Raw genomic sequence first — 72,089 nt, 5'->3', positions numbered from 1 at the left:
AGACCAAATTGGAGGTGGAAAGATGGAGTGAAAAAGATTTTGTGTGATCGGGGCCAGAACATGCAGGAGGGTGAAAGGAGGGCAAGGAATAGAGTGAATTGGAGCGATGTGGTATACCGGGGCTGACGTGCTGTCAGTGGATTGAATCAAGGCATGTGAAGCGTCTGGGGTAAACCATGGAAAGCTGTGTAGGTATGTATATTTGCGTGTGTGGACGTATGCATATACATGTGTATGGGGGGGGGGGTTGGGCCATTTCTTTCGTCTGTTTCCTTGCGCTACCTCGCAAACGCGGGAGACAGCGACAAAGTTTAATTAAAAAAATAAATATATATATATATATATATACAAATGAGAGTTGGAGTGAGAGAGTATCATTAAATTTTAGGGAGAATAAAAAGATGTTCTAGAAGGAGGTAAATAAAGTGCGTAAGACAAGGGAGCAAATGGGAACTTCAGTGAAGGGCGCTAATGGGGAGGTGATAACAAGTAGTGGTGATTTGAGAAGGAGATGGAGTGAGTATTTTGAAGGTTTGTTGAATGTCTTTGATGATAGAGTGGCTGATATAGGGTGTCTTGGTCTAGGTGGTGTGCAAAGTGAGAGGGTTGGGGAAAATGATTTGGTAAACAGGGAAGAGGTAGTAAAAGCTTTGCAGAAGATGAAAGCCGGCAAGGCAGCAGGTTTGGATGGTATTGCAGTGGAATTTATTAAAAAAGGAGGTGACTGTATTGTTGACTGGTTGGTAAGGTTATTTAATGTATGTATGACTTATGGTGAGGTGCCTGAGGATTGGCGGAATTCGTGCATAGCGCCATTGCACAAAGGCAAAGGGGATAAGAGTGAGTGCTCAAATTACAGAGGTATAAGTTTTTTGGGTATTCCTGGTAAATTATATGGGAGGGTATTGATTGAGAGGGTGAAGGCATGTACAAAGCATCAGATTGGGGAAGAGCAGTGTGGTTTCAGAAGTGGTAGAGGATGTGTGGATCAGGTGTTTGCTTTGAAGAATGTATGTGATAAATACTTAGAAAAGCAAATGGATTTGTATGTAGCATTTATGGATCTGGAGAAGGCATATGATAGAGTTGATAGAGATGCTCTGTGGAAGGTATTAAGAATATATGGTGTGGGAGGCAAGTTGTTAGAAGCAGTGAAAAGTTTTTATCGAGGATGTAAGGCATGTGTACGTGTAGGAAGAGAGGAAAGTGATTGGTTCTCATTGAATGTAGGTTTGCGGCAGGGGTGTGTGAAGTCTCCATGGTTGTTTGATTTGTTTATGGATGGGGTTGTTAGGGAGGTGAATGCAAGAGTTTTGGAAAGAGGGGCAAAAATAAAGTCTGTTGTGGATGAGACAGCTTGGCAAGTGAGTCAGTTGTTGTTCGCTGATGATACAGCGATGGTGGCTGATTCATGCGAGAAACTGCAGAAGCTGGTGACTGAGTTTGGTAAAGTGTGTGAAAGAAGAAAGTTAAGAATAAAGGTGAATAAGAGCAAGGTTATTAGGTACAGTAGGGTTGAGGGTCAAGTCAACTGGGAGGTAAGTTTGAATGGAGAAAAACTGGAGGAAGTAAAGTGTTTTAGATATCTGGGAGTGGATCGGGCAGCGGATGGAACCATGGAAGCGGAAGTGAATCATAGAGTGGGGGAGGGGGCGAAAATCCTGGGAGCCTTGAAGAATGTGTGGAAGTCGAGAACATTATCTCGGAAAGCAAAAATGGGTATGTTTGAAGGAATAGTGGTTACAACAATGTTCTTTGGTTGCGAGGCGTGGGCTATGGATAGAGTTGTGCGCAGGAGAGTGGATGTGCTGGAAATGAGATGTTTGAGGACAATGTGTGGTGTGAGGTGGTTTGATCGAGTAAGTAATGTAAGGGTAAGAGAGATGTGTGGAAATAAAAAGAGTGTGGTTGAGAGAGCAGAAGAGGTTGTTTTGAAATGTTTTGGGCACATGGACAGAATGAGTGAGGAAAGATTGACCAAGAGGATATATGTGTCCGAGGTGGAGGGAACGAGAAGTGGGAGACCAAATTGGAGGTGGAAAGATGTAGTGAAAAAGATTTTGAGTGATCGGGGCCTGAACATGCAGGAGGGTGAAAGGCGGGCAAGGAATAGAGTGAATTGGAGCGATGTGGTATACCGGGGTTGACGTGCTGTCAGTGGATTGAATCAGGGCATGTGAAGCGTCTGGGGTAAACCTTGGAAAGCTGTGTGGGGCCTGGATGTGGAAAGGGAGCTGTGGTTTCGGGCATTATTGCATGACAGCTAGAGTCTGAGTGTGAACGAATGAGGCCTTTGTTGTCTTTTCCTAGAGCTACCCCGCACACATGAGGGGGGAGGGGGATGGTATTCCATGTGTGGCGAGGTGGCGATGGATATGAATAAAGGCAGACAGTGTGAATTGTGTGCATGGGTATATATGTATGTGTCTGTGTGTGTATATACATGTGTACATTGAGATGTATAGGTATGTATATTTGCGTGTGTGGACGTGTGTGTATATACATGTGTATGGGGGTGGGTTGGGCCATTTCTTCCGTCTGTTTCCTTGCGCTACCTCGCAAATGCGGGAGACAGCGACAAAGGAAAATAATAATAATAAATATATATATATATATATATATATATATATATATATATATATATATATATATATATATATATATATATATATATATATATATTCTCACAAGAATCACGCCACCAGCGCTGTATCATCAGCAAACAACAACTGACTTCCCAAGCTCTCTCATCCACAACAGACTGCAAATTGCCCCTCTTTCCAAAACTCTTGCATTCAACTCCCTAACAACCCCATCCATAAACAAATTGAACAACCATGGAGACATCACACACCCCTGCCTCAAACCTAGATTCACTGAGAACCAATTACTTTTCTCTCTTCCTACACGTACACATGTCTTACATCCTCGATGAAATCTTTTCATTGCTTCTAACAACTTGCCTCCCACACCATATACTCTTAATACCTTCCACAGAGCATCTCTGTCAACTCTATCATATGCCTTCTCCAGATCCATAAATGCTACATACAAATCCATTTGCTTTTCTAAGTATTTTTCACATACATTCTTCAAAAAAAAACACCTGATCCACACATCCTGTACCACTTCTGAAACCACACTGCTCTTCCCCGGACTGATGCTCTGTACATGCCCTCATCCTCTCAATCAATACCCTCCGATATAATTTACCAGTAACATCCAAGAAACTTATACCTCTTTAATTTGAGCACTCACTCTTATCCCCTTTGCCTTTGTACAATGGCACTATGCAAGCTGAGTGACTGAGTTTGGTAAAGTGTTTGAAAGAAGAAAGTTAAGAGTAAATGTGAATAAGAGCAAGGTTATTAGGTACAGTAGGGTTGAGGGCCAAGTCAATTGGGAGGTAAGTTTGAATGGAGAAAAACTGGAGGAAGTAAAGTGTTTTCTATATCTTGGAGTGGATCTGGCAGCAGATGGAACCATGGAAGCAGAAGTGAATCATAGGGTGGGGGAGGGGGCGAAAATTCTGGCAGACTTGAAGAATGTTTGGAAGTCGAGAACATTATCTCGGATATCAAAAATGGGTATGTTTGAAGGAATAGTGGTTACAACAATGTTGTATGGTTGCGAGGCGTGGGCTATGGATAGAGTTGTGCACAAGAGGGTGGATGTGCTGGAAATGAGATGTTTGAGGACAATATGTGGTGTGAGGTGGTTTGATCGAGTATGTAATGTAAGTCTAAGAGAGATGTGTGGAAGTAAAAAAGAGTGTGGTTGAGAGAGCAGAAGGGGGTGTTTTGAAATGGTTTCGGTCACATGGAGAGAATGAGTGAGGAAAGATTGACCAAGAGGATATATGTGTCAGAGGTGGAGGGAATGAGGAGAAGTGGGAGACCAAATTGGAGGTGGAAAGATGGAGTTAAAAAGATTTTGAGTGATCGGGGCCTGAACATGCAGGAGGGTGAAAGGCGTGCAAGGAATAGAGTGAATTGGAACGATGTGGTATACCAGGGTCGACGTGCGGTCAATGGATTGAACCAGGGCATGTGATGCGTCTGGGGTAAACCATGAAAAGCTCTGTGGGGCCTTGATGTGGAAAGGGAGCTGTGGTTTTGGTGCATTATTACATGACAGCTAGATACTGGGTGTGAACAAATGGGGCCTTTGTTGTCTTTTCCTAACGCTACCTCGCGCACATGAGGGAGAAGGGGATTGTTAGTCCATGTGTGGCGAGGTGGTGATGGGAATAAATAAAGGCAGACAGTATGAATTATGTACATGTGTAAATATGTATGTCTGTGTGTGTATATATATATATGTGTACATTGAGATGTATAGGTATGTACATTTGTGTGTGTGGACGTGTATGTATATATATGTGTATGTGTGTGGGTTGGGCCATTCTTTAGTCTGTTTCCTTGCGATACCTCGCTAACGCGGGAGACAGCGACAAAGCAAAATAAATAAATAAATGAATAATATTTTTTATTTATTTATTTGTTTATTTTGCTTTGTCGCTGTCTCCCGCGTTTGCGAGGTAGCGCAAGGAAACAGACGAAAGAAATGGCCAAACCCACCCCCGTACACATGTATATACACACATGTCCACACACGCAAATATACATACCTATACATCTCAGTGTACACATATATATACACACACAGACACATACATATATACCCATGCACACAATTTACACTGTCTGCCATTATTCATTCCCGACGCCACCTCGCCACACATGGAATACCAATCTCCCTCCCCCCTCATGTGTGCGGGGTAACGCTAGGAAAAGACAACAAAGGTCTCATTCGTTCACTTTCAGACTCTAGCTGTCATGCAATAATGCCCGAAACCACAGCTCCCTTTCCACATCCAAGCCCCACACAGCTTTCCATGGTTTACGCCAGACGCTTCACATGCCCTGATACAATCCACTGACAGCACGTCAACCCCGGTATACCACATCGATCCAATTCGCTCTATTCCTTGCCTGCCTTTCACCCTCCTGGATGTTCAGGCCCCGATCACTCAAAATCTTTTTCACTCCATCTTTACACCTCCAATTTGGTCTCCCACTTCTCCTCGTTCCCTCCACCTCCGACACATATATCCTCTTGGTCAATCTTTCCTCACTCATTCTCTCCATGTGCCCAAATCATTTCAAAACACCCTCTTCTGCTCTCTCAACCACGCTCTTTATATTTCCACACATCTCTCTTACCCTTACATTACTTACTCGATCAAACCACCTCACACCACACATTGTCCTCAAACATCTCATTTCCAGCACATCCACCCTCCTGCACACAACTCTATCCATAGCCCATGCCTCGCAACCATACAACATTGTTGGAACCACTATTCCTTCAAACATACTCAATTTTGCTTTCTGAGATAATGTTCTCGACTTCCACACATTCTTCAAGGCTCCCAGGATTTTCGCCCCCTCCCCCACCCTATGATTCACTTCCGCTTCCATGGTTCCATCCGCTGCCAGATCCACTCCCAGATATCTAAAACACTTTACTTCCTCCAGTTGTTCTCCATTCAAACTTACCTCTCAAATGACTTGACCCTCAACCCTACTGTACCTATATATATATAACTCACACTACCATCGACGTAGTAGAATATGTTGAAAGTCATACTCTGCAACTTTTGAAGTGGTATCGAAACATTACTGTATTTTCTAAATGCAACACTAGCAGTTCAGAGCAAAGTCTCTTGATATCCAAAACTAGTAGGATACAAAGGTACAATAGCTCTTTATCCTCTGAATTTAGCATCACCAGTTTATTTGCTTATGGAACTGGACAAGTCACAGGAACACGGTGGTTCACTTAATTGCAGGTCATATAAATATATGGAGTCAAATTAGAAGTAGGGAATAACATATAGAGATCACCAGTCCATTGAAATATCTCACCTGGTCACATAGTGTGTGACATTGGTAACATTTATTTTAGAGGCACTACAGAAATTACTTCTGAAAGTGGACTGAAAACGCATCAATAGACTCCTAACCCCAGTAGAATAATCAAGACAAAAATTTGACAGAATGACATTACTGTGAATCTATGGTTGTACAAAGAAAAAGTTTACTTTAGGGCCCCAGAGGAATTGTTACACTCAAGAGAAATAATTTAGTAAACTTTATTTGGAACATTATATCGTGAACTACTATATTATATATTTGATGGATGAGAAAGCTAAAATGCTCAGAGGAGATGTGTATTAAATAAGTTAAAAAATGAAACTGTCTAGGAATTGATTGAATTTTAGTTCAGCTCCACTTGCTATTAGCTCTTGTTATTGCAGTGTCTAGAGAATACAAAATAAATGTGAAGCATGATTGCATATATGCACTGTGTATGAAGAAAAGTGTGCAGCTAATATAAAAGTAAGTAAGCTTAAAAGTTAACCAAACTTATAAAAACCTCATCTAACCTCTTCTGGTTGTAAAAAAAATTCAGAAGAACCAATGAAAATCTCATATAATTGCTAAAATGGATAATTCATGAGCATAACTCCACCTCACTGTTAGCATGAATATTGACTTGCTGTGTCCTGCAGTGCTAATGTATTGTTTAAAGAAGAGAATAACAATTATGGAGCATAATTTGAAACATTATGTTTTATTGAGCAATATTAAGGTGATAATGATTATCAAAGAAGAAGGGCTAATTTATGAGAAAGGCTGTATTTCACTTATATGATATCAACAAACTTTAAGGAACCCTCACCTAGTTAAAGAAATGGTAGCAGAAGTATTTTTCTTCATATTTTTTTTATATTTTCTGCATAGTGAGGTAGTGCCCATATCCATTCTTTTACTGTACACCAACATTATATTTGTCTCTTGCTGAAGATTGCACTGTGTCTGCTGTATCCTCATATCTGACACAATGTTGGCAGTGCATTTTCATGAATTTGACTGGTATATTTCAGTTAGAGTATTGAGATCTTTCTTAACTGCCTAGGGTGTTAGGTATTGTTTTCAAAAGGTCTCTTGATATTTTGTGTATTGTTTGCTTTTTACTTTAATCAACCCCAGTTTCCATGATGCAGTGTTATCACCTAATTTGCTATCAGTTGGTATTAAAGATTAGGTAGATAAGATTTCTGCAGGTATTTCCCTTTAATCACCATGAACTGTATAGAGCACCTAAAATGCAAGCAGCCCTATCCCAACGTTGATAGTGATGTAGGGCCAACTGTTAGATTACCAAGAAATGTGCTAACATTAAATCAGTCTTCTGCTGGGGATTGCATGGCTGCTCAGTGTGTTTGTTTGCTGAAATATGATGACAGTGCTTTGACATAGGTGTGGGTGTAGTATGAATAAGATAAACCTCAACTGCAAGGAAGGTTAGGTGAGGTTTTCTCTAGTTCTATTGATTATAAGCATTTTACTTACTTATACATTAATCCCAACATGTTCCCAGATATACATAGTCCTAACTATTGTTGCTGTATTCAGTATTTTTGATGAGATAAATGTTTTCAAATCTCTAAACAGTGCACTAGTGCTGACGAACAAAATCACAAACTATCCAAAGCTAATAGGAATTTGGATCTAAACTACACTGTTTTCCTCTAGGATTCAGTAGAACCAATGAAAACCTTACCTAACTTCACCTAGCAGCCAGATTTATGGAAAACTTCAATAACATCATCAATATATACCAACATGATTCTCCTCTTCTGCATAAAACTACATGGTCAGACACATTCAACAGCAGTCTTTGCATGGAAATTAATACAGAAAAGATTAGGGGGTTATGTGATGTTTACATAGCTGAAACAGGTCTATAAAACAATAGAACCTGTAAATACCTCATCTAAATTCCCCCAGCAGCCCAGATTAATCTTAAGATTTCAGCGTTGTTTTCCAAATGTAACCTTTAATTCTTGTCCACTTTAAGGCCAGATTTGTAAGTAAAGCACATTATGTGCACTGGTAGCATGTCTGTTGATGGAATAAGATATTGTTTCTCCATGATTTAAAATGATGCCAAGAGACTGTGTTTCAGCAGGGACTACAACTTACTTTTTTTAGATATCCCAAAAAATAAGGTAAATAACTGCTCGGAGGGGTACCCTTTAATAACCCATGTCTTGGGGGTTAGGATTTTTCTAAAGGGCCTGGCTTGAGAGCTACTTCTCCAATCCTTTTGAGGAGACTAGTTATCTATTCCCTGCAGCCAAAATGGAAGCTCAGGCCAATTAAAATCCAGAACATTTTCTGAGAGTTTTGCTCCTCAAGATCTTAATTAAACTCTTGTCCTCTAACCTCTAACTCTGGGAGAAGAGTTAATGAATTTCATGCAATGCTCAGACACTACATCTTGTATGTTTTATAATCTCTTCTTAAGTTTTGAGTAACCAAAGCTCCAGTTTTGGCTAAGAATGAAATGAATAACTTTAGAAAATACTCTCTTCCTTTGGCTGACTTGCTTTTATGAAAATTTTTTTTGCATATTGCTGAGGTAACCTTTTGTTTCCATACCCTGGTCTTCAAACCTCTCACTGTGAGATACATATATCTCTTTGTGGATTCAGAATAACTTTTATTAACTCAACTTGGGCATGATGCTGGATGATATGATGAGATAATGGCCTTTACCTTGATCCTCCTCAGAAACTATTCGTTAGAAGAAATTTAGTGGAAGGGACTTTGGCACCCTTCACCTTAGTCAAATGGTACCTTAATTCAGATGATATGGGTTTATCCTGTGTGACTGGAGATTCCTTTAGGAGAATCAGTTTCCAGAGTTCCTCTGGTTTGCCACTGAAGGCTTTTATTTTTGCTTTGGGATTAGCCTTCTCAGAAAGTTTTTCTCTAACCCTTTTTCTTCCAGTGGAAGTGCTCTCATGCTCACAAGACAGACTGCAGAAGAAAGAAGTTTTGAAAAAGTGAAAAACATTTTCTCTCTAAAGCAGCATCCCACAAAAAGTTTTCATGATTCTCTTGCCCTGCTTGGCCTTTACTCCTTTTTGAAAAACCTATTCCCTTTATCTTTGTGACTACCTTGGGTTGGCATCCATGATCTGCATGTCTGCAGTGAACGTACAGGGGTGTAGGGTCAGTGGCATCAGCTGATTGGCTATGTGCAGGCCCATTTAATGATTGAGCAGCTACAAAAAACTTTAGGTCTTTTGTGAAGGATGAAACAAGGCTGGTGCATCCTCACCAAATTATGAGGATAAGAAGGGTTCTTATTGATGTATACCCATGGAATATATCTCATGCTTGTGGTACAATGCTTTGGATGGAAGAGATTATCCAGTTTTGAAAACCAGAACTTACTTTTTTGACATTTTTTTTAGTTCATTGTATTAACTAACTTACAGAGATTTTTTAGAATATTTGAGAATATCCAGCACATAGTATATAGTAATGACAACAGAATAATTTCAGTCTAATTGCTTAAAGATTTGACTTATGTGTATACACTGCATTTGATGTTGATGATCTCTTATGCATTTCATGGAAGTCATATCTGCACTTTTTGCAAACCCAATACTAAGGATCTCCTCTAATATCCTGAAGATTTAATGCTAATGTTAACTCTTCTATAATTTGCAGCTCTCTTTCTTCAACAGAAAATAATGCCTCCAAACTTTCCTGAATGATTAGCTGCCACAGGAATGAAATGCATAGAATGAAGTAGTATGAAGACCATTACAACAAAAAGCACAACTGGGGTCAGCCACAAGAAAAAACAGCTTCACTTGAATAACATATGTAATGCCTTAGCAGTAACAGTAGGAATTAGAGACAGCAGTAGCAACAACATTGCAGTGACACTTGCTTGTAAAAATGAAACATATTCAATAAGAATAAAGGCAAAGGAATCTGAAGAATAGATCTCACCTTTAATGAGGGACTTTATTTAATGTTTAGTTTGGTAAAACTTTCCATATTTTTCATTATAGTTATCTTTAACTATTCATTTTTTTTTTACAATGACAGTTGTTAATGTTTAGTAAAATCAGATTTTCTTAATCCTATGGTACTGAGAAGTATTTTACAATAGTATATTTTCTCAGAAGTCATCTCACTACATGGTAAATTTAAATTATCAAAATTGATGACCATATAATATTCACAGACGACTACTAGTGCCAAGTAAACTATCTGTCGCAGGTTCTGACATAAACTCGGAACTGTCATGTCAGCCTTGGAGAGTCTAGAATGTAATTACTTATCCCCATCTCATAGAGACAATTTAGGATTGTGTGTGTAAAGATATGTCATTTCCAATGTTGGGATCAACCTTTCAAACATGAGACAGTTTTCATCAGCAAAGGTTTAGGGTAATAATGAGAATAATAATCATGGTTTATTTACTAAGAAGGTTACATACACTATACTATAGTATATTACAAAACATAATGTCTTGGTTTAGTACTAGACATGCTTTGTGAAAAAGCAGCCAATCACCTGGGAAGCATTTGCAAACACTGCAAAATTTTTACTTGTATTAGTTGGACATTGGGATGAGGTAAAGGAATATAGCTTTGTGGGTGAAGGGGGGAATAGGGCTAAAACCTGATATCATATGACGTTAGTTGGGAAACATGAGACCAGAAAATACTACAATCTCCATTATGCAAAGAGTGTGAAAGATTCATCTTGACCTTGGGTTTCCTGGAGTAGGGCAAGTCGAGACTGGAACTCCACTTGCCAAATTTGTGCACATTCCAAACGCCACACCAGTTGGGGTCATTCACTTCACCCCTGGTACTCACTGAATGTCTGAGGTTGTTATGGGCTGTATCCTGTGCTGCCCCCTGTGCTGCAGCTTAGTTGTTGTAAAAGATTACGTTATAGAGGGAAAGCAAGTAAAAACCTTTACTGTATAACAGAGAATCTTTAAGGAACTCTATTATGAAAAGACATATGCTCACTTGTATGGATGAAAAATCTCTCATGTCCATAGTACCTGAAAAGCTTTACTAAGAATTGTAACCTTGAAGGTAGTATTGAATTTCATACTAGACTAAATATTCACAGTGCCAAAATGCCTTCTCCTGGAGGGGTTATCTATCGTGGCACATGATTATATGATCAGTTAAAAGGTGGTGCAAATACTGACATGGTGATAAGAAATGTAATCAAAGATTGCACTTTGTACGTATCTTAAACAGTCTACATATATAGACGACACTATTAATTTTTTCATTGGTCAAAATCAATTTCATGTTTTTCAATTACCCCCTGGTATAGCAAGCTAAAAAGTAAAGATAGAAATATACTTGAGAAAATTGTTAAGAAAGCTAGGAAATTGGGTGCAAACACTAAAACATTAGATATTTTGTACCAGGAATGTGCAATGAAGCAGTTGGAGAAGATCATGTAATCCATCATCCTCTACACCAATGATATGTATCTTTAAGGTCAGGATGAAGACTGTCTCTGCCTATACAGTCCGCTGATAGATTCAGGAAATCATTTGTACCAAAAAGCCTTTTATTGTTTAACCATCTAAAGATGCTGTAACTCCTCTGTGATACAACTTCCTAGTGCAATAAATGATTCTTTATGTGATATGTTATATGGTACTTTCTATTCTACATCTTATTATACTCAACCACCGTCTCCCGCGTTTGCGAGGTAGTGCTAGGAAACAGACAAGGAATGGCCCAACCTACCCACCTACATGCCCACACACGCACATATACATACATATACATTTCAGTGTATACATACACATGTATACACAGACAAATACATATATAAAAATGTACATACTTGCTGCCTTCATCCATTCCTGTCACAACCCTACCACACACAAAATAGCATGTGATACCATATTTTTATTTATAATTCTTACACCTTTTAATCTTGGATCGAGCTTATAGCCATAAAGAATTTCATTTTGTATCATGTATGCAATTTGACAATAAAGACAGCTTACCTTATCTTCTTCACACTGGAGGGAAACCATATGAGTATTCACACTGCCAAATGACTTCAGGAGTAGCAGCAATTTAACGAGGCATATGATTATTCATACAGAAGAGAAGTCATATGAATGTTCACACTGTCAAAAGACCTTTAGATCCAGGAGTGTATTCATGAAGCACATGACAATTTATACAGGAGAGAAACCATATGAATGTTCACAATGCCAAAAGACCTTCACTCGAAGGAATGATTCAATGCAACATGTGGTTATTCATACAGGAGAGAAACCATGTGAATGTGCCCATTGCCAAAGGTCTTTTTCTAGGAGGAGTGACTCAGTGGAGCATATATTTGTCCATACTGGACAGAAGCTACAAGAAAGTACACAGTGCCAAAAGACCTCCTGGAATAATAGTCTGGTGCAACATACAACTATTCACAAAGGAGAGAAGCCTAAATGAATGTTAACTGTACCAAAAGTCTTTCTCCTGGAGGATTAGCTTAGTCCAGCACATGAATCATAACAAAGGAAAGAAGCCTTTCTAGAGTGAATGTATTCACTATGAACCTGGTCAAAAACATTGCACATTCTGTTATGACATTGGTCCATGTGACAAGATGATATTCTGCCAGCAAACATCTAAGGAACATTCAATGTCAAATTCAACAGCAGAGAAATATGATAATCCTGAAGGAATGAAACAGAAAATAGGTAATAGTGAGAATTTGTCATGTGTAGTACATATTATTGTTCAAAACAAGTTACAATTGTCCTGGAGTCATATCTAAAGGCTGAGAGAGGTGACATGGATATTGTTAAGGAAGAGTTCTGAGTTTATGAAATTAGCTTCGTGCTTAAGGTAAAAGACTTCATTCACTTGTAAGTTTGAATATGGTGATTGCAACAAGACTCCTCTACTATAATTCTTCAAACATTGAATCAGTGACATGCAACAGACCATCAATCACCATGACTATCGGACCCCTGAGATGATATATTATCTGTACTTTAATTGGGGGAACACTCAGTTTCATCATTGTCTTGTTTAAAGTGTTAGTACAACTGGTATGATAATTTATGGGAGTATTTCATATGCTGACCTGGTTTTGAAGAAAGCAATTCCTAGTTCTGGAGTGATAATTTGATGCATATTAATTGACTTCTTTTTATTTTCAATTACATGATAAATATACGTGTGCAACTATAGGTGAAAGAGCCAGGTTTCTTATGACTGAGTTAAACAAACATTTAAAACTTGTCATTGATTCAAAGAAAGGCTATATTTCTTAAGAAAAAATGTAAGCTCATCCACACACTGTTTACATTTTATCTTTTTTGTTAGCTGAGATGGCATGGGCAGAAGAGGCTTTAATCAAGGCCATTCTGTTAACATATATACACACATACCCTAGTCTAAGTCTGGTACCCATTTTATTGACCAACGCCAGGAGCGATAAACACCTGCTAGGCCATGGAATGACTACTGTAACTAGGAATCAAACCTTTGTGCTCAACACTGGGCATTCCATGGATGCTTCACTTTCAGAAGAGTTAACTGATGCTCTACGAAGGTCCATGATTAGTTTTGCTCTAGAATTATGGTGACTTTTCAGGTTTATATTTTGGCATGCCATTGCCATAAGTTTATATTTTTGTGTTGGATCTTTTGATTATAATTAAGTGTCCCAACTATCAAAATAGAAATGTGTCTTTCATACAAACCTCAAGGTAAATAAAAGTGAAATCTTCCTCCATAATTGAATTGAAATATTTCAGTCTTCCTCATAAAATAATAGTGCTCAATCTCATAAAAATGATAGGAAAATGTGGTGGGTCTTTTGGCCCATTTATGGAATCTTCCATAATACCTGATTGATATTACTCACATTTATGTCTGACATATGTTTGTTATTTTCTAGGATTTTGATGTTAACCATATTACTTAGGAAGTTGTTTTGCTGATATACAGCTCTGTCTAGGCCGGTACATTGTATTTTTTTCAAGTTAGTTCCTAAAAGGAATATGGATCATAGATATGTAAATCTCTCTTGTTGAAAATAGCATTATAAGTTCTCTCTTTGGAGCATAGCATGACATATCCAATTTCTGTCCTTATATCAATCCCTTCATCCATCTGAACATATTTCTCACTATATACCCTTGAAGGGGATATAAATGTGAGTTTCTCAATCTCTTCTAACAAGAAAATTTTCTGATGTTTAGTAAGAATTTCTTTCGCCCTTCACTATGTACTTTCATGAAAATCCACATGCATTCTATATCTATATGCTCAAAACTCAGCCTCATCAAAAGGTACATAAGGTAGAAGGATGATTCACTTTTTTCCCCACAGTCAAATATGAGATAAATACTTTCTTTAATGTATTTTGTGCAATAATGCACTATTGTTTTTGATATTTTGCTAACCATTTTTCCAAGATCTTTTTCGTAACCAAGCAGATGTTTTACACTACAACAGCCTTACCCATGCTCATACCTTCTCATTTTTCTCATAATAAAAGGCATTTCCCTTTTTCCCTTAAGCAAATTCGTTTTGTCTTCATCTACAAATGTATTTGAATCGAATGATGAAATTGTGAGAATGGACAGCATAAGGTAGAGAAGGTTCAGTAGATGGGGTTCCACGAGTTTAAAGTGTATGTGTGTAAAGATTCACCAAGCCTTAGCTTAACACAGGTTCTTGTGAATGACCGTTCTCGGGGCACAATTACTGGCACAGGTCAAATGTATGTGGTTGGGTTATCATTACTGATAAGGGTCTTTCAGATGGATGTGCATTATGTGAAAAGTGTCATTGCGATTGAAAAACCCTGTCCTGTACAGAACAAATAGGTACATTACTAATAGTCGGCTACTAAATGATTATAATGCGCTTCATTTAGAGTATTTCAATTTTTCTAGTCAATACTACATATTCTATCATTTGTAAGTATTTGTAGAAGTCGCAAAATTTGTCAATATGTTTTGCATAAAATTACTAAATTTATGTCATGTCCCTAACCCCCTCACCCCGATAAAACAATGAAAAGTAGCTACATTTAGCTTAGTGGTTCTAAATTGGTAACTCGACAGAATTGAAACACTTGGATTGGCTTTTGCGTTAGTTGTTATGATATTTCAATTTACTTATAACTTTTATGAATTATCAGTTACATAGAAGAGCTGTGAATCACTTGAATATATTACTAATACAGCCATCCGGACTCGGGCAAGACTCGGTCTCTTCCCTCATTGTAGTCCGTGCAGTTGTTCCGACTCCCAATTGAAATTGATTTTCCCGTTCTTAGGGTACACTCCCGCATCCAATCTGTATTGTTGATTTACATTTACTGCTTTTCTAAGAACGATGTAGGTAACTTTTTTTTTTTGTCTGTCAAAGCGGCGATGGCAGGTTGAAGATTACATTAAAGTTCTTATGATTGTTTGTATGTGTGTGTCATTTTCACAGATCATGTTTCCCCTTAATTCTTATGAATATGTATGTGATCAATATATAATCAGATCATTTCTTCAATGGTATATGTCAGTGCTGTCTTCATAGTAAATCATTATAACTTGTAACCCTTATGTAATTATTTAGTTCCGTATCCCTTTGGTGGGTGTTTATGTTTATGTCTGCAAATATAACTATACAATAGGCCTCCACTACCTCAGTGATCATTCGGTATCTGATTAACTTTTAAGTGCCTCTGAGGCAATTTTCAACTTGAGCTTTGTGGTGAGTGAAAATTTTCAAATTTTTACGTTATTTTGTTTTGTTAACTATTAATGCAATAATACAGATTTACACCGAAGGCTTAATGGATTTGTATAGGCCTAGCCTAATAGTTAAGTACTTATCAAGTGTAGTTTTGAATTCGTATGCAGCACTGGAATTGACAAATGCAGTTAAGTTTCACATCATTTTAGCTTTGGATAGCGAGTGATTTTGTTCTGCAAATGTTGTGTAGTATAAAGAGGATACAGTAGCAGTCACGGAGCTTGAATTTGAGTGATGGATATTATTGGGTGTTATTGATAAAAGTGGTAGTAGTTATTGCTATGTACATCATGGAATATATGGGGTTTATTAACGCAGAAGTAGATAAAACACTTGTATAGAATCAACACAAGCTCACCCAGCAGCTGAAACGATGAAAGTGTGTCAACATTAAATTCGTCAGCTATTGGGGATTGCACATTCACTTGCTGTGTTGTCACTTGATTTCTAGGACCATTTGCATGGTGCTCAATCGTGAATTTTACCAGTATATTTCGACTGAAATATTGAAAATTTATATTATTGTGACTGCTAAGGAGATTAGGTGAGGTTTCATAGGTTTTGATTTTGACCTTTACATTTGCATTAGATTTTATAGCATTGAACCTCACATATTTCTTGATGAACTTATAGAATTCCGATGAGTATATCTAATGCTGTTCAACATTAAGTATAAGATGTATCAATCCTCCTTAGGAATTTCTTTATTTACAGCAAACTATATAACTGTATAAAGCACCTGAAACATAAGTAGCAATTTCCCAAAGCTAGTTTCAGTGTGGATCTAAAGTAGACTTTTATACTTGCATTTATTACATATTGTAGAAGACGGCCATTCATATATAATTATCTGGTTGAAGAAATTTTGTCTCCTGTATTCTGGACCTTCCTCTCATATATTTTTTATAAGTTCTCTTAAAGACTGCAGTCTTGCCAGATTAAAGAAGACTGTCATGAATTATCTCTTTACCTGTTTTAATCTTGTTTACCTTTGGAAGATGCCTTCTTATGTTCCTGTTTGTGATTATGGGATCTATAATCTTTCCTTGTAATTTTTGTAACTTGTTTTCTAGCAGCAACAAAGTTGGTGGCTTTACACTGGACATTTTTTGCAGTATGTTGACCAAACTTGTATGCAGCATTCAAAATGAAGAATGTTTCATACAGTATCCTGAATCCTTTCTATCACTCTGGCTGAAATTTTCCAAACAGATCTCATTACACTGTTCACTTCTCAAGCACCTTTGTTACATTTCTTTGTTGGTTATATTTCATTGCTTATCAACACTAATGCGCTTCTCTTCAACCTCTTCCAACATTTTACTATTACTTCTGTATATCATTTCATCTTTTAATTTCTTAATTCCTGCACCTTTTCCCATTGCATTTTCCTAAATGAAATATCAAAAGCTACTTGATTGACCAGCCACATAGCAAACTTGTCAAAGTTTTGCATTGGTGGCATATATGTTGTTTTTAATGCTTCTCTAGATTTTGATATCATCAGCACTCATCTTTACATGATATTTTACGATTATATGTCTATCATTAACATATATTTAGGAGCAATACAGGTCCCCAGAAAGATTCTAATAGTCCAGTCTGAGTTGTCTAATGTACTGAAACTCATTTCTCTCTGTGTTAGATAGCCCTCAGTCCTGAATAGTACTCTGATCACCAAATGCTTTCAATTTATGGAGTAACCTTTTTTGAGGAACAGTTGTGAATATGATTTGGTCATCTAGAAATACTGTCATTGCATTATCATTTGTTTAAAAATGATGTCCAGTTTTCAGATATCTCTAAGATGTTGCTGAAGTAGATCTAGCCTTACATAAATCTGTTTTGAAGTGTTGTAAACCAATTATTTGGGTTTAGAATGGAATTACATTCTGTCTCTGACTGTTGACTCCATTACTTTGTCAGCTACATGTGTTAATGCTACTGCTTAGCAGTTCCCTTCATTGGACCTAGGTTCTTTCATGAATATCTGTGTTACTGCTTGTTTTCCTCCTGCAATAGCTTTCTCTCCCTTTAATGATTTCTAAAATATCGAATGCAAAGATTTCGTTAATCCATATTCATACTCTGTGAACAGGTATTGAGGCATCTTTTTTGGTGTTGGTGATTTGTATGGGTTAACTTCTCAGTTTCTTTCAGCAACCTCCACTGACAATTCAGTTTCTTGCCTGAATTACTTGTCACTAATTGTGTTCAGAACATGGTAATTCGTGTCCACTTTCAGTTGCTAATACAAATTTGAAACGTTATTCAGGAAAGGGAGCCATAAATCTCTGTGATACACCTGCTTTCACTTTCTATCTTCTTATTAAGGCAACTATCGAACCTTTGGGGGCAGTTCTTAAAAGTTAATTCTTTTATGTCATCTAATCTGGCACAGGCCCCTGGTACCCTAATTGGGGCCATCTCATAAATGCTATAAATATACATATTATTATCAATATATATATATATATATATATATATATATATATATATATATATATATATATATATATATATATATATATTTTTTTTTTTTTTTTTTTTATAATTTGTCGGTGTCTCCCGCGTTTGCGAGGTAGCGCAATGAAACAGACGAAAGAAATGGCCCAACCCCCCCCCCCCTCCATACACATGTACATACACACGTCCACACACGCAAACATACATACCTACACAGCTTTCCATGGTTTACCCCAGACGCTTCACATGCCTTGATTCAATCCACTGACAGCACGTCAACCCCTGTATACCACATCGCTCCAATTCACTCTATTCCTTGCCCTCCTTTCACCCTCCTGCATGTTCAGGCCCCGATCACACAAAATCTTTTTCACTCCATCTTTCCACCTCCAATTTGGTCTCCCTCTTCTCCTCGTTCCCTCCACCTCCGACACATATATCCTCTTGGTCAATCTTTCCTCACTCATTCTCTCCATGTGCCCAAACCATTTCAAAACACCCTCTTCTGCTATCTCAACCACGCTCTTTTTATTTCCACACATCTCTCTTACCCTTACGTTACTTACTCGATCAAACCACCTCACACCACACATTGTCCTCAAACATCTCATTTCCAGCACATCCATCCTCCTGCGCACCACTCTATCCATAGCCCACACCTCGCAACCTTACAACTTTGTTGGAACCACTATTCCTTCAAACATACCCATTTTTGCTTTCCGAGATAATGTTCTCGACTTCCACACATTCTTCAAGGCTCCCAGGATTTTCGCACCCTCCCCCACCCTATGATTCACTTCCGCTTCCATGGTTCCATCCGCTGCCAGATCCACTCCCAGATATCTAAAACACTTTACTTCCTCCAGTTTTTCTCCATTCAAACTTACCTCCCAGTTGACTTGACCCTCAACCCTACTGTACCTAATAACCTTGCTCTTATTCACATTTACTCTTAACTTTTTTCTTTCACACACTTTACCAAACTCAGTCACCAGCTTCTGCAGTTTCTCACATGAATCAGCCACCAGCGCTGTATCATCAGTGAACAACAACTGACTCACTTCCCAAGCTCTCTCATCCCCAACAGACTTCATACTTGCCCCTCTTTCCAAAACTCTTGCATTCACCTCCCTAACAACCCCATCCATAAACAAATTAAACAACCATGGAGACATCACACACCCCTGCCGCAAACCTACATTCACTGAGAACCAGTCACTTTCCTCTCTTCCTACACGTACACATGCCTTACATCCTCGATAAAAACTTTTCACTGCTTCTAACAACCTGCCTCCCATACCATATATTCTTAATACCTTCCACAGAGCATCTCTATCAACTCTATCATATGCCTTCTCCAGATCCATAAATGCTACATACATATCCATATTCTTTTCTAAGTATTTCTCACATACATTCTTCAAAGCAAACACCTTATCCACACATCCTCTACCACTTCTGAAACCACAGTGCTCTTCCCCAATCTGATGCTCTGTACATGCCTTCACCCTCTCAATCAATACCCTCCCATATAATTTACCAGGAATACTCAACAAACTTATACCTCTGTAATTTGAGCACTCACTCTTATCCCCTTTGCCTTTGTACATTGGCACTATGCACGCATTCTGCCAATCCTCAGGCACCTCACCATGAGTCATACACACATTAAATAACCTTACCAACCAGTCAATAATACAGTCACCCCCTTTTTTAATAAATTCCACTGCAATACCATCCAAACCTGCTGCCTTGCCGGCTTTCATCTTCCGCAAAGCTTTTACTACCTCTTCTTTGTTTACCAAATCATTTTCCCTAACCCTGTCACTTTGCACACCACCTTGACCAAAACACCCTATATCTGCCACTCTATCATCAAACACATTCAACAAACCTTCAAAATACTCACTCCATCTCCTTCTCACATAACCACTACTTGTTATCACCTCCCCATTTGCCCCCTTCACTGAAGTTCCCATTTGCTCCCTTGTCTTATGCACTCTATTTACCTCCTTCCAGAACATCTTTTTATTCTCCCTGAAATTTAATGATACTCTCTCACCCCAACTCTCATTTGCCCTCTTTTTCACCTCTTGCACCTTTCTCTTGACCTCCTGCCTCTTTCTTTTATACCTCTCCCACTCATTTGCATTTTTTCCCTGCAAAAATCGTCCAAATGCCTCTCTTTTCTTTCACTAATAATCTTACTTCTTCGTCCCCCCACTCACTACCTTTTCTAATCAACCCACCTCTCACGCTTCTTATGCAACAAGCATCTTTTGCGCAAGCCATCACTGATTCCCTAAATACTTCCCATTCCTCCCCCACTCCCCTTACCTCCTTTGTTCTCACCTTTTTCCTTTCTGTACTCAGTCTCTCCTGATACTTCCTCACATAAGTCTCCTTCCCAAGCTCACTTACTCTCACCACTCTCTTCACCCCAACATTTTCTCTTCATTTTCCCCCACAAATCTTCACCTTTGCCTCCACAAGATAATGATCAGACATCCCTCCAGTTGCACCTCTCATCACATTAACATCCAAAAGTCTCTCTCGTGCATCTATCAATTAGCACGTAATCGAATAATGCTCTCTGTCCATCTCTCCTACTTACATACGTATACTTATGTATATCTCACTTTTTAAACCAGGTATTCCCAATCACTAGTCCTTTTTCAGCACATAAATCTACAAGCTCTTCACCATTTCCATTTGCAACACTGAACACTCCATGTATACGAACTATTCCCTCAACTGCCACATTACTCACCTTTGCATTCAAATCACCCATCACTATAACCCGGTCTTGTGCATCAAAACCACTAACACACTCATTTAGCTGCTCCTAAAACACTTGCCTCTCATGATCTTTCTTCTCATGCCCAGGTGCATATGCACCAATAATCACCCATCTCTCTTCATCAACTTTCAGTTTTACCCATATCAATATAGAATTTACTTTATTACACTCTATCACATACTTCCACAACTCCTGATTCAGGAGTAGTGCTACTCCTTCCCTTGCTCTTGTCCTCTCACTAACCCCTGACTTTACTCCCAAGACATTCCCAAACCACTCTTCCCCTTTACCCTTAAGCTTCGTTTCACTCAGACCCAGAACATCCAGGTTCCTTTCCTCAAACATACTACCTGTCTCTCCTTTTTTCTCATCTTGGTTACATCCACACACATTTAGACACCCCAATCTGAGCCTTCGAGGAGGATGAGCACTCCTCGCGTGACTCCTTCTTCTGTTTACCCTTTTAGAAAGTTAAAATACAGGGAGGGGAGGGTTTCTGGCCCCCCGCTCCCGTCCCCTTTAGTCGACCTTCTACGACACGTGAGGAATGCGTGGGAAGTATTCTTTTTCCCTTAACCCCAGGGATATATATATATATATATATATATATATATATATATATATATTTTTTTTTTTTTTTTTTTTTTTTTTTTTTTAACTTTGTCGCTGTCTCCCGCGTTTGCGAGGTAGCGCAAGGAAACAGACGAAAGAAATGGCCCAACCCCCCCCCCATACACATGTATATACATACGTCCACACACGCAAATATACATACCTACACAGCTTTCCATGGTTTACCCCAGACGCTTCACATGCCTTGATTCAATCCACTGACAGCACGTCAACCCCGGTATACCACATCGCTCCAATTCACTCTATTCCTTGCCCTCCTTTCACCCTCCTGCATGTTCAGGCCCCGATCACACAAAATCTTTTTCACTCCATCTTTCCACCTCCAATTTGGTCTCCCTCTTCTCCTTGCTCCCTCCACCTCCGACACATATATTCTCTTGGTCAATCTTTCCTCACTCATCCTCTCCATGTGTCCAAACCACTTCAAAACACCCTCTTCTGCTCTCTCAACTACGCTCTTTTTATTTCCACACATCTCTCTTACCCTTACGTTACTCACTCGATCAAACCACCTCACACCACACATTGTCCTCAAACATCTCATTTCCAGCACATCCATCCTCCTGCGCACAACTCTATCCATAGCCCACGCCTCGCAACCATACAACATTGTTGGAACCACTATTCCTTCAAACATACCCATTTTTGCTTTCCGGGATAATGTTCTCGACTTCCACACATTCTTCAAGGCCCCCAGAATTTTCACCCCCTCCCCCACCCTATGATCCACTTCCGCTTCCATGGTTCCATCCGCTGCCAGATCCACTCCCAGATATCTAAAACACTTCACTTCCTCCAGTTTTTCTCCATTCAAACTCACCTCCCAATTGACTTGACCCTCAACCCTACTGTACCTAATAACATTGCTCTTATTCACATTTACTCTTAACTTTCTTCTTCCACACACTTTACCAAACTCAGTCACCAGCTTCTGCAGTTTCTTACATGAATCAGCCACCAGCGCTGTATCATCAGCGAACAACAACTGACTCACTTCCCAAGCTCTCTCATCCCCAACAGACTTCATACTTGCCCCTCTTTCCAAAACTCTTGCATTCACCTACCTAAGAACCCCATCCATAAACAAATATATATATATATATATATATATATATATATATATATATATATATATATATATATATATATATTTTTTTTTTTTTTTGCTGTCTCCCGCGTTTGCGAGGTAGCGCAAGGAAACAGACGAAAGAAATGGCCCAACCCACCCCCATACACATGTATATACATACGTCCACACATGCAAATATACATACCTACACAGCTTTCCATGGTTTGCCCCAGACGCTTCACATATATATATTTAATATATATATATAGGGCATATAGATTGATATGGGTAAAACTGAAAGTTGATGGAGAGAGATGGGTGATTATTGGTGCATATGCACCTGGGCATGAGAAGAAAGATCATGAGAGGCAAGTGTTTTGGGAGCAGCTGAATGAGTGTGTTAGAGGTTTTGATGCACAAGACTGGGTTATGGGGATGGGCGATATGAATGCAAAGTTGAGTAATGTGGCAGTTGAGGGAATAATTGGTTTACATGGGTTGTTCAGTGTTGTAAATGGAAATGGTGAAGAGCTTGTAGATTTATGTGCTGAAAAAGGACTGGTGATTGGGAATACATGGTTAAAAAAGCGAGATATACATAAGTATATGTATGTAAGTAGGAGAGATGGCCAGAGAGCGTTATTGGATTACGTGTTGATAGGCGCACGAAAGAGAGACTTTTGGATGTTAATGTGCTGAGAGGTGCAACTGGAGAGATGTCTGATCATTATCTTGTGGAGGCGAAGGTGAATATTTGTAGGGGTTTTCAGAAAAGAAGAGAGAATGATGGGATGAAGAGAGTGGTGAGAGTAAGTGAGCTTGGGAAGGAGACTTATGTGAGGAAGGACCAGGAGAGACTGAGTACATAATGGAAAAAGATGAGAACAAAGAAGGTAAGGGGAGTGGGGGAGGAATGGGATATATTCATGGTAGTAGTGATGGCTTGTGCAAAAAATGCTTTTGGCATGTGAAGCATGGCATGGGAGGTGGGTTGATTAGAAAGGGTAGTGAGTGGTGGGATGAAGAAGTAAGATTATTTGTGAAAGAGAAGAGAGAGGCATTTGGACGATTTTTGCTGGGAAAGAATGCAAATGAGTGGGAGATGTATAAAAGAAAGAGGCAGGAGGTCAAGAGAAAGGTGCAAGAGGTGAAAAAGAGGGCAAATGAGAGTTGGGGTGAGAGAGTATTGTTAAATTTTGCAGAGAATAAAAAGATGTTCTGGAAGGAGGTAAATAAAGTGCGTAAGACAAGGGAGCAAATGGGAACTTCAGTGGAGGGGGCAAATGGGGAAGGTGATAACAAGTAGTGGTGATGTGAGAAGGAGATGGAGTGAGTATTTTGAAGGTTTGTTGAATGTGTTTGATGATAGAATGGCAGATATAGGGTGTTTTGGTCGAGGTGGCGTGCAAAGTGAGAGGGTTAGGGAAAATGATTTGGTAAACAGAGAAGAGGTAGTAAAAGCTTTGCGGAAGATGAAAGACGGCAAGGCAGCGGGTTTGGATGGTATTGCAGTAGAATTCATTAAAAAAGGGGGTGACTGTATTATTGACTGGTTGGTAAGGCTATTTAATGTATGTATGATTCATGGTGAGATGCCTGAGGATTGGCAGAATACTTGCATGGTGCCATTGAACAAAGGCAAAGGGGATAAGAGTGAGTGCTCAAATTACGGAGGTATAAGTTTGTTAAGTATTCCTGGTAATTTATTTGGGAGGGTATTGATTGAGAGGGTGAAGGCATGTACAGAGCATCAGATTGGGGAAGATCAGTGTTGTTTCAGAAGTGGTAGAGGATTTGTGGATCAGGTGTTTGCTTTGAAGAATGTATGTGAGAAATACTTAGAAAAGCAAATGGATTTCTTCTAGCATTTATGGATCTGGAGAAGGCATAGGAAAGAGTTGATAGAGATGCTTTGTGGAAGGTATTAATAATATACGGCGTGGGAGGCAAGTTGTTGGAAGCAGTGAAAAGTCTTTATCGAGGATGTAAGGCATGTGTACGTGTAGGAAGAGAGGAAAGTGATTGGTTCTCAATGAATGTAGGTTTGCGGCAGGGGTGTGTGATGTCTCCATGGTTATTTAATTTGTTTATGGATGGGGTTGTTAGGGAGGCGAATGCAAGAGTTTTGGAAAGAGGGGCAAGTATGCAGTCTGTTGTGGATGAGAGAGCTTGGGAAGCGAGTCAATTGTTGTTTGCTGATGATACAGCGCTGGTGGCTGATTCATGTGAGAAACTGCAGAAGCTGGTGACTGAGTTTGGTAAAGTGTGTGAAAGAAGAAAGTTAAGAGTAAATGTGAATAAGAGCAAGGTTATTAGGTACAGTAGGGTTGAGGGTCAAGTCAATTGGGAGGTAAGTTTGAATGGAGAAAACTGGAGGAAGTGAAGTGTTTTAGATATCTGGGAGTGGATCTGGCAGCGGATGGAGACATGGAAACAGAAGTGAATCATAGGGTGTAGGAGGGGGCGAAAATCCTGGGAGCGTTGAAGAATGTTTGGAAATCGAGAACATTATCCCGGAAAGCAAAAATGGGTATGTTTGAAGGAATAGTGGTTCTAACAATGTTGTATGGCTGCGAGACATGGGCTATGGATAGAGTTGTGTGCAGGAGCGTGGATGTGCTGGAAATGAGATGTTTGAGGACAATATGTGGTGTGAGGTGGTTTGATCGAGTAAGTAATGTAAGGGTGAGAGAGATATGTGGAAATAAAAGGAGTGTGGTTGAGAGAGCAGAAGAGGGTGTTTTGAAATGTTTTGGTCACATGGAGAGAATGAATGAGGAAAGATTGACCAAGAGGATATATGTGTCAGAGGTGGAGGGAACGAGGAAAAGTGGGAGACCAAATTGGAGGTAGAAAGATGTAGTGAAAAAGATTTTGAGTGATCGGGGCCTGAACATGCAGGAGGGTGAAAGGCGTGCAAGGAATAGAGTGAATTGGAACGATGTGGTATACCGGGGCCAACGTGCTGTCAGTGAATTGAACCAGGGCATGTGGAGCATCTGGGGTAAACCATGGAAAGTTTTGTGGGGCCTGGATGTGAAAAGTGAGCTGTGGTTTCGGTGCATTATTACATGACAGCTAGAGACTGAGTGTGAACGAATGGGGCGTTTGTTGTCTTTTCCTAATGCTACCTCACACACATGAGGGGGAGGGCGTTGTTAATCTCTGTGTGGCAGGGTGGCGATGTGAATAAATAAAGGCAGACAGTATGAATTATGTACTTGTGTATATATTTATATGTCTCTGTGTGTATATATATGTTTATATTGAAATGTATAGGTATGTATATTTGCGTGTGTGGACGTGTATGTATATACATGTGTATGTGGGTGGGTTGGGCCATTCTTTCGTCTGTTTCCTTGCGCTACCTCGCTAATGCGGGAGACAGCGACAAAGCAAAATAATAATAATAATATATATATATATATATATATATATATATATATGTATATATATATATATATATATATATATATATATATATATATATATATATATATATATTTTTTTTTTTTTTTTTTTTTTTTTTTTTTTTTTTTTTTTTTTATACTTTGTCGCTGTCTCCCGCGTTTGCGAGGTAGCGCAAGGAAACAGACGAAAGAAATGGCCCAACCCCCCCCCATACACATGTACATACACACGTCCACACACGCAAATATACATACCTACACAGCCTTTCCATGGTTTACCCCAGACGCTTCACATGCCTTGATTCAATCCACTGACAGCACGTCAACCCCTGTATACCACATCGCTCCAATTCACTCTATTCCTTGCCCTCCTTTCACCCTCCTGCATGTTCAGGCCCCGATCACACAAAATCCTTTTCACTCCATCTTTCCACCTCCAATTTGGTCTCCCTCTTCTCCTCGTTCCCTCCACCTCCGACACATATATCCTCTTGGTCAATCTTTCCTCACTCATTCTCTCCATGTGCCCAAACCATTTCAAAACACCCTCTTCTGCTCTCTCAACCACGCTCTTTTTATTTCCACACATCTCTCTTACCCTTACGTTACTTACTCGATCAAACCACCTCACACCACACATTGTCCTCAAACATCTCATTTCCAGCACATCCATCCTCCTGCGCACAACTCTATCCATAGCCCACGCCTCGCAACCATACAACATTGTTGGAACTACTATTCCTTCAAACATACCCATTTTTGCTTTCCGGGATAATGTTCTCGACTTCCACACATTTTTCAAGGCTCCCAAAATTTTCGCCCCCTCCCCCACCCTATGATCCACTTCCGCTTCCATGGTTCCATCCGCTGACAGATCCACTCCCAGATATCTAAAACACTTCACTTCCTCCAGCCTCTCACCATTCAAACTCACCTCCCAATTGACTTGACCCTCAACCCTACTGTACCTAATAACCTTGCTCTTATTGACATTTACTCTTAACTTTCTTCTTCCACACACTTTACCAAACTCCGTCACCAGCTTCTGCAGTTTCTCACATGAATCCGCCACCAGCGCTGTATCATCAGCGAACAACAACTGACTCACTTCCCAAGCTCTCTCATCCCCAACAGACTTCATACTTGCCCCTCTTTCCAAAACTCTTGCATTTACCTCCCTAACAACCCCATCCATAAGAGTGGGAGGTGGGCTGTTTAGAAAGGGTAGTGAGTGGTGGGATGAAGAAGTAAGAGTATTAGTGAAAGAGAAGAGAGAGGCATTTGGACGATTTTTGCAGGGAAAAAATGCAATTGAGTGGGAGAAGTATAAAAGAAAGAGACAGGAGGTCAAGAGAAAGGTGCAAGAGGTGAAAAAAAGGGCAAATGAGAGTTGGGGTGAGAGACTATCAGTAAATTTTAGGGAGAATAAAAAGATGTTCTGGAAGGAGGTAAATAGGGTGCGTAAGACAAGGGAGCAAATGGGAACTTCAGTAAAGGGCGTAAATGGGGAGGTGATAACAAGTAGTGGTGATGTGAGAAGGAGATGGAATGAGTATTTTGAAGGTTTGTTGAATGTGTCTGATGACAGAGTGGCAGATATAGGGTGTTTGGGTCGAGGTGGTGTGCAAAGTGAGAGGGTTAGGGAAAATGATTTGGTAAACAGAGAAGAGGTAGTAAAAGCTTTGCGGAAGATGAAAGCCGGCAAGGCAGCAGGTTTGGATGGTATTGCAGTGGAATTTATTAAAAAAGGGGGTGACTGTATTGTTGACTGGTTGGTAAGGTTATTTAATGTATGTATGACTCATGGTGAGGTGCCTGAGGATTGGCGGAATGCTTGCATAGTGCCGTTGTACAAAGGCAAAGGGGATAAGAGTGAGTGCTCAAATTACAGAGGTATAAGTTTGTTGAGTATTCCTGGTAAATTATATGGGAGGGTATTGATTGAGAGGGTGAAGGCATGTACAGAGCATCAGATTGGGGAAGAGCAGTGTGGTTTCAGAAGTGGTAGAGGATGTGTGGATCAGGTGTTTGCTTTGAAGAATGTATGTGAGAAATACTTAGAAAAGCAAATGGATTTGTATGTAGCATTTATGGATCTGGAGAAGGCATATGATAGAGTTGATAGAGATGCTCTGTGGAAGGTATTAAGAATATATGGTGTGGGAGGCAAGTTGTTAGAAGCAGTGAAAAGTTTTTATCGAGGATGTAAGGCATGTGTACGTGTAGGAAGAGAGGAAAGTGATTGGTTCTCAGTGAATGTAGGTTTGCGGCAGGGGTATGTGATGTCTCCATGGTTGTTTATATATATATATGTATATATATATATATATATATATATATATATATATATATATATATATATATATATATATATATATATACCTCGCTAACGCGGGAAATGGCGAATAGTTTGAAAAAAAAAAAAAAAAAAAAAATGTTTATATATATGTGTGCACTAGCCTAAGCCTTGTACCTGTTTTATTGACCCAACCCTATGGATGGATGTCCCACTGAGTTGATTGTTGGCCTTCTGCCACAATGAGGGCTCAAATGTATGTGCTCAACCCTGGCCTGCCCGTGAATTTGTCATGGTCATTAACAGTAACTGCTACATATGTTTACATATTCCCTGGGTTCTGTTTTTCCGTTTAACATACTTATGATGATCATTTGACAGACCTAATCCCCAGTTTTTATAGTAGTCATGCACCCTCTTAACTGATGTTACTTGAATTTGTTTTGCTGTTCAATCTGGCCTTTATCATTTCTTCTTGATTTTCTTTTTTGGTGTGCATTTAGTGCATAGTTCTTTTAAGGTGTTTGTAAAGCAGCTCCAACCAAATTCAATTTCCTTATTTGTCCTTAGCACCTCCAAGTTTGTATTCAGTAGCACAATAGTAATTTGTACATTGATCCCTTTTCAGAAATTCAGGTTGGTTCCTTCATATATTCTCTTGCCCAGGTCCAGGTATGTGACTAATGTCCATGTCAGTTGAACATGATCACTTACTCCCAGTGGTGCCACCACTGTTATGTCAATACTATACTACTGAGTCATTTTTAGGAAACACCTGATCAAATGTATTAGTCGTTTTTCCATTAACTATTCTAGTAGGAGCATCTACATCTTGACAAAGAAGCATATCATAGGTTTTGTCAAGGAACCTGTGTTCACCATGTGTTTGATCATAATTTGTATGATAGCAAATGAAATCCACACCTGGTAAGTTGAATTTGCTCATAATCAGCATGAGATGACATCTCATTCTATGTTTGAGTAAACTATGTTGTGAGTGCAGTTTTCTTTTCCACTGAACCTGAAGTGTCTTGTTTTGTAAATTTCTTGTACCACACAGTAATTTATCGAACTCCCTGTAATTCAGACCAGTGCTTCTCAGCCTTCATAATTTCTTGGTACAATGTGAGGTGCTTGATGCCTGAGACACACCAAATAAAATTTTTCCAGTATTTTACTCTTTGTACCTGTTATCCATTGAAAGGAAGGAATATGAAAAATACTTTACCCACAATTGATATGTACAGTAAAACAAATGTAGTGATGTACAATAGTTTTTTTTAAGTAAGTACTGAAAATATTTAGGAATGTACCACAGCACATTAGGGACATTATTGCAGCACACAATGGTTGCAAAGCACTGGTTTAGACTTATCTGGTATTGCTTGTAGTAAATCATGAACCAACAACAAAATGCCACCTCTTCGGGCCTCTTTCCTGTCTTGCCTGAGTTAAAGGCACTGGATTTTATTAGTCCATTTGCATCACTACTTTTGAACATAGTCACAATTTCTCCAGTTATTTAGGGTTTCAAGTCAAAAAATGATATTTCATAGTCCTCTAATATTTTTTTTACAGTACTTTCTACTTCGATGTGATAACACAAAAAAAATCAACTTTTTTGCTACATAACGATTGAGATGCTCCAGCTGCACTCAGTAATATTACCTCCATCGAACATCACTTTCACCCATTAAATACGACTGAGGACATTGGCATTGATAATACTTGAGCAGTAACTCCCCCCAAAAAACCTCACAAACCCCCCCACACATCCAGCACAAACACTCAAAATATGATAGAACAAAACACACACTATTGCTCTTCACTTGTAAACCTTTCTACTCCACTGAACCTGAGTGACAAACTAAACTTTTTGCAACTCAACACCTGTGGCATCAGAAACAAACACACAGAAATAGTCAGCCAAATCAGAGAACACAACATCCACATATCCCTCATCCAAGAAACCGGACTCGCATCCAGATCTGCCCTACCTCTTTTCTGTGTAAGTGATGAAAGACAACAAGGATGAGGAATAGGATTCATAACACTTGTTCACCAAAACTTACCTTTCACCACTGACTCTACAAAACTGTTCTCAGATAGTGACAGCACCCAAGAAATACAGTCTACAAAAAAAGAAAATATGTCACACTACTGGCTACAACAAAATCAATGCTTGGATACCTTCCCTCTCCACATACCTTTTAAGATATACTTATCAACTGCAAAACATGACAGTGTACTCTACTCTCAAGGCATATATAGATTAATTTTTGTTTTTCACACTTGGTCGCCATTTCCCTCATTAGTGAGGTAGTGCCAGGAACAGACTAAGAAAGACCACATCTCTCACGTTCATTCTCAAGGTTTTATATGTAATACACCAAAACCACAGCTCCCTATTCACAACCATGCCCCACAGGATGTTCCATAGACTACCCTGGACACTTCTTATGCCTTGGTTCTGTTCATTGAGAGCATGTCGACTCCAGTATGCCACATCATTTCAGTTTACCCTATCCCATGCATGCCTTTCACCCTCCTGGGTGTTCACTCTTAAATCTTTTCCACTCCATTCTCTCGTTTCCAAATTAGTCTCTCTGTCTTCCTTGCTCTCTCCACTTCTGACACATATATCATTTTTATTAATCTTTCCTCGTCCATTCTCACCATATGTCTGAACCATTTCAGCACACCCTCTTCTGCTCTCTCAGCCACACACTTTTTATCACCATGTATCTCTCTTACCCTTTCTTTACTTACTTGATCAAACCATCTCATATCTCATATTGTCTTCAAACATTTTATTTCCAACATGCCCACCCTCCTCCACACAGCCTTATCTATACCCCATGCCTTGTATCCATATTATATTGTTGGGTTTACTGTTCTTTCACAGATACCCATTTTTGCCCTCCCAGATAATGTTCTCTCTTTCCACACATTCCTCAGCACTCCCAGAACCTTTGCCCCCTCTCCCACCCTATTTCTCTCTTCTGCTTCCAGGGTCCCATTTGCTGTCATGTCCACTCCCAAGTATCTAAAACTCTTCACTTCCATTGGTCTTCTTCCATTCAGCCTCACAACTCGCATCCCACCTAACCTGTTCCTCAACCCTGCTAAACCCAATATCCTTGCATTTATTCACATTTACTCTCAACTTCTGCCCTTCTCGCAGAATTCCAAACTCAGTCACCAACTTCTGCAGCTTTTCATTCAAATCCATCACCAGTGCTGTATCATCAGCAAACAAACACTGACTCACTTTTTAGGCCCTCTCATTCCCCACAGCCTGTATATTCGCTCCTCTCTCCAAGACTCTTGTATTCACCTCCCTCACCACCCCATCCATAAACATCTTAAAGAACCATGGTGACATCACACACCCCTGCTGCAGGCTGACCTTTACTGGGAACCATTCAATCTCTTCTCTTACTACTCACACACATGCCTTACACCCTTGATAAAAACTTCTCTGCTATCAGCAGCTTACCTCCCACACCATATATTCGTAGATCTTCCACAAAGCATCTCTTTCAACCCTGTCATATGCCTTCTCCAGATCCATAAATGCTATATGCAAATCCATCTGTTTTTCAAATGTATGTCTCACAGACATTCTTCAAAGAAAACACCTGATCCACACATCCTCTTTTGCTTCTGAAACCACACTGTTCCTCCGTAGTCAGTACCCTCCCATACAATTTACCAGGCATACACAACAGACTTATGCCTCTGTAGTTTGAACTCTCACCTTTATCCCCTTTGCCTTTTATGCAGTGGCACTATATATACATTTTGCCAATTGTCAGGCACCTCACCATGGTTCATACATACATTGAATAACCTTGCCAAGTAATCAAGAACACAGTCACCCCATTTCTTAATAAATTCAAGAGTAATACCATTCAGTCCTTCCGCCTTGCAGCACTTTATCGTCTGCAAGGCTTTCATTACCTTTTCTCTCTTCACCAAAGCACTTTTATCATCTGCAAGGCTTTCATTACCTTTTCTCTCTTCACTAAAGCACTTTTATCATCTGCAAGGCTTTCATTACCTTTTCTATCTTCACCAAAGCACTTTCCATGATTCTTTTACTTTGCATACCACCTCAACCAGAACACTCTACATCTCCCACTTCATCATCAAACACATTTGATAATCCTTCAAAATACTCACTTTATCTCCCCTCATTCCATCACTACTCATTATCACTTCCCCGTTTGCACCCTTCACCGATGTTCCCATTTGTTCTCTTGTTTTTCTCACATCATTTACCTCCTTCCAAAACATCCTTTTACTCTTCCCTAGGTTTAATGATATTCTCTCACCCCAACTCTCATTTGCCCTTTTTTACAACCTCTGCACCTTTTTCTTGAGCTCCTGCCACTTTCTGATATACATCTCCCAATCATCTGCACTCCTTCCCTGTAAGTACTGCCCAAATGCCTGTCTTTTCCTTTTCCCTAGCAGCTTTACTTCTCCATCCTACCACTCACTTCCCTTTTTAATCTGCCCACCTCCCATCTTTCACATGGCACAGGCATCTCTTCCACATGTCAACACTGCTTCCTTAGATACCTACCATTCTTCACCCTTTCCCCTCACTTCATTTGCTCGTCTATTTTGCCATCCTCTTCCGGTAGCTCTTCACACAAGTCTCCTCTCCAAACTCTCTTACACTCACCACCCTCTTTTCCCCGACATTGTTTCTTCTTTTTCAAAAAGCTCTACAAACCTTCACCCTCGCCTCCACAAGATAGGGATCAGACATCCCACCAGCCATCCCTATCAGCACCTTTACATTTAAAAATCTTTTTTATACTACTCTCAATTAATGTGTAACCTTATAATGCCCGATGACCATCTCTCCTACTGACATATGTATGCTTGTGCATATCTCTCTTTTTAAACCAGGTACTCCCAATTACCAGTCTTTTCTCAGCACACAATTCCACAAGCTCTTCACCATTTCCTATCATGACACTGAATACCGCATGCTTGCCAATTATGTTTATTTTATTATACTTGATTGCTATTTCCTGTATCAGCGAGGTAGCATCAGGAAACTATATGTATATGTTGATATGTATATTTATGTATATGTTGATATGTATAGGTGCATATATGGATGTTTATGCATGTATGTGAGTATAGGAGTAGATGGGCCATTCTTCGTCTGTTTCCTGGTGCTACCTCGCTGACTCGGGAAACAGTGATTATGCATAAAAAGACTATATATATATATATATATATATATTATCCCTGGGGATAGGGGAGAAAGAATACTTCCCACGTATTCCCTGCGTGTCGTAGAAGGCGACTAAAAGGGAAGGGAGCGGGGGGCTGGAAATCTTCCCCCTCTCATTTTTTTTTCAATTTTCCAAAGGAAGGAACAGAGAAGGGGGCCGGGTGAGGATGTTTCCTCAGAGGCCCAGTCCTCTGTTCTTAACGCTACCTCGCTGAGGCGGGAAATGGCGAATAGTATGAAAAAAAAATATATATATATATATATATATATATATATATATATATATATATATATATATATATATATATATATATATATATATATATATTTTTTTTTTTTTTTCAAACTATTCGCCATTTCCCGCGTTAGCAAGGTAGCGTTAAGAACAGAGGACTGGGCCATTGAGGGAATATCCTCACCTGGCCCCCTTCTCTGTTCCTTCTTTTGGAAAATTAAATATATTATATATATATATATATATATATATATATATATATATATATATATATATATATATATATATCCTCTTGGTCAATCTTTCCTCACTCATTCTCTCCATGTGCCCAAACCATTTCAAAACACACTCTTCTGCTCTCTCAACCACACTCTTTTTATTTCCACCCGTCTCTCTCACCCTTACATTACTTACTCGATCAAACCACCTCACACCACATATTGTCCTCAAACATCTCATTTCCAGCACATCCACCCTCCTGCGCACAACTCTATCCATAGCCCACGCCTCGCAACCATACAACATTGTTGGAACCACTATTCCTTCAAACATACCCATTTTTGCTTTCCGAGATAATGTTCTCGACTTCCAAACATTCCTCAAGGCTCCCAGAATTTTCGCCCCCTCCCCCTCCCTATGATTCACTTCCGCTTCCATGGTTCCATCCGCTGCCAGATCCACTCCCAGATATCTAAAACACCTCACTTCCTCCAGCTTTTCTCCATTCAAACTTACCTCCCAATTGACTTGACCCTCAACCCTACTGTACCTAATAACCTTGCTCTTATTCACATTTACTCTTAACTTTCTTCTTTCACACACTTTACCAAACTCAGTCACCAGCTTCTGCAGTTTCTTACATGAATCAGCCACCAGCGCTGTATCATCAGCGAACAACAACTGACTCACTTCCCAAGCTCTCTCATCCACAAGAGACTGCATACTTGCCCCTCTTTCCAAAACTCTTGCATTCACCTCCCTAACAACCCCATCCATAAACAAATTAAACAACCATGGAGACATCACACACCCCTGCCACAAACCTACATTCACTGAGAACCAATCACTTTCCTCTCTTCCTACACGGACACATGCCTTACATCCTCGATAAAAACTTTTCACTGCTTCTAACAACTTGCCTCCCACACCATATATTGTTAATACCTTCCACAGAGCCTCTCTATCAACTCTATCATATGACTTTTCCAGATCCATAAATGCTACATACAAATTCATTTGTTTTTCTAAGTATTTCTCGTATACATTCTTCAAAGCAAACACCTGATCCACACATCCTCTACCACTTCTGAAACCACACTGCTCTTCCCCAATCTGATGCTCTGTACATGCCGTCACCCTCTCAATCAATACCCTCCCATATGATTTACCAGGAATACTCAACAAACTTATACCTCTGTAATTTGAGCACTCACTCTTATCCCCTTTGCCTTTGTACAATGGCACTATGCAAGCATTCTGCCAATCCTCAGGCACCTCACCATGAATCATACATACATTAAATAACCTTACCAACCAGTCAACAATACAGTCACCCCCTTTTTTAATAAATTCCACTGCAATGCCATCCAAACCTGCTGCTTTGCCAGGCTTTCATCTTCCGTAAAGCTTTTACTACCTCTTCTCTATTTACCAAATCATTTTCCCCAACCCTCTCACTTTGCACACCACCTCGACCAAGACACCCCACATCTGCCACTCTATCATCAAACACATTCAACAAACCTTCAAAATACTCACTCCATCTCCTTCTCACATCACCATGACTTGTTATCACCTCCCCATTAGCCCCCTTCACTGAAGTTCCCATTTGCTCCCTTGTCTTACGCACTTTATTTACCTCCTTCCAAAACATCTTTTTATTCTCCCTGAAATTTAATGATACTCTCTCACCCCAACTCTCATTTGCCCCCTTTTTCACCTCTTGCACCTTTCTCTTGACCTCCTGCCTCTTTCTTTTATACCTCTCCCACTCATTTGCCTTTTTTCCCTGCAAAAATCGTTCAAATGCCTCTCTCTTCTCTTTCACTAATAATGTTACTTCTTCATACCACCACTCACTACCTTTTCTAATCAACCCACCTCCCACGCTTCTCATGCCACAAGCATCTTTTGCTCAAGCCATCACTGCTTCCCTAAATACATCCCATTCCTCCCCCACTCCCCTTACCTCCTTTGTTCTCACCTTTTTCCATTCTGTACTCAGTCTCTCCTGGTACTTCCTCACACAAGTCTCCTTCCCAAGCTCACTTACTCTCACCACTCTCCTCACCCCAACATTCTCTCTTCTTTTCTGAAAATATATATGTATATATATATATATATATATATATATATATATATATATATATATATATATATATATATATACATTCTTCAAAGCAAATACTTATATATATAAGTATGTGAGAAATACTTAGAAAAGCAAATGGATTTGTATGTAGCATTTATGGATCTGGAGAAGGCATATGATAGAGTTGATAGAGATGCTCTGTGGAAGGTATTAAGAATGTATGGTGTGGGAGGCAAGTTGTTAGAAGCAGTGAAAAGTTTTTATCGAGGATGTAAGGCATGTGTACGTGTAGGAAGAGAGGAAAGTGATTGGTTCTCAGTGAATGTAGGTTTGCGGCAGGGGTGTGTGATGTCTCCATGGTTGTTTAATTTGTTTATGGATGGGGTTGTTAGGGAGGTGAATGCAAGAGCTTTGGAAAGAGGGGCAAGGATGAAGTCTGTTGGGGATGAGAGAGCTTGGGAAGTGAGTCAGTTGTTGTTCGCTGATGATACAGCGCTGGTGGCTGATTCATGTGAGAAACTGCAGAAGCTGGTGACTGAGTTTGGTAAAGTGTGTGAAAGAAGAAAGTTAAGAGTAAATGTGAATAAGAGCAAGGTTATTAGGTAGAGTAGGGTTGAGGGTCAAGTCAATTGGGAGGTGAGTTTGAATGGAGAAAAACTGGAGGAAGTGAAGTGTTTTAGATATCTGGGAGTGGATATGGCAGCGGATGGAAACATGGAAGCGGAAGTGGATCATAGGGTGGGGGAGGGGGCGAAAATTCTGGGAGCCTTGAAGAATGTGTGGAAGTCGAGAACATTATCTTGGAAAGCAAAAATGGGTATGTTTGAAGGAATAGTGGTTCCAACAATGTTGTATGGTTGCGAGGCGTGGGCTATGGATAGAGTTGTGCGCAGGAGGATGGATGTGCTGGAAATGAGATGTTTGAGGACAATGTGTGGTGTGAGGTGGTTTGATCGAGTGAGTAACGTAAGGGTAAGAGAGATGTTTGGAAATAAAAAGAGCGTGGTTGAGAGAGCAGAAGAGGGTGTTTTGAAGTGGTTTGGGCACATGGAGAGAATGAGTGAGGAAAGATTGACCAAGAGGATATATGTGTCGGAGGTGGAGGGAACGAGGAGAAGAGGGAGACCAAATTGGAGGTGGAAAGATGGAGTGAAAAAGATTTTGTGTGATCGGGGCCTGAACATGCAGGAGGGTGAAAGGAGGGCAAGGAATAGAGTGAATTGGAGCGATGTGGTATACCGGAGTTGATGTGCTGTCAGTGGATTGAATCAAGGCATGTGAAGCGTCTGGGGTAAACCATGGAAAGCTGTGTAGGTATGTATATTTGCGTGTGTGGACGTATGTATATACATGTGTATGGGGGGGGGTTTGGGCCATTTCTTTCGTCTGTTTCCTTGCGCTACCTCGCAAACGCGGGAGACAGCGACAAAGTATAATAAAAAAAAAAATAAATAATATATATATATATATTATTCCTGGGGATAGGGGAGAAAGAATACTTCCCACGTATTCCCTGCATGTTGTAGAAGGCGACTAAAAGGAAGGGAGTGGGGGGCTGGAAATCTTCCCCTCTTTTTTTTTTCCAAAGAAGGAACAGAGAAGGGTACACACACAGACACATACATATATACCCATGCACACAATTCACACTGTCTGCCTTTATTCATTCCCAACGCCACCTCGCCACACATGGAATACCATCCCCCTCCCCCCTGATGTGTGCGAGATAGCACTAGGAAAAGACAAGGAAGGCCCCATTCGTTCACACTCAGTTTCTAGCTGTCTTGCAATAATGCCCGAAACCACAGCTCCCTTTCCACATCCAGGCCCCACACAACTTTCCATGGATTACCCCAGATGCTTCACATGCCCTGATTCAATCCACTGACAGCATGTCAACCCTGGTATACCACATCGATCCAATTCACTCTATTCCTTGCCCGCCTTTCACCCTCCTGCATGTTCAGGCCCCGATCACTCAAAATCTTTTTCACTCCATCTTTCCACCTCCAATTTGGTCTCCCACTTCTCCGCGTTCCCTCCACCTCCGACACATAAATCCTCTTGGTCAATCTTTCCTCACTCATTCTCTCCATGTGCCCAAACCATTTCAAAACACCCTCTTCTGCTCTCAACCACGCTCTTTTTATTTCCACACGTCTCTCTTACCCTTACATTACTTACTCGATCAAACCACCTTTCACCACACATTGTCCTCAAACATCTCATTTCCAGCACATCCACCCTCCTTCGCACAACTCTATCCATAGCCCACGCCTCGCAACCATACAACATTGTTGGAACCACTATTCCTTCAAACATACCCATTTTTGCTTTCCGAGATAATGTTCTCGACTTCCAAACATTCTTCAAGGCTCCCAGGATTTTCGCCCCCTCCCCCACCCTATGATTCACTTCCGCTTCCATGGTTCCATCCGCTGCCAGATCCATGGTATTCCATGTGTGGCGAGGTGGCGATGAGAATGAATAAATGCAGACAGTGTGAATTGTGTGCATGGGTATATATGTATGTGTCTGTGTGTGTATATATATATGTGTACATTGAGATGTATAGGAATATATATTTGCATGTGTTGACGTGTATGTATATACATGTGTATGGGGGTGGGTTGGGCCATTTTTTTTCGTCTGTTTCCTTGCGCTACCTCGCAAACGCCGGAGACAGCGACAAAGCAAAATAAAATATGAATAATAAAGATATATATGCATATATCTTTTTCATACTTTATTGTGTTTCCTACTTTATCATGATGGTGCCAGGAAACAGACTAAAAACGACGCAATCATTCACATACACGTAGATGAAGGTTGAACCTTTTTAATTTGGCAACCTTGGGACCTGGCCATTGCGGGACTACAAAAATTCAGGAAAACAGTAATTGACTTCATGATACACAAACATTGTCTTTACAGAAGTTCCTCTATCTGATTTTTCCATTAGCTGCACCTTTTCAAGCATAGATGATGATATATGCTTATACTTATTAGCACTAGCACCATCTTTTGCACCTCTTGACCTCTTGGATGACATCCTTAAGGGCTAAAATACAGCTAAATACAAGAAATAAACAGAACTGTTAATTAGCTTGGCTACAGTGTAAGCAGATTTAGGCACCTTAGCACTGCTAACAGCACCACCCTGTTGGCAGATCCCCAAACTGATAACTAGTGATGGCAGAATCAAAATGAGCTGGTCCATGGGAGTCGTTCGACAACAGAGTTCTGGATTAGAGAGGTACAACCTATGCACATATACACACATACACATAGATATACATATATATACATACATGCATATACATATGTACACATGTATATATATTCGTGCTTACTTACCTTCATCCATTCCCAGGGCCACAGAAAACAGTATTACCGCCCCATGCATCAGCTAGGTGGTGCCAGGAAACAGATGAAGAAAAGCCACATCTGCTCGCATCCATACACGAGCTGTCATGTAATACAATGAAACCACTGCTCCTTATCCACATCCATGCCCTACAGACCTTTCCATTGTTTACCCTGGACGTTTCACATGCCTTGACTCTGTCCATTGATGGCACTTTGATCCCAGTATATCACATTGTTCTAATTTACTGTAATTTTTGCATACACACACACACACACACACACACACACACACACACACACACACACACACACACACACACCTTATCCCTCAGGATCACTATGTATGATTTTGCTATTCTGTGAGAAGCCCACTTCTACTGATCCCTATTTTTTATGAGGTCAAAATTTACCACTATGAAGATGTGTGCAGTAGAAGGTATGCCATTAATTCATTGAGGGTTGGCAGGTGTTGTAAGCCTGGGTCCTGAGTTTGTTGGTTTACTATCTGTGAATTCTCTTTGAGTTTTTTGCAGTGCATAACCCCAGCACAAAGTAAGGGATGAATGTATATATTGTTACAGTTGCTGCTAAAGATATAAGCCCTTTATATTGTCAGCACTTGATGATAGCCTCATTTTGGCATACTGCATGCATTTCATGTAAAAGTATTACCTTTACCTGTTGGGAGCTCTTAATATAAAGGTCTCATCTGCTTCACCTTGAACATCTAATGCTAATGTTTGCTTTCCTATCATTGGCAGCTCTCTGTGTTCAGAACAAGAATGTTATAAGTGCCTCCAAGTTATTGTGAAAAACGAGTTGCTGCAGGCACGAACTACTGTATTGCAGTAAAATTAGTATGAAGAACCTTACAACAGCAGATATAGATTAACTACAAAAAACAGAAGCAGTGCCAGTTATAAAGATCATAAAGACTAGAACAACAGCAACAATAGAAGCCGCTAAAGAACATTAATGGTAGTAAAAGTATATAACAATTGTAGCAACAGAGGCAATAGGAACAGAATTGATAACACCATTGATGTGTTTTTGTCAAAGAAATAAAGTATTACAAATAAGAACAAAGTTGGAAGCATCTGAGGAAATTATTTCATTGTTCATGAGAAGGATCAGAGATGATAATTAGTACATTCAAACTCTTCTGAATGAATGCAATTATCACTGGCTACATTTCTTTATTATAAGAACCATAGTAAATGATAAGTTAAATAAAACTGCATAATTCTGTGGTGTTGATATATAGTTCCCACTTTATGTATTTTTTAGAACTCATTTCTACTTGGCAAAGTATAATTATTGCAACTAATGAGCATGCATTATTCACAAATTGACACCAGTATCAGATTAGATTTTTGTCAAACTTTTAGCACGAGCTCTTGATTGGCATATTATGCGTGGAGAATCTGGGGTGTAAATAGATATCCACTTCTCTAAAAGATGTTTATAGGGTAATGTTTTTACAAAGAATATTTAAATATTGATGTTAGAATTAGCAGTACAAATACGAGACAGTTATTGATGACAGTTGTTGAAAACGAACTTAAGTAAATAATCAACTGAGAAGAGTATGCAGAGAAAATAATGAATTTTTATTTGTGATTGTGGCAACTTAGAATAAGTTGAGAGCAATATAAACTTTAATCTATGGTAACTGGCATGTCATCTCACTGTTTTACCTGGGGTAGTTAGGGTCGAGACTAATGCTTCACTTGCCATGTTGTCATGTGTAACACACAACACAGTGGCTGGGGTTGTTTGCTCCTCCAGCAGTGGACACTTACTAAGCATCTAAGATTGTCATAAACTGCATCGTTAGCAGCAGCATTATTGTTATATGATATAGGATTATGGAGGGAAAACAAGTGGTATGTTCACCACGTGACAAAGCATTTCTAAAGAAATCGTCCAAGAGTTTACATTTCCAGAAAAGCTTTAACCAACTAAGTAACCTCAAAAGCTGCATGAAGCATCGAACAGGAGAGAAACAATTTGAATGTTCTGTGTGCCAAAAGACTTTCTCCCAGAGGACCAGTTTAGTGCGACACATGACTGTTCATACGGGAGAAAGACCATATGAGTGTTTACAGTGCCAAAAGACCTTTCATCAGAAGAGTAATTTAGAGCAACACATGACTATTCATACAGGAAAGAAGCCATATGAATGTTCACAGTGTGAAAAAGCTTTCTCTCAGAAGGGTAATTTAGTGCGGCATATGACTGTTCATACAAGAGAAAAGCAATATGAATGTGTTCAGTGCCAGAAGACCTTCTACCAAAAGAGTCATTTAACACAGCACATGACTGTTCATACTGGAGTTAAGCCATATGAATGTTCACAGTGCCAAAAGGCCTTCTCCTGCAAGAGTAGTTTAGTGCGTCATATGACTCTTCACACAGGAGAAAAGCCATATGAATGTTCACACTGCTTTAAAACCTTCTCTCAGGGGAGTGATTTAGTGCAGCACATGACAATTCATACAGGAGAAAAGCCATATGAGTGTTCACATTGTCAAAGAACCTTCTCCTGGAAGTGTAGTTTAGTACGGCACATGAAACATCATGAAGGAGAGGAGTCTTTCATGGGTGTCCACTCACGTAAAAGTTTCTTCTACAAGACGGGTCAGACACACCATACTCTTTACCATAGCAGTGCTCAGCGTAACAAGATGATGTCATGTCAGCAAACATCTGAGAACCATATGATGTCAAGTCTAATGGTAGAGAAGCTTGTTAGACCTGAGGGAGTGAAACAGGAAGTTATTAGCAATGCAGAATCTATTAAATGCAAGACAGACAGTTTTTCAAAACTGTGCAGAATTGTCCCTGAGTTGTCTGTAAAAGTTGAGATGGACAATATTGACATAGTTGAGGAAGAGTTTTGAGCATTATGAAATTAATCTCTCCGCTGAAAATAAAGTCTGTAGTATGAATACGGTGACTTCAACAAAACTCAGCCATTCATGGCATAATTTGTAGAACAGTGAAGAGGCAACTTACACAAGACCAATATACTTGACTGTGGATTCCCTGTGAAAATGCATTATCTGTGGTGTATTCAGAGAGAACAATGTGTTACCTTATCATTTCCTGTTCAGAGTGGCCATATAAGTTATGTGTGAAATCAGTTTACATACTTATTTCATACAGTTCATAGATATATCCTATATTTGTAATCAATATGATGGAAATTTCAATTCTTTTATGGTAATTTCATGGTTTTTAAGTTGATTTCATTTTTTCTTTTCGTATTCATATGCTACCATTTTCTTGTATATGATAAATATCATTGTACATGTGTAAGTGAAAAAGCTAGGGATTTTTGGTGTTGATTATTAGTGTGATATCTGGGGTGCTGTAATATTCATAAGAATGATGATATTGAATTTGTTATTAATGCTGACGATTTGAATGATTTTGAGAAAATATCTTCAGCTTTATCACTTATTGTTTACATCACAATTATTTATTCATATTTCTCTAGAAATGTGTTTGTCTATGAAAATTTATATATCGGCATATCATTGGTGTAAGTTTAATGTATTTTGTATTGGTTTTCATGTTCAACTATAAATTTTTCATCTGTACAGAACTATTTTCCATCATATATCTCAAAATGATAGATGGAATTCTACCTTCATAACTGAGTTACATGTAACTCGTACTGTCTCTTGAAGTTCTGAGACATAATAAGATGAGAATAATAGGAAGCCACAGTAGGTTGCTTCGTTCAAGGCAGTTTCTACGAACACTCTGTTAGTATTATTCATTGAATTATTTCCATCTAGTATCTGAAACTTTATAGGGTCTTTGTACTAATGATGTTACTTGGCCATGTATTTCCCTCACCTTCATCCCTTCTTTGGAATCACTGCTTCCTAATTTCTTTATTGAACCAAACTTGTTTTTGTTTGAAACAGTTGTCAGTTCTATCTTGATTACTTTGACTATCTTATGTCCTCTGTGTTCAGTCACTTCATGCATTCAAACGGATTGTTCCTTACATTATGCTTTCCAAGAGACTATGAATTTGATTATTTTAGTATCTGTTAAGAAAAATTTGTGATGATTGTACTAATTTTTTCATTATTCCCTGCATACTTTGAAGAGGATCTTTACCCATTCTGTAGTTTTGTGACTGAATTTCTCACTATGACCTAGATTTGTTTTCACTAAGGGTAAATAACATTGAAGAATGACTTTAAGGCATCTTAGTACTTCTAGGTATACAGAGAAATACTTTCTTTTCTGTATTAGTGTAATGCTACATTATTACTTTGGTTTTCATCTTTCACATCATTTAGTTGATATTTGGTTATCTTTTAGCCATCATCATTTGCATTTTTCATAACAATATTCATGAGCCTCTTTTTGTCTTCCAACAGAGTTGCTTCATCTTCATGTGGAAATACTAAACATTTACATATTGGGATTCAAGATAATCTCTTTGAATTGGTGTTTATCCTCATCTTCAGTCATTCATATCTTTAATGGATAATGGAAGACCAAGTGTTAAGCCTTAAGGAATTCCACTTGAGACAATTCCTTATTTTAACCTTACTATATTATCATTAACTATGTGGCATGTATTTGCTAAGCATGTCTCCAGTTACAATTTTTTTTTCTGGGCCTTGCTCTTTTTACCTTTGTTATTAGTCTTTCGTAGTAGTCTCAGCAAGAGCTAGACTAAAATCAAGGTAAGTAGTATTGTATTCTTTTTCACTATCCACCACCTCACACATACATAAGAGTAATGACAGTGCATTACTTTAAACACAAACTCCCATTAGTGTAGTCCTGTGATTCATAACTTTTCCAAGGTCACTGAGTTGATAAAGTCTTATTACTTGTAGTATTTTCTCACCACTTTAGAGAGAGAATTAGCACTGTTTGGGCAATCTTATACATTTGTCATATGATACTCTATCATAATGAGTTATCACACATGCTGGATACTAAAAAATGAAAGAGGAGACTACATTAAGCCTATGGACCTGCACAAGCCAGTTCTAAGTCACACCCATCTGTGTTCACTCATGTATCAGTCCAATTTTCCATATTCATTGCAGAACTGTGTGGTATTCAAGCTGCACTTAAACAATTTAATTATCAATCTTTGAAAGAGAAATTTCCAGTCTACCCTGTCTCCTAGAGTACACTTCATGATATATCATGCCATGTTCCAGTGCTTGCCATAGTTCAAAAAGCCCAAGATTTGATTGTAAGAATCGACTCAGAGTACAAGAATGTAGAAGTATTCTGGTGTCCTGGACCTGCTGGTATCAATGGCAATGTAATAGTAAATGCTGAGGCTCAAGCAGCCTTATCTAGCAATCTATATGTGAGAGTTATACCTGACATTAACTTTATGGGCAGAATAAACAATCTTTGTAGATGCAATTAGCAAGCTCCATGAGACTTAGAAGCCCAAATGAATAAGAAAATATGAAGAATAAAGAAAGTCGTTGAAGTATGGCCTTCTTTTGCCACGTTATGGAAATTCACTGTTGGCTGTTGGAGAGAAGACCTTCCTCAATATGTGACACCTACAATTGCAGTATAACCTTGAAAAATGCACTATTTGAATACCAGTGATATAGCACCTTTGAATCAAATATGAATGGTATGATAATGATGGAAGAAAAAGTTTTGGAGATATGTAGACAAAAATGGGAAAATGTAAATAGAAACAAATTTTTTAAATGAAACCCAAAATGTACAGTTTTATATAAATGATTTAAGATTTTCGATATCATTCGTACTTGAAAGTGTTGATAACTGTTTTTAGTGTGTGTATTCAATTCCTTCATATGTCAGAAGTGACTAGTGAGCTGTTGTTACCTGGGGTGTCATAGACACATTTAGGTAATGGCAGCTTGGTATACCAGACAATTAGCTGCTGTCACCTTGGATATTACACACAGCTACTGTCAGCTTAGATGTCACAGACAAGTACCTGCTGACAGCTGGTGTGTCACAAACATAGCAATGGTTAACTAAGATTTTGTCCCAGAGAAAAAAATATCTGCTCTGTATCTTTGCATGCTGAATCCAAATATGTTTTCAGAATTTCTCTGTCACCTGTAGCTCTTTTCTAGTATACTTGCATATCATTACCTACAGTATACATATGCCAGTGCTCTGCGGAGCATGTGAAACAAACAATTTAACAAACACATCTATTTTCATTGTTTATGAAGTGCAATAGCTTGTTTTTGAAAGTGAGAGTCTAGAAAATGAGTCACCAGTAGCCTGCAGAAACATGACTGGTGATGTTGGGACATACAAATAATGCCTAATCCTGAGTAGCAGTTCTCTATCAGTTGCAGGCTAGAACTCAATGTGTAAGCAGTGTCTTTTCCTTTCTGTTGACAGATTGTGCTTTTATTCATTCAAGTGTTGTGCTGATGCCCCATTCACCATCATAGTGCCAAGAAACTGAGTAAATAGTCTAAATTTTTTCTGCTACATCTGTGGCAAATTGACATTCATATAGCAAGAATGTTCTTTCACACCCCTCATTGAAAAAAAACTATGACCATTACTTTGGTTGTAAAGTGGATGACCAGGATAAAAGTTGGTCTCCCCATATTTGTTGTGTCATGTGTCAAGGGCAAAAGGTTCATGTTGTATGCCTTTTGCCATTCATATGGTTTACGGGGAACCCAAAGATCATGATTTGGATTGCTACTTCTTCCTGGCAAATGTGAATGGTATAACTTCAAAATCCAGTCATACTGTCAAATATCCGAATTTGCCATCTGTTATGAGGCAGTACCTCACAGTTGGGAATTACCTGTGCCAGAGCCTCCAAGAAACATGACACTGAGTGACGATGAGTCTGATGATGAGAAAGTAGGCCAAGTAGATGACAATATGGAGCCAACATTTGAAGCAAGCTGTTCCTCAAATGAACCACATTTCCTGAGTTAAGAAGATCTTAATGATCTCGTCCATGATTTAAATTTGTCAAAAAAGCAAGCTGAACTTTTGGTTTCCAGGTTAAAGGACTTGAATCTTCACCAGAAGGAAACTGAAGTTTGTTTTTATCATGATCGCCATATTGTTTTCAAAGAATTTTTCTCCCTTGAAGATTATCTGGTGTTTTCACCGATGTTCATTCTGTTATGGAGGCACTTTGCCATTAATGTAACACAGAAGAGTGGTGCTTGTTTGTTGACTCATCAAAAGTAAGCTTGAAAGTGGTTCCTTTCCACAACAGAAATAAGTTCCTCTCTGTTCTTGTGGCTTATGCAGCTAACATGAGGGAATCGTTTGATAACATGAAGCTTCTTTTGGAAAATTCTGATTATACGGACTCCAAGTAGAATGTATGTGATACCCTAAAGGTTGTGGCACTTATACTTGGAATGCACCTTGGTTACACGAAGTTCTGCTGTTTCCTTTGTGAGTGGGACAGCCAGGACAAGAAAAATTATGTAAAGAAAGTGTTGCCAAAATGAACATCACTGATTCCTTTGATAAAGAATGTCATTAATCCTCCTCTTGATCCTCCTTTGCACATTAAGCTTGGGTTGATGAAGAACTTTGTCAAAGGTATGGATGAAACTGGCCATTGATTTAAATATTTGAGGAATAAATTCCTTAGACTCAGTGATGCAAAAATCAAGGAGGGTATTTTTATAGGACAACAGATCAAGGCACTGCTTCGAGATGAAAAGTTTAATGAAGAGAGAAATGAAGTTGAAGAACCTTCCGGCTGTCATTTAAGAGAGTTTGCAAAGATCTTTGAGGGAATTGCAGAGAAAACTACTGTTATGTAAAAGATCTGGGTTGCAATATGAATCTAAAAGTTCCCTTTTTGGACTTGCCCTTAGATTTTCTGAAAAATCTTGTGGTAGTCATTGATGAGCACAACGAAACATTTCATCAGGACAATTTGGAAGTGGAAAAGCCGGACACTAAGGAGGGATGTTCCTGAGGCCAAATATAGCCGAAGATCATACACTTCTACATTAAAGAGGTAAGTTTTAAGTGTAATACCAACCATATTTATGAATGGGTGATATACATTTATTATAGAATTTAATTGCTCTGTCACTTGAAAATCATGCCTGATAGAAAAATTCTAAAAACAGATTTGAATTCAGAGTAAAAGATGCTATAAGGTCCACCTTTTTTAGTTTGTGAGACAATAAAGTTAAAATTTTGTTGATTTGTACTATAGTTAGCTGCTGTCAGGTGAGATTTCTCATAGTTAACTATGGCAGCTAGGATATTACTTACATAACTAAATTTTACCAGCAGGGGCATCGCAGACATAGTTTGCTTTCAGCTGGGATATCTTATAGTTTGCTGTTGCTGGCTGGAATGATACAAAGATAGACAGTTGTTGCGAGCTGTGGTGTCACAGGCATAGCTTCTGTTACCTGAGATGTCACACACATAGGTACTTTCTGCATGGATGTCACAGATATAGCCAACCTGAGGTGTCACAAAATAGTTGTTGTCAGCTGTGATGTTGCAGACATAGCTGTTTTTAGCTGGGGGTGTTGCAAACATAGGTGCTGTTAGCGTGAGTGTTACAGAGTTAGTCGCTGTCAGCTGAGGTGCCTCAGACACAGTTAACTGCTGTCAGCAGAGGGGTGTGTTGTGGTTTAGTCATGCAAGTGGTAGTGTTTTGGCTGAGGTTATTGCATACATGTAGAGTTTTTTTGGATGTTGTCGTACATGTAGTGCTATTGTGGATGTGTCATATGTGTTGATATGTGTGTAGGGCTGTTATGAGTGTTGTCATACATGCAGAGCTGTTGTGGATGTATCATACATGTAGGAGGGTAGCGTTTGTGTCATACATGTAGGAGTATAGTGGTTGCTGTTATACATGTGGGAATATATTAGTTGTCTCGTACGTTTAGGAATGTAGTGGTTATGTTTTACATGAAGAGTAATCTCATGCATGTTGGAGTGTAATAGTTGTCATACAAATAGGAGTGTAGTGGTTGCTTTCATGCGTGTAGGAATCTTGTGGTTGTTGTCATACATATAGGAGTTTAGTGATTGTATCATATATATGGAAGTTAGCAGTTGCGTCTTATATGTAGGAGTGTAGCGGGGATAGGGTAGAAAGATTACTTTCCACATATTCCCCGCGTGTTGTAGGAGGCATCTAAGAGGGTGAGACTGGGGACTAGATACCCCCACCCCCTTGTATTTAATTTTCTAAAAGGGGAAACAGAAGAAGTCAATCAGAGAGTGCTCATCCCCCTCGAAGGCTCAGATTGGGGTGTCTGGATGTGCGTGGATGTAACCAAGATGAGTCTGAGTGAAACGAAGCTCAAGGGTAAACGGGAAGAGTGGTTTGAGAATGTCTTGGGAGTAAAGTCAGGGGGTTGGTGAGAGGACAAGAGCAAAGGCAGGAGTAGCACTTCTCCTGAAGTAGGAGTTGTGGGAGTATGTGATAGAGTGTAAGAAAGTAAATTCTAGATTGATGTGGGTAAACCTGAAAGTGGATGGAGAGAGATGGGTGATTATTGGTTCCTATGCACCTGGTCATGGGAAGCAAGTGTTTTGGGAGCAGCTGAATGAGTGTGTTAGCAGCTTTGATACACGACACCGGGTTATAGTGATGGGTAATTTGAATGCGAAGGAGAGTAATGTGGCAGTTGAGGGTGTAATTCGTGTACATGGGGTGTTCAGTGTTGTATATGGAAATGGTGAAGAAGTTATGGATTTGTGTTCTAAAAAAGGACTGGTGATTGGGAATACTTGGTTTAAAAACAGAGATATACATAAGTATACATATGTGAGTAGGAGAGATGGTCAAAGGACATAATTGGATTATGTCTTAATTGATAGGCATGTAAAAGAGAGACTTTTGGATGTAAAGGTTCTGAGAGGGGCAGCTGGAGGGATGTCACAGTACTTACTTGTGGAGGTGAAGATGAAGGATTGTCGAGGTTATCAGAAAAGAAAAGAGAATGTTGGGAGAATAGAGTGGTGTGAGTAAGTGAGCTTAGAAAGGAGACTTGTGTAAGGAAGTACCGGGAGAGATTATTTGCAGAATGACAAAAGGTGAGAGCAAATGACGTAAGGGGAGTGGGGGAGGACTGGGATGTACTTAGGGAAGCAGTGATGGCTTGCGTAAAAGATGCTTGTGGCATGAGAAAGGTGGGAGGTGGGAAGATTAGAAAGGGTTTACCCAAGACGCTTCACATGCCCTGGTTCAATCCATTGACAGCATGTCGGCCCGGTATACCACATCGTTCCAATTTACTCTATTCCTTGCACGCCTTTCACCCTCCTGTATGTTCAGGCTCCGATTTACTCAGAATCTTTTTCACTCCGTCTTTCCACCTCCAATTTGGTCTCCCACTTTTCCTCATTCCCTTTACCTCTGACACATATAACCTCTTTGTCAATATTTCATCACTCATTCTCTCCATGTGACCAAACCATTTCAAAACACCCTCTTCTGCTCTCTCAAGCACACTTTTTATTATCACACATTTCTCTTACCCTTTCATACTTACTCAATCAAACCACCTTACACCACATATTGTCTATAAACATCTCATTTCCAGCACATCCACCCTCTTCCGCACAACTCTATCCATAGCCCACGCCTCGCAACCATATAGCATTGTTGGAACCACTGTTCCTTCAAGATAACGTTCTCGACTTCCACACATTTTTCAACGCTCCCAAAACTTTCGCTCCCCTCCCCCACCCTGTGATTCACTTTCGCTTCCATGGTTCCATCTGCTGCCAAGTCCACTCCCAGATATCTAAAACACTTCACTTCCATTCTACATTCAAACTTAACTCCCAATTGACTTGTCCCTCAACCCTGGTGTACCTAACAACCTTGCTCTTATTTACATTTACTCTCAGCTTTCTCTTTCACTCACTTTACCAAACTGAGTCACTAGCTTCTGCAGTTTCTAACCCGAGTCAGCCACCAGCGCTGTATCATCAGCGAACAACAACTGACTCATTTCCCAAGCTCTCTCATCCGCAACAGACTGCATACTTGCCCCTCTTTCCAAAACTCTTGCTTTCACCTCCCTAACAACCCCATACATAAACAAATTAAACTGCCATGGAGACATCACACACCCCTGCCGGAAACCAACATTCACTGAGAACCAATCATTTTCCTCTCTTTCCCACTCGTACACATGCCTTACATCCTGGATAAAAACTTTTCACTACTTCTAACAATTTGTCTCCCACACCATATATTATTAATACCTTTCACAGAGCATCTCTATCAACTCTATCGTATGCCTTCTCCAGATCCATAAATGCTACATACAAATCCATTTGCTTTTTAAGTATTTCTCACATTCTCCAATGCAAACACCTGATCCACACATCCTCTATCACTTCTGAAACCACACTGCTCTTCCCCAATCTGATGCTCTGTACATGCCTTCACCCTCTCAATCAATACCCTCCCATATGATCTCCCAGGAATACTCAACAACTTTATACCTTTGTAATTTGAGCTCTCACTTTTATCCTCTTTGCCTTTGTACTATGCAAGCATTCCACCAATCCTCAGGCACCTTACCATGAGTCATATATACATTAAATAACCTTACCAACCAGTCAACAATACAGTCACCCCCTTTTTTAATAAAATTCCAATGCAGTACCATCCAAAGCCGCTGCCTTGCCGGCTTTCATCTTCCTTAAAGCTTTTACTACCTCTTCTCTATTTACCAGATCATTCTCCCTAAACCTCTCACTTTGCACACCACCTCGACCAAAACACCCTATATCTGCCACTCCATCATCAAGCACATTCAAAAAACCTTCAAAATACTCACTGCATCTTTTCACATCACCGCTACTTGTTATCACCTCCCCATTAGCCCCCTTCACTGATGTTCCCATTTGTTCACTTGTCTTGCGCACTTTATTTACCTCCTTCCAAAACATTTTTTTATTTTCCCCTAAAATTTAATGATACTCTCTGACCCCAACTCTCATTTGCCCTCTTTTTCACCGTTTACACCCTTCTCTTGAACTCCTGCCGCTTTCTTTTATACGTCTTCCTGTCATTTGCATCATTTCCCAGCAAAAATCGTCCAAATGCCTCTCTCTTCTCCTTCACTAATAATCTTACCTCTTCATCCCACCACTCACTACCCTTTCTAATCTGCCCACCTCCCAGGCTTTTCATGCCACAAGCATCTTTTGCGCAAGCCATCACTGCTTTCCTAAATACATCCCATTCCTCCCCCACTCCCCTAATGACCTTTATTCTCACCTTTTTCCATTCTGTACTCAGTCTCTCCTGGTACTTCCTGACACAAGTCTCCTTCCCAAGCTCACTTACTCTCACCACTCTTTTCACCCCAACATTCTCTCTTCTTTTCTGAAAACCTCTACAAATCTTCACCTTTGCCTCCACAAAATGATGATCAGACATCCCTCCAGTTGCACCTCCCAGCATATTAACATCCATAAGTTTCTCTTTCGTGCGCCTATCAATTAACATGTAATCCGATAACGTTCCCTGGTCATCTCTCCTACTTACATATGCATAAGTATGTATATATTTCGTTTTAAACCAGGTATTCCCAATGACTACTCCTTTTTCAGCAAATGAATCTACAAGCTCTTCACCATTTCCACTTACAACACTGAACTCCCCATGTATACCTATTATTCTCTCAACTGCCACATCACTCACCTTTGCATTCAAATCACCCATCACTATAACCCGGTCCCGTGCATCAAAACTACTATCACACTCACTCAGCTGCTCCCAAAACACTTGCCTCTCATGATCTTTCTTCTCATGCCCAGGTGCATATGCATCAATATTCACCCATCTCTCTCCATCCACTTTCAGCTTTACCCCTATCAATGTAGAGTTTACTTTCTTACACTCTATTGCATACTCCCACCACTCCTGTTTTGGAGTAGTGCTGCTCCTTCCCTTGCTCTTGTCCTCTCACTAACCCCTGACTTTACTCCCAAGACATTCCCAAACCGCTCTTCCGCTTTACCCTTGAGCTTCGTTTCACTCAGAGCCAATACATCCAGGTTCCTTTCCTCAAACATGCTACCAATCTCTCCTTTTTTCTCATCTTGGCTACATCCACACACATTTAGACACCCCAATCCGAACCTTCGAGGAGAATGAGCCCTCCGCGCGTGACTCCTGTTTACCCTATAGGAAAGTTAAAATGCAAGGAGGGGAGGGTTTCTCGCCCCCCGCTCCCGCTCTACGACACGTGAGGAATGCGTGGGAAGTGTTCTTTCTCCCCTATCCTCAGTTATATCTATCTATCTATCTATCTATCTATCTATCTATATATATATATATATATATATATATATATATATATTTTTTTTTTTTTTTTTTTTTTTTTTTTACTTTGTCGCTGTCTCCCGCGTTTGCGAGGTAGCGCAAGGAAACAGACGAAAGAAATGGCCCAACCCACCCCCATACACATGTATATACATACGTCCACACACGCAAATATACATACCTACACAGCTTTCCATGGTTTACCCCAGACGCTTCACATGCCTTGATTCAATCCACTGACAGCACGTCAACCCCGGTATACCACATCGCTCCAATTCACTCTATTCCTTGCCCTCCTTTCACCCTCCTGCATGTTCAGGCCCCGATCACACAAAATCTTTTTCACTCCATCTTTCCACCTCCAATTTGGTCTCCCTCTTCTCCTCGTTCCCTCCACCTCCGACACATATATCCTCTTGGTCAATCTTTCCTCACTCATCCTCTCCATGTGCCCAAACCACTTCAAAACACCCTCTTCTGCTCTCTCAACCACGCTCTTTTTATTTCCACACATCTCTCTTACCCTTACGTTACTCACTCGATCAAACCACCTCACACCACACATTGTCCTCAAACATCTCATTTCCAGCACATCCATCCTCCTGCGCACAACTCTATCCATAGCCCACGCCTCGCAACCATACAACATTGTTGGAACTACTATTCCTTCAAACATACCCATTTTTGCTTTCCGAGATAATGTTCTCGACTTCCACACATTCTTCAAGGCCCCCAGAATTTTCGCCCCCTCCCCCACCCTATGATCCACTTCCGCTTCCATGGTTCCATCCGCTGCCAGATCCACTCCCAGATATCTAAAACACTTCACTTCCTCCAGTTTTTCTCCATTCAAACTCACCTCCCAATTGACTTGACCCTCAACCCTACTGTACCTAATAACCTTGCTCTTATTCACATTTACTCTTAACTTTCTTCTTCCACACACTTTACCAAACTCAGTCACCAGCTTCTGCAGTTTCTCACATGAATCAGCCACCAGCGCTGTATCATCAGCGAACAACAACTGACTCACTTCCCAAGCTCTCTCATCCCCAACAGACTTCATACTTGCCCCTCTTTCCAAAACTCTTGCATTTACCTCCCTAACAACCCCATCCATAAACAAATTAAACAACCATGGAGACATCACACACCCCTGCCGCAAACCTACATTCACTGAGAACCAATCACTTTCCTCTCTTCCTAAACGTACACATGCCTTACATCCTCGATAAAAACTTTTCACTGCTTCTAACAACTTGCCTCCCACACCATATATTGTTAATACCTTCCACAGAGCATCTCTATCAACTCTATCATATGCCTTCTCCAGATCCATAAATGCTTCATATAAATCCATTTGCTTTTCTAAGTATTTCTCACATACATTCTTCAAAGCAAACACCTGATCCACACATCCTCTACCACTTCTGAAACCACACTGCTCTTCCCCAGTCTGATGCTTTGTACATGCCTTCACCCTCTCAATCAATACCCTCCCATATAATTTACCAGGAATACTCAACAAATTTATACCTCTGTAATTTGAGCACTCACTCTTATCCCCTTTGCCTCTGTACAATGGCACTATGCACGCATTCCACCAATCCTCAGGCACCTCACCATGAGTCATACATACATTAAATAACCTTACCAACCAGTCAATAATACAGTCACCCCCTTTTTTAATAAATTCCACTGCAATACCATCCAAACCTGCTGCCTTGCCGGTTTTTATCTTCCGCAAAGCTTTTACTACCTCTTCTCTGTTTACCAAATCATTTTCCCTAACCCTCTCACTTTGCACACCACCTCGACCAAAACACCCTATATCTGCCACTCTATCATCAAACACATTCAACAAACCTTCAAAATACTCACTCCATCTCCTCACATCACCACTACTTGTTATCACCTCCCCATTTGCGCCCTTCACTGAAGTTCCCATTTGCTCCCTTGTCTTATGCACTTTATTTACCTCCTTCCAGAACATCTTTTTATTCTCCCTAAAATTTGATGATACTCTCTCACCCCAACTCTCATTTGCCCTCTTTTTCACCTCTTGCACCTTTCTCTTGACCTCCTGTCTCTTTCTTTTATACATCTCCCACTCAATTGCATTTTTTCCCTGCAAAAATCGTCCAAATGCCTCTCTCTTCTCTTTCACTAATAATCTTACTTCTTCATCCCATCACTCACTACCCTTTCTAATCAACCCACCTCCCACTCTTCTCATGCCACAAGCATCTTTTGGGCAATCCATCACTGATTCCCTAAATACATCCCATTCCTCCCCCACTCCCCTTACTTCCATTGTTCTCACCTTTTTCCATTCTGTACTCAGTCTCTCCTGGTACTTCCTCACACAAGTCTCCTTCCCAAGCTCACTTACTCTCACCACCCTCTTCACCCCATCATTCACTCTTCTTTTCTGAAAACCCATACAAATCTTCACCTTAGCCTCCACAAGATAATGATCAGACATCCCTCCAGTTGCACCTCTCAGCACATTAACATCCAAAAGTCTCTTTTTTGCGCGCCTATCAATTAACACGTAACCCAGTTACGCTCTCTGGCCATCTTTCCTACTTACATACGTATACTTATGTATATCTCGCTTTTTAAACCAGGTATTCCCAATCACCAGTCCTTTTTCAGCACATAAATCTACAAGCTCTTCACCATTTCCATTTACAACACTGAACACCCCTTGTGTACCAATTATTCCCTCAACTGCCACATTACTCACCTTTGCATTCAAATCACCCATCACTATAACCCGGTCTTGTGCATCAAAACCACTAACACACTCATTCAGCTGCTCCCAAAACACTTGCCTCTCATGATCTTTCTTCTCATGCCCAGGTGCATATGCACCAATAATCACCCATCTCTCTCCATCAACTTTCAGTTTTACCCATATCAATCTAGAGTTTACTTTCTTACACTCTATACATACTCCCACAACTCCTGTTTTGGAGTAGTGCTACTCCTTCCCTTGCTCTTGTCCTCTCACTAACCCCTGACTTTACTCCCAAGACATTCCCAAACCTCTCTTCCCCTTTACCCTTGAGCTTCGTTTCACTCAGAGCCAAAACATCCAGGTTCCTTTCCTCAAACATACTACCTATCTCTCCTTTTTCTCATCTTGGCTACATCCACACACATTTAGACACCCCAATCCGAACCTTCGAGGAGAATGAGCCCTCCCCGCGTGACTCCTGTTTACCCTATAGGAAAGTTAAAATGCAAGGAGGGGAGGGTTTCTCGCCCCCCGCTCCCGCTCTACGACACGTGAGGAATGCGTGGGAAGTGTTCTTTCTCCCCTATCCTCAGTTATATCTATCTATCTATCTATCTATCTATCTATCTATATATATATATATATATATATATATATATATATATATTTTTTTTTTTTCTTTTTTTTTTTTTTACTTTGTCGCTGTCTCCCGCGTTTGCGAGGTAGCGCAAGGAAACAGACGAAAGAAATGGCCCAACCCACCCCCATACACATGTATATACATACGTCCACACACGCAAATATACATACCTACACAGCTTTCCATGGTTTACCCCAGACGCTTCACATGCCTTGATTCAATCCACTGACAGCACGTCAACCCCGGTATACCACATCGCTCCAATTCACTCTATTCCTTGCCCTCCTTTCACCCTCCTGCATGTTCAGGCCCCGATCACACAAAATCTTTTTCACTCCATCTTTCCACCTCCAATTTGGTCTCCCTCTTCTCCTCGTTCCCTCCACCTCCGACACATATATCCTCTTGGTCAATCTTTCCTCACTCATCCTCTCCATGTGCCCAAACCACTTCAAAACACCCTCTTCTGCTCTCTCAACCACGCTCTTTTTATTTCCACACATCTCTCTTACCCTTACGTTACTCACTCGATCAAACCACCTCACACCACACATTGTCCTCAAACATCTCATTTCCAGCACATCCATCCTCCTGCGCACAACTCTATCCATAGCCCACGCCTCGCAACCATACAACATTGTTGGAACCTACTATTCCTTCAAACATACCCATTTTTGCTTTCCGAGATAATGTTCTCGACTTCCACACATTCTTCAAGGCCCCCAGAATTTTCGCCCCCTCCCCCACCCTATGATCCACTTCCGCTTCCATGGTTCCATCCGCTGCCAGATCCACTCCCAGATATCTAAAACACTTCACTTCCTCCAGTTTTTCTCCATTCAAACTCACCTCCCAATTGACTTGACCCTCAACCCTACTGTACCTAATAACCTTGCTCTTATTCACATTTACTCTTAACTTTCTTCTTCCACACACTTTACCAAACTCAGTCACCAGCTTCTGCAGTTTCTCACATGAATCAGCCACCAGCGCTGTATCATCAGCGAACAACAACTGACTCACTTCCCAAGCTCTCTCATCCCCAACAGACTTCATACTTGCCCCTCTTTCCAAAACTCTTGCATTTACCTCCCTAACAACCCCATCCATAAACAAATTAAACAACCATGGAGACATCACACACCCCTGCCGCAAACCTACATTCACTGAGAACCAATCACTTTCCTCTCTTCCTACACGTACACATGCCTTACATCCTCGATAAAAACTTTTCACTGCTTCTAACAACTTGCCTCCCACACCATATATTCTTAATACCTTCCACAGAGCATCTCTATCAACTCTATCATATGCCTTCTCCAGATCCATAAATGCTACATACAAATCCATTTGCTTTTCTAAGTATTTCTCACATACATTCTTCAAAGCAAACACCTGATCCACACATCCTCTACCACTTCTGAAACCACACTGCTCTTCCCCAATCTGATGCTCTGTACATGCCTTCACCCTCTCAATCAATACCCTCCCATATAATTTACCAGGAATACTCAACAAACTTATACCTCTGTAATTTGAGCACTCACTCTTATCCCCTTTGCCTTTGTACAATGGCACTATGCACGCATTCCGCCAATCCTCAGGCACCTCACCATGAGTCATACATACATTAAATAACCTTACCAACCAGTCAACAATACAGTCACCCCCTTTTTTAATAAATTCCACTGCAATACCATCCAAACCTGCTGCCTTGCCGGCTTTCATCTTCCGCAAAGCTTTCACTACCTCTTCTCTGTTTACCAAATCATTTTCCCTAACCCTCTCACTTTGCACACCACCTCGACCAAAACACCCTATATCTGCCACTCTATCATCAAACACATTCAACAAACCTTCAAAATACTCACTCCATCTCCTCACATCACCACTACTTGTTATCACCTCCCCATTTGCGCCCTTCACTGAAGTTCCCATTTGCTCCCTTGTCTTACGCACTTTATTTACCTCCTTCCAGAACATCTTTTTATTCTCCCTAAAATTTGATGATACTCTCTCACCCCAACTCTCATTTGCCCTCTTTTTCACCTCTTGCACCTTTCTCTTGACCTCCTGTCTCTTTCTTTTATACATCTCCCACTCAATTGCATTTTTTCCCTGCAAAAATCGTCCAAATGCCTCTCTCTTCTCTTTCACTAATAATCTTACTTCTTCATCCCACCACTCACTACCCTTTCTAATCAACCCACCTCCCACTCTTCTCATGCCACAAGCATCTTTTGCGCAATCCATCACTGATTCCCTAAATACATCCCATTCCTCCCCCACTCCCCTTACTTCCATTGTTCTCACCTTTTTCCATTCTGTACTCAGTCTCTCCTGGTACTTCCTCACACAAGTCTCCTTCCCAAGCTCACTTACTCTCACCACCCTCTTCACCCCATCATTCACTCTTCTTTTCTGAAAACCCATACAAATCTTCACCTTAGCCTCCACAAGATAATGATCAGACATCCCTCCAGTTGCACCTCTCAGCACATTAACATCCAAAAGTCTCTTTTTTGCGCGCCTATCAATTAACACGTAACCCAGTTACGCTCTCTGGCCATCTTTCCTACTTACATACGTATACTTATGTATATCTCGCTTTTTAAACCAGGTATTCCCAATCACCAGTCCTTTTTCAGCACATAAATCTACAAGCTCTTCACCATTTCCATTTACAACACTGAACACCCCTTGTGTACCAATTATTCCCTCAACTGCCACATTACTCACCTTTGCATTCAAATCACCCATCACTATAACCCGGTCTTGTGCATCAAAACCACTAACACACTCATTCAGCTGCTCCCAAAACACTTGCCTCTCATGATCTTTCTTCTCATGCCCAGGTGCATATGCACCAATAATCACCCATCTCTCTCCATCAACTTTCAGTTTTACCCATATTAATCTAGAATTTACTTTCTTACATTGTATCACATACTCCCACAACTCCTGTTTCAGGAGTAGTGCTACTCTTTCCCTTGCTCTTGTCCTCTCACTAACCCCTGACTTTACTCCCAAACATTCCCAAACCTCTCTTCCCCTTTACCCTTAAGCTTCGTTTCACTCAGAGCCAAAACATCCAGGTTCCTTTCCTCATACATACTACCTATCTCTCCTTTTTTCTCATCTTAGTTAAATCCACATTCGTTACGACACCCCACTCTTAGCTTCGAGGAGGATGAGCACTCCCCGCGTGACTCCTTCTTCTGTTTCCCCTTTTAGAAAGTTCAAATACAAGGAGAGGAGGGTTTCTAGTCCCCCGCTCCCGTCCCCTTAAGTCGCTTTCTACGAAACTCGGGGAATGCGTTGGAATTATTATATCTCCCCTATACCCAGAGGTAGGGGAGATGTATGAATGAGTGGATGGGTTATTCTTCCCCTTTTTCGTGGCACTACATCGTTGAAGCTGTAAACGCCGATGAAGTATAGTGGAATGAATGAAATAGAATATATGTGTGTGTGTGTGTGTGTGTGTGTGTTTGTGTGTGTGTGTGTGTGTGTGTGTGTGTGTGTGTGTGTGTGTGTGTGTGTGTGTGTATTTTTGGTTGTTTCTATTTATATTTTATTATGTAAATAGAAATATGTGTTTTTATTACTGTACTTCACTATATGGCAACAATCATTTTTATTGAGGCCAGGAAAGTCTGTACCTTCTTCCTGCTTATGAAATATCACTATATATATATATATATATATATATATATATATATATATATATATATATATATATATATATATATATATACACATACATATTGGAAAGGATCACAATTTTGCACGTGATCAAGATATTCCTATGAGTCCACGGGGGAATATATATATATATATATATATATATATATATATATATATATATATATATATATATATATATATATATTTCTTTTTTTCTTTCTTTCAAACTGTTCGCCATTTCCCGCATTAGCGAGGTAGCGTTAAGAACAGAGGACTGGGCCTTTGAGGGAATACCCTCACCTGGCCGAATTCTCTGTTCCTTCTTTTGGAAAATTAAGAAAAAAAAAACGAGAGGGGAGGATTTCCAGCCCCCCGCTCCCTCCCCTTTTAGTCGCCTTTTACGACACGCAGGGAATACGTGGGAAGTATTCTTTGTCCCCTATAACGCGAGGTAGCGTTAAGAACAGAGGACTGGGCCTTTCAGGGAATATCCTCACCTGGCCCTCTTCTCTGTTCCTTCTTATGGAAAATTAAAAAAAAAAAAGATATTTATTTTGCTTTGTCGCTGTCTCCCGCGTTAGCGAGGTAGCGCAAGGAAACAGACGAAAGAATGGCCCAACCCGCCCACTTACACATGTATATACATACATGTCCACACACGGACAATATACATACCTATACATCTCAATGTACACATATATATACACGCACAGACATATACATATATACACATGTACATAATTCATATTGTCTGCCTTTATTTGTTCCCATCGCCACCTCGCCACACATGGAATAACTACCCCCTCCCCCCTCATGTGTGCGAGGTAGCGCTAGGAAAAACACCAAAGGCCCCATTCGTTCACACTCAGTCTCTAGCTGTCATGTAATAATGCACCGAAACCACAGCTCCCTTTCCACATCCAGGCCTCACACACTTTCCATGGTTTACCCCAGACGCTTCACATGCCCTGGTTCAATCCATTAACAGCACGTCGACCCCGGTATACCACATCCTTCCAATTCACTCTATTCCTTGCAAGCCTTTCACCCTCCTGCATGTTCAGGCCCCGATCACTCAAAATCTTTTTCACTCCATCTTTCCACCTCCAATTTGGTCTCCCACTTCTCCTCGTTCCCTCCACCTCTGACACATATATCCTCTTGGTCAATCTTTCCCCACTCATTCTCTCCATGTGACCAAACCATTTCAAAACACCCTCTTCTGCTCTCTCAACCACACTCTTTTTATTTCCACACATCTCTCTCACCCTTACATTACTTACTCGATCAAACCACCTCACACCACATATTGTCCTCAAACATCTCATTTCCAGCACATCCACCCTCCTGCGCACAACTCTATCCATAGCCCACGCCTCGCAACCATACAACATTGTTGGAACCACTATTCCTTCAAACATAGCCATTTTTGCTTTCCGAGATAATGTTCTCGACTTCCAAACATTCTTCATGGCTCCCAGAATTTTCGCCCCCTCCCCCACCCTATGATTCACTTCCGCTTCCATGGTTCCATCCGCTGCCAGATCCACTCCCAGATATCTAAAACACTTTACTTCCTCCAGCTTTTCTCCATTCAATCTTACCTCCCAATTGACTTGACCCTCAACCCTACTGTACCTAATAACCTTGCTCTTATTCACATTTACTCTGAACTTTCTTCTTTCACACACTTTACCAAACTCAGTCACCAGCTTCTGCAGTTTCTCACATGAATCAGCCACCAGCGCTGTATCATCAGCGAACAACAAGTGACTCACTTCCCAAGCTCTCTCATCCATAACAGACTGCATACTTGCCCCTCTTTCCAAAACTCTTGCATTCACCTCCCTAACAACCCCATCCATAAACAAATTAAACAACCATGGAGACATCACACACCCCTGCCGCAAACCTACATTCACTGAGAACCAAGCACTCTCCTCTCTTCCTACACGTACACATGGCTTACATCCTTGATAAAAACTTTTCGCTGCTTCTAACAACTTGCCTCCCACACCATATATTCTTAATACCTTCCACAGAGCATCTCTATCAACTCTTTCATATGCCTTCTCCAGATCCATAAATGCTACATACAAATCCATTTGTTTTTCTAATTATTTCTCGCATACATTCTTCAAAGCAAACACCTGATCCACACATCCTCTACCACTTCTGAAACCACACTGCTCTTCCCCAATCTGATGCTCTGTACATGCCTTCACCCTCTCAATCAACACCCTCCCATATAATTTACCAGGAATACTCAACAAACTTATACCTCTGTAATGTGAGCACTCACTTATCCCCTTTGCCTTTGTACAATGGCATTCTGCAAGCATTTCGCCAATCCTCAGGCACCTCATCATGAATCATGCATACATTATATAACAATACAGCCACCCCCTTTTTTAATAAATTCCACTGTAATGCCATCGAAACCTGCTGCTTTGCCGGCTTTCATCTTCCGTAAAGCTTTTACTACCTCTTCTCTATTTACCAAATCATTTTCCCTAACCCTCTCACTTTGCACACCACCTCGACCAAGACACCCCACATCTGCCACTCTATCATCAAACAAATTCAACAAACCTTTAAAATACTCACTCCATCTCCTTCTCACATCACCACTACTTGTTATCACGTCCCCATTAGCCCCCTTCACTGAAGTTCCCATTTGCTCCCTTGTCATACGCACCTTATTTACCTCCTTCCAAAACATCTTTTTATTCTCCCTGAAATTTAATGAAATTTATATATATATATATATATATATATATATATATATATATATATATATATATATATATATATATATATATATTTATATTTGTATGTATATATATACATTCCTTCAAACATACCCATTTTTGCTTTCCGAGATAATGTTCTCGACTTCCAAACATTCTTCAAGGAATTGTGGTTCCAACAATATTGTATGGTTGCGAGGCGTGGGCTATGGAGTTGTGCGGAGGAGGATGGATGTGCTGGAAATGAGATGTTTGAGGACAATATGTGGTGTGAGGTGGTTTGATCGAGTAAGTAATGTAAGGGTGAGAGAGATGTGTGGAAATAAAAAGAGTGTGGTTGAGAGAGCAGAAGAGGGTGTTTTGAAATGGTTTGGTCACATGGAGAGAATGAATGGGGAAAGATTGACCCAGAGGATATATGTGTCAGAAGTGGAGGGAACGAGGAGAAGTGGGAGACCAAATTGGAGGTGGAAAGATGGAGTGAAAAAGATTTTGAGTGATCGGGGCCTGAACATGCAGGAGGGTGAAAGGCATGCAAGGAATAGAGTGAATTGGAACGATGTGGTATAAAGGCAGACTATATGAATTATGTACATGTGTATATATGTATATGTCTGTGTGTGTATATATATGTGTACATTGAGATGTATAGGTATGTATATTGTGCGTGTGTGGACATGTATGTATAGACATGTGTATGTGGGCGGGTTGGGCCATTCTTTCGCGTGTTTCCTTGCGCTACCTCGCTAACGCGGGAGACAGCGACAAAGCAAAATAAATTAATAAATAAGATAAATATATATATATATATATATATATATATATATATATTTATATATATATATATTGTTTTCTTTAAATATGCAGGGAAATCATAATCTATATTATTCATACGAAGTAAATTGTATGATTCATGGATAAGTTCTTAAATGAATTATTTTTTCATGGAAGACAATAACTTGAGGGTCCTGAATCCCATTTCTTCCCTCATCTCTCCCCCATCTAAACTATTACCCATTTTTTGTGTTATCCTTTCTCACCCCGAGTTTCCTGAGGTCAGTTGCATTATGACAATATTTTTCATATTTATGGGATTATGGTGAGTTTTGGGGATACTCAAGAGATATATGAATTACGTATTATTCGTGAAAACTATTATAAAACTTTTTTCTGTTCTCTTAATTTTGTGTAAATACATGTGTTTTGATATTGGATGTTTTCATTGAGCCTGAACTGTTATTTGAGTTATGACTAAGCATTGTCTTTTGCTGCATTGAATAAAGATTGAGCAGGTTTGTGAAAGCTGATTTATTGTAAGACCCATTTGTTGACATAAGGTTTTCACGGAAGTAAAAGGAAAATTAAGTTGCCATTGTGGCAAACCATTGATATGTAGTTCAAGTTTTACCTGCCGTAGAGACTGGGTCATAATAGATGTGGGGGCTTGATTCTTGGAGTGATCCATTTCTTACAGTGTTATACTACAATGTCTTCTATTTTTCTGTAATATTTCTTCAGATTCAATAATTGTGTACATGTCATTGCCACAGAGGTTTCATTCCCCTCACTTCTTTAGGGGTTATTACAGGACTTTGTAAGTAAGCAAGATTGGATTAGTTCCGTTCAGTTAAAAGTAAAGACTCCAGATGTTGATGTCCAGTCTTTGAAGTTTGAGGGAGGAGGAAGTTGTAAGTTAATGTAAGTAAGAGTAATGAAATGGTATGGGATGAGAGGCTAGACAGGATGATTTGAATATGAGTTTGAATGGGGAGCTGACACGGTAGCACATGGTGTTATATGAGTGTGAGTCTTGGACATTTAATGCAATGAATTGGAAGATGGAACTTCTGGCAATGAAATACGTGAGGACGACATGAGGTTTAAGGAAGAGGATCATTTAAGGAATAACATTTCAAGAGTGAGGTTTTGTAGTAAATGGAGTGTGATTGAGAGAGCCAATCAGGGTGTGCTGAAATGATATGGACATGGAGAGCATGAGTAAAGAAAGACTAAGAGGGTCTACGTGTCAGGCGTGGAAGGAACAAGGAGAGGAAGACTGAGGAGACATAAGGATGAGGTGGAAATGGCTTTGGAGTGCCATTGCTATGACCATCATCAGCACCACCACCACTAAAACTGATGCCTCCATCATGATTAACTGCATGATTACTCAAGCAAAAAAATCCTCAGCAATGCTTTCTAAGTGTTCTGGTCTTTGGTGTTAGATAGTGCCAGTGAAATTAAAACATAAGATTCCTATGGTTACAGATTGCTAAACTGGGTCACCCATTCTTATACACCAGGTAAGGTACATACATTAAGAAAATCTTTGGAGTCCACCCATATTATAGATAGTGCAAATAATGTTATATTTGCCAGTTATATGATCTAATAAGTCTGTTCCAACATGCAATTGGATATGGCATAAATATTTATGATACATCTGCCATAATCTGAAGTAATCAAAACAGCATTATTGGTATCACAATTGTAAAGGTAAACTTTAGACTGCGTACACTTAGTGCTGATATTCAAAGCGACGTTTTTCAATGATCGCACTGGAAAAGGCTCACCTTAGACTGAGGTGCTGAAATTCAAGTCCTTGAACATCAATAAGTTTGCTTGTTTCAGTCATAAATGAACATTACATATTTTGGTCAAAGGTATCTCTAGCAGTTATAAAGTTCGCTTACGTTATTTTACATGATGTAAAGTTTATGGTTAATAAATAAAGTTTATATGCATGTATTGGACCTTCAAATATGTTATTTCAATATCAATTGAATATGTATAATATATATATATATATATATATATATATATATATATATATATATATATATATATATATATATATTATTTATTATTTGCTTTGTCGCTGTCTCCCGCGTTAGCGAGGTAGCACAAGGAAACAGAAGAAAGAAGGGCCCAACCCGCCCACATACACATGTATATACATACACGTCCACACACGCAAATATACATACCTATACATCTCAATGTACACATATATATACACACGCAGACATATACATATATACACATGTACATAATTCATACTATCTGCCTTTATTTGTTCCCATCGCCACTTCGCCACACATGGAATAATAACCCCCTCCCCCCTCATGCGTGCGAGGTAGCGCTAGGAAAGACAACAAAGGCCCCATTCGTTCACACTCAGTCTCTAGCTGCCATGTAATAATGCACCGAAACCACAGCTCCCTTTCCACATCCAGGCCCCACACACTTTCCATGGTTTACCCCAGACGCTTCACATGCCCTGATTCAATCCATTGACAGCACGTCGACCCCGGTATACCACATCGTTCCAATTCACTCTATTCCTTGCACGCCTTTCACCCTCCTGCATGTTCAGGCCCCGATCACTCAAAATCTTTTTCACTCCATCTTTCCACCTCCAATTTGGTCTCCCACTTCTCCTCGTTCCCTCCACCTCTGACACATATATCCTCTTGGTCAATCTTTCCCCACTCATTCTCTCCATGTGACCAAACCATTTCAAAACACCCTCTTCTACTCTCTCAACCACACTTTTTATTTCCACACATCTCTCTCACCCTTACATTACTTACTCGATCAAACCACCTCACACCACATATTGTCCTCAAACATCTCATTTCCAGCACATCCACCCTCCTGCGCACAACTCTATCCATAGCCCACGCCTCGCAACCATACAACATTGTTGGAACCACTATTCCTTCAAACATAGCCATTTTTGCTTTCCGAGATAATGTTCTCGACTTCCAAACATTCTTCAAGGCTCCCAGAATTTTCGCCCCCTCCCCCACCCTATGATTCACTTCCGCTTCCATGGTTCCATCCGCTGCCAGATCCACTCCCAGATATCTAAAACACTTTACTTCCTCCAGTTTTACTCCATTCAAACTCACCTCCCAATTGACTTGATCCTCAACCCTACTGTACCTAATAACCTTGCTCTTATTCACATTTACTCTGAGCTTTCTTCTTTCACACACTTTACCAAACTCAGTCACCAGCTTCTGCAGTTTCTCACATGAATCAGCCACCAGCGCTGTATCATCAGCGAACAACAAGTGACTCACTTCCCAAGCTCTCTCATCCATAACAGACTGCATACTTGCCCCTCTTTCCAAAACTCTTGCATTCACCTCCCTAACAACCCCATCCATAAACAAATTAAACAACCATGGAGACATCACACACCCCTGCCGCAAACCTACATTCACTGAGAACCAATCACTCTCCTCTCTTCCTACACGTACACATGGCTTACATCCTTGATAAAAACTTTTCGCTGCTTCTAACAACTTGCCTCCCACACCATATATTCTTAATACCTTCCACAGAGCATCTCTATCAACTCTTTCATATGCCTTCTCCAGATCCATAAATGCTACATACAAATCCATTTGTTTTTCTAATTATTTCTCGCATACATTCTTCAAAGCAAACACCTGATCCACACATCCTCTACCACTTCTGAAACCACACTGCTCTTCCCCAATCTGATGCTCTGTACATGCCTTCACCCTCTCAATCAACACCCTCCCATATAATTTACCAGGAATACTCAACAAACTTATACCTCTGTAATGTGAGCACTCACTTATCCCCTTTGCCTTTGTACAATGGCATTATGCAAGCATTTCGCCAATCCTCAGGCACCTCATCATGAATCATGCATACATTATATAACAATACAGCCACCCCCTTTTTTAATAAATTCCACTGTAATGCCATCGAAACCTGCTGCTTTGCCGGCTTTCATCTTCCGTAAAGCTTTTACTACCTCTTCTCTATTTACCAAATTATTTTCCCTAACCCTCTCACTTTGCACACCACCTCGACCAAGACACCCCACATCTGCCACTCTATCATCAAACACATTCAACAAACCTTTAAAATACTCACTCCATCTCCTTCTCACATCACCACTACTTGTTATCACGTCCCCATTAGCCCCCTTCACTGAAGTTCCCATTTGCTCCCTTGTCATACGCACCTTATTTACCTCCTTCCAAAACATCTTTTTATTCTCCCTGAAATTTAATGAAATTTGATATATATATATATATATATATATATATATATATATATATATATATATATATATATATATATATATATATATTTGTATGTATATATATACATTCCTTCAAACATACCCATTTTTGCTTTCCGAGATAATGTTCTCGACTTCCAAACATTCTTCAAGGAATAGTGGTTCCAACAATGTTGTATGGTTGCGAGGCGTGGGCTATGGAGTTGTGCGCAGGAGGATGGATGTGCTGGAAATGAGATGTTTGAGGACAATATGTGGTGTGAGGTGGTTTGATCGAGTAAGTAATGTAAAGGTGAGAGAGATGTGTGGAAATAAAAAGAGTGTGGTTGAGAGAGCAGAAGAGGGTGTTTTGAAATGGTTTGGTCACATGGAGAGAATGAATGGGGAAAGATTGACCCAGAGGATATATGTGTCAGAAGTGGAGGGAACGAGGAGAAGTGGGAGACCAAATTGGAGGTGGAAAGATGGAGTGAAAAAGATTTTGAGTGATCGGGGCCTGAACATGCAGGAGGGTGAAAGGCATGCAAGGAATAGAGTGAATTGGAACGATGTGGTATAAAGGCAGACTATATGAATTATGTACATGTGTATATATGTATATGTCTGTGTGTGTATATATATGTGTACATTGAGATGTATAGATATGTATATTGTGCGTGTGTGGACATGTATGTATAGACATGTGTATGTGGGCGGGTTGGGCCATTCTTTCGCGTGTTTCCTTGCGCTACCTCGCTAACGCGGGAGACAGCGACAAAGCAAAATAAATTAATAAATAAGATAAATATATATATATATATATATATATATATATATATATATATATATATATATATATATATATATTGTTTTCTTTAAATATGCAGGGAAATCATAATCTATATTATTCATACGAAGTAAATTGTATGATTCATGGATAAGTTCTTAAATGAATTATTTTTTCATGGAAGACAATAACTTGAGGGTCCTGAATCCCATTTCTTCCCTCATCTCTCCCCCATCTAAACTATTACCCATTTTTTGTGTTATCCTTTCTCACCCCGAGTTTCCTGAGGTCAGTTGCATTATGACAATATTTTTCATATTTATGGGATTATGGTGAGTTTTGGGGATACTCAAGAGATACATGAATTACGTATTATTCGTGAAAACTATTATAAAACTTTTTTCTGTTCTCTTAATTTTGTGTAAATACATGTGTTTTGATATTGGATGTTTTCATTGAGCCTGAACTGTTATTTGAGTTATGACTAAGCATTGTCTTTTGCTGCATTTAATAGAGATTGAGCAGGTTTGTGAAAGCTGATTTATTGTAAGACCCATTTGTTGACATAAGGTTTTCACGGAAGTAAAAGGAAAATTAAGTTGCCATTGTGGCAAACCATTGATATGTAGTTCAAGTTTCACCTGCCGTAGAGACTGGGTCATAATAGATGTGGGGGCTTGATTCTTGGAGTGATCCATTTCTTACAGTGTTATACTACAATGTCTTCTATTTTTCTGTAATATTTCTTCAGATTCAATAATTGTGTACATGTCATTGCCACAGAGGTTTCATTCCCCTCACTTCTTTAGGGGTTATTACAGGACTTTGTAAGTAAGCAAGATTGGATTAGTTCCGTTCAGTTAAAAGTAAAGACTCCAGATGTTGATGTCCAGTCTTTGAAGTTTGAGGGAGGAGGAAGTTGTAAGTTAATGTAAGTAAGAGTAATGAAATGGTATGGGATGAGAGGCTAGACAGGATGATTTGAATATGAGTTTGAATGGGGAGCTGACACGGTAGCACATGGTGTTATATGAGTGTGAGTCTTGGACATTTAATGCAATGAATTGGAAGATGGAACTTCTGGCAATGAAATACGTGAGGACGACATGAGGTTTAAGGAAGAGGATCATTTAAGGAATAACATTTCAAGAGTGAGGTTTTGTAGTAAATGGAGTGTGATTGAGAGAGCCAATCAGGGTGTGCTGAAATGATATGGACATGGAGAGCATGAGTAAAGAAAGACTAAGAGGGTCTACGTGTCAGGCGTGGAAGGAACAAGGAGAGGAAGACTGAGGAGACATAAGGATGAGGTGGAAATGGCTTTGGAGTGCCATTGCTATGACCATCATCAGCACCACCACCACTAAAACTGATGCCTCCATCATGATTAACTGCATGATTACTCAAGCAAAAAAATCCTCAGCAATGCTTTCTAAGTGTTCTGGTCTTTGGTGTTAGATAGTGCCAGTGAAATTAAAACATAAGATTCCTATGGTTACAGATTGCTAAACTGGGTCACCCATTCTTATACACCAGGTAAGGTACATACATTAAGAAAATCTTTGGAGTCCACCCATATTATAGATAGTGCAAATAATGTTATATTTCCCAGTTATATGATCTAATAAGTCTGTTCCAACATGCAATTGGATATGGCATAAATATTTATGATACATCTGCCATAATCTGAAGTAATCAAAACAGCATTATTGGTATCACAATTGTAAAGGTAAACTTTAGACTGCGTACACTTAGTGCTGATATTCAAAGCGACGTTTTTCAATGATCGCACTGGAAAAGGCTCACCTTAGACTGAGGTGCTGAAATTCAAGTCCTTGAACATCAATAAGTTTGCTTGTTTCAGTCATAAATGAACATTACATATTTTGGTCAAAGGTATCTCTAGCAGTTATAAAGTTCGCTTACGTTATTTTACATGATGTAAAGTTTATGGTTAATAAATAAAGTTTATATGCATGTATTGGACCTTCAAATATGTTATTTCAATATCAATTGAATATGTATACTATATATATATATATATATATATATATATATATATATATATATATATATATATATATATTATTTATTATTTGCTTTGTCGCTGTCTCCCGCGTTAGCGAGGTAGCACAAGGAAACAGAAGAAAGAAGGGCCCAACCCGCCCACATACACATGTATATACATACACGTCCACACACGCAAATATACATACCTATACATCTCAATGTACACATATATATACACACGCAGACATATACATATATACACATGTACATAATTCATACTATCTGCCTTTATTTGTTCCCATCGCCACTTCGCCACACATGGAATAATAACCCCCTCCCCCCTCATGCGTGCGAGGTAGCGCTAGGAAAGACAACAAAGGCCCCATTCGTTCACACTCAGTCTCTAGCTGCCATGTAATAATGCACCGAAACCACAGCTCCCTTTCCACATCCAGGCCCCACACACTTTCCATGGTTTACCCCAGACGCTTCACATGCCCTGATTCAATCCATTGACAGCACGTCGACCCCGGTATACCACATCGTTCCAATTCACTCTATTCCTTGCACGCCTTTCACCCTCCTGCATGTTCAGGCCCCGATCACTCAAAATCTTTTTCACTCCATCTTTCCACCTCCAATTTGGTTCTCCACTTCTCCTCGTTCCCTCCACCTCTGACACATATATCCTCTTGGTCAATCTTTCCCCACTCATTCTCTCCATGTGACCAAACCATTTCAAAACACCCTCTTCTACTCTCTCAACCACACTTTTTATTTCCACACATCTCTCTCACCCTTACATTACTTACTCGATCAAACCACCTCACACCACATATTGTCCTCAAACATCTCATTTCCAGCACATCCACCCTCCTGCGCACAACTCTATCCATAGCCCACGCCTCGCAACCATACAACATTGTTGGAACCACTATTCCTTCAAACATAGCCATTTTTGCTTTCCGAGATAATGTTCTCGACTTCCAAACATTCTTCAAGGCTCCCAGAATTTTCGCCCCCTCCCCCACCCTATGATTCACTTCCGCTTCCATGGTTCCATCCGCTGCCAGATCCACTCCCAGATATCTAAAACACTTTACTTCCTCCAGTTTTACTCCATTCAAACTCACCTCCCAATTGACTTGGTCCTCAACCCTACTGTACCTAATAACCTTGCTCTTATTCACATTTACTCTTAGCTTTCTTCTTTCACACACTTTACCAAACTCAGTCACACACACATATATATATATATATATATATATATATATATATATATATATATATATATATATATATATATATCTATATGGAGAAATTGAGTGAGGAAAAGTTGACAAAAAGGATATATGTGTCAGTTATAGAAAACAAGAAGCGATATGCCAAATTGGAAGTGAAAAGTTGGAGTGAAAAAGATTTTGACCAATCGGGGCTGGAACATGAACGAGAGTGATAGGCGTGCAAGGAATAATGTAGATTAGAATGACTTGGTATACCGGGGTCACCGTATTGTCGGTGAACTGCACCAGGGCATTTGAAACATCTGGGGTAAACCATGGAAAGGTCTGTG

The 72,089-nt window shown here is 39.8% G+C and overlaps 1 protein-coding gene across 1 annotated transcript; it reads left to right on the top strand.

Annotated features, from left to right (window-relative positions):
* The first annotated feature begins 15,530 nt into the window (after positions 1–15,530).
* Positions 15,531–43,638, top strand: LOC139753342 (uncharacterized). Its single transcript, XM_071669698.1, has 2 exons — positions 15,531–15,658; positions 40,308–43,638. Exon 2 carries the CDS (start codon positions 41,415–41,417, stop codon positions 42,447–42,449), a length of 1,035 nt encoding a protein of 344 aa, XP_071525799.1. The 5' UTR covers positions 15,531–15,658; positions 40,308–41,414; the 3' UTR covers positions 42,450–43,638.
* The last annotated feature ends 28,451 nt before the right edge of the window (positions 43,639–72,089 follow it).

Source organism: Panulirus ornatus, chromosome 14 (genome assembly GCF_036320965.1).
Source record: "Panulirus ornatus isolate Po-2019 chromosome 14, ASM3632096v1, whole genome shotgun sequence".
NCBI lineage: Eukaryota > Metazoa > Arthropoda > Malacostraca > Decapoda > Palinuridae > Panulirus > Panulirus ornatus.
This window is presented reverse-complemented; position numbering and strand designations above follow the sequence as displayed.

Excerpts from the sequence above, each read along its gene's own strand:
- LOC139753342 (XM_071669698.1), top strand. The coding sequence starts at position 41,415 with ATGGAGGGAAAACAAGTGGTATGTTCACCACGTGACAAAGCATTTCTA.